General features: G+C 40.3%; 1 protein-coding gene and 1 long non-coding RNA gene across 2 annotated transcripts; one reads left to right on the top strand and one right to left on the bottom strand.

Moving 5' to 3' along the window:
• Window positions 1–38389: 38389 nt before the first annotated feature.
• Window positions 38390–62860, bottom strand: LOC128732505 (protein single-minded). Its single transcript, XM_053825773.1, has 6 exons — window positions 62674–62860; window positions 60243–61027; window positions 52108–52313; window positions 48602–48708; window positions 48304–48451; window positions 38390–39398 (listed from the first exon to the last, which is right to left on the bottom strand). Exons 1-6 carry the CDS (start codon window positions 62846–62848, stop codon window positions 38390–38392), a joined length of 2430 nt encoding a protein of 809 aa, XP_053681748.1. The 5' UTR covers window positions 62849–62860.
• LOC128732602 (uncharacterized) lies at window positions 57492–58131 on the top strand. Its single transcript, XR_008411820.1, has 3 exons — window positions 57492–57567; window positions 57631–57898; window positions 58019–58131. It is a non-coding gene; the product is annotated as an uncharacterized LOC128732602 (long non-coding RNA).
• Window positions 62861–72089: the final 9229 nt, after the last annotated feature.

Genomic DNA, 72089 nt, shown 5'->3' with positions numbered 1-72089 from the left:
TGAAATAAAACGTTACCATACGTTTTATTCGTTTATAACGCATATGCAGTTAATATCGATAAACGATTTTTCATAAGTTGTGCTTTTGTTATTGCATTTAATTTGTAAAAAGTTGCATAATTTTTTTTTTTTTGTCATTTTATTTGTCTGTGTTAAAATTATTTACATGGTGCCATTAGTTTCAATTGTAATATGAAAATCTAGTTCATTTATATTTATTGTTCCCTGATTTAAATTTATGAAACTTATGTAACTGATAATCATCATTAGTAGTATATTGCGGCTGTTTGTCCTTATGTGCTGGAAGGTTGGCTGCATAATCTCTGCAAATTCGATTCTTCGCCATCCGTTGAAGATTGGAGCACTCCTTTGCCGGAAGTATGCCCAGGCTGCTGCAACGCGCGGACATTCAGCATATTTATGTTCAATAGTCTCGACTATCGACCCACAGTGCAGACAGTTGTTGTTATCTGCTCTACCGATGATGTGCATTAGTTGTCTGTGTTCAGTTTTTCTGTTGATTAGCAGAAACAGGCCGCTACGGGCGACAGAATTGATTTTTTTCGACGAGATATTTCTCCATATTTTTGGCCAGTTTGCTGTGGGATCATTTCGCTCTACTTTGGGGATCTCTGTTTGATTCACAAAGAAGCGGTGGATTTGATCAGCTGTTGGGTTTTGCTGGATTTCAACAGGCAAGCGACTGTAGTTCTGGATAACTACTTTCAGGCATGGGCAGTCACCAGGTGGATTTAATCTGCTGTCCTCGTGGAAAGATTGGTAAAACGGAGTACTATCAATTTCTTGGAGGTGTCTATTAATCAGCAGGGATTTGCATTTGAGTGCTGGAAGCTGGAGCTTTAATCCACCCTTCTCCCAGTTGCGCGCCAATTGCTGCATCGGTACACGAGCTGGTAAACCCCGCCAGAGGAAGGTGCCCATTGTTGCTGTCAGTTTACCTACATGTACAGTGTAAGGAGATAATATTGCAGACACATACCAGATTTTTGAAGTGATGAACGTGTTTAGCAGGATCACTTTCTGATGCAGCGTCATTGTGCGCATAGAGTGGAGAAAAACTTGTTGTGCAAACTTGCTCACTAACGAATCCCAATTTAGCGTTGTCATAAGCCGAATGGAATTGGTATATAAAACGCCAAGAATTTTTATTTGGTTTCCTGTCCTCAACCAAGGTATAAGCAATGGCATGCCTTCGATGTATCCAACATCAATGGCAACTGTTTTCCGCATGTTTAATTTCGCTCCGGACACCCCTTCGAAATTCATAAAAAGTTGTCGCATTGCATCAGCTGTTCGAATAGAAGTGCACACAACACTGATGTCATCTGCGTAAGCGACGAGTAGATCATCCCCACAAACACGCTCTAGCCTGTTTAGTAGTGGGTGAAGATAGAGCACGAAAAGATGCATCGATATAGGGTCTCCCTGTCTAACCGAACGTTGGATCGGAAAGAAGGGTGAGAGATGTCCATTCACAAGAAGGCAAGATGAAGAGCGACTAGCAATGTAGCCGAGCAATTCTACGAAGCGATCGTTGAAGCTGAGCGAGCACATGGTACGGTGCAAGAAATCTACTCGCACTCTATCGAAGGCATGATCCAAATCAAAGGAGATCAACTTCCCCTTTCGTTTTCGGGCAATCAGCTGTGCAATTCTGTCCTTGAGAGAGAGCGTGGCCTGGAAGATGTTTCGTTCGGCGTTAGAGCATTTCTGATTACTGCTCAGTATCTGATGAGTAATCATGACTTTCTCTAATCTTACTTTTAGAATTCGGGAGAAGATTTTGTAGTCGACGTTCAATAATGAGATCGGACGGTAGTCTTGTGTAGAGTTGCCAGTTTGTTTTTTCTTGACGAGTACGATTACACCTTTTACAAACTCCGCCGGAATGTTGCCTTGAAGTGCTTCATTTATTACCAGGTTTAGCTCTCTGTGAATGACGTCGAAAAGGCGATAGTAGAATTCTCTGGGAATGCCATCCGATCCAGGGGATTTTCTCGCAGCACTATCTTTGACTGCAGTAAATATTTCTGCCGTAGTTATGTTCTCTATGCAAGCATTGTTGGTCGGGTCATTTTGAGGTATTATCCGATTGCACTGGAATTCTTCGGTTTCCACACTGCGAGATTCTCCTTCTGCATAGAGATTTGAGAAGTATTGGAGCATGTGCTCTTCGATCTCTTCAGAGCTAGCGATTGTTTCACCTGCATCGTTCTGTAACTGCGATATTGTAGTTCGTTTTCTCCTTCTCTCTCCTAGCTGAAACATAGAAAGAGGTTCTCCGGCAATGTACGATTCATTTATTTGAACGAAGAATTGCGAGAAGCGTCTCTGAAGCGCTAGCATTTCTCCTTTAATACGGTTAATAGTAGGAAGTATTGCGGGGTTACGGTAGTATTCGTCATACGCTGCACGCAGCTGACTGTAGAGCTGCTGTTGCTGATTGTGGAATCGCTTGTGCGTTTCGTTCGATTTCCACCGGAAGAATTTTTTTATTTGTGGTTTCGCATATTCTAACCACCAAGTCATCCATGATGCGTAGTTTCGACGTTGGCGCGTCCAGAATTGCCAGCGATATTGAAAGTCAGCAATGTTCTCTGGAGTGAAGAGCTGTGGGCGTATTGACCAAAATCCTCGACCGGTGGCACGTCCCAGGTGGGGAAGACAGATTCTCGCAGTTACTGCTTTATGATCAGAGAACGAGCAAACGTGTGTATTAGTGGTTCTGAGCTGAGTTAGCAAGTCAGAAGAGATATAAAAACGATCTAGCCGTGACTGGGAGTTGTGCGTAATGTATGTGTAGCCATCTACTCTTGGATTCAGTTGTTCCCACACATCGTGCAGCTGTAGTTGTCGAACAGCTGTTTGAAGTGCTGGACTCATATTGTGGCCAGTAGCATCACGTTGTCGTATCACGCAGTTGAAATCGCCTGCTAGTACAGTGTGTGCGGTACGATGTCGGAGGTAATATGCCAGTTGACTGTTAAAGAATCTCTCCCGCATTGCACGAAGAGCAGTTCCAGAAGGAGCGTATATATTGCAGAGAGTGGTATCGTTTATTCGCAGTGCTGTTAGACGACTATCAAGACTTTTCTCCACATGAGAGAAGCGGATGTACTCTTTAAGAGCAATAGCGGTACCTCTTCTGGTGTGATCGACATTACACACTACGTTATATCCTGGCAAAGAAAGTTGCTCGTTTTCAACTTCTTGTAGGAACACGATGTCGAGATCTGCTGTACGGATGAACGTGCGGAGGGCATCTAGCTTTGTTGTATTGGTTATAGTATTAATATTTATTGTGGCGATGTTGTAGCTACTATTTGCAGACATTTTAATGTTTCATCTCCTCATCCCGTTGCTCGATCTCGTTATCATCAGTACGGAGTTTTTTCCGAAGCTGTGGAGCACTTTTACCCCGCTTGCTGGAGTTCGAGGTTGTGGAAGAGTCCGTGTCGTCGCCGGTTGTCTGTTTGTCGCCGCCACTCGTGTGGAGAGCGGTTCGCGTTTGTAGTCGTGTGTATTTAAGAAACGATAGACCAGGAGGGGCCATGTACTCCGAAGGTTTTCGCTGTTTATCATCTTTGGTTTGGAGGTCTACAGGTTTTTGCGTTGGTGGAAGTTCTGGAAAGTTGATCGTGTCAGTTGTCCGAGGTACGGTTTGCGTGGAGGTCGATTGATTGGACGATTTTTGAGTCGGTCTGGTCTGTTGTTTGGCTTGTTGTTTATGCGGTTGTTTTGCTGCATCAGCGTATGTTTTCTGCAGCATGAGTTTTTTATTTTGCACACACGAGATCCCATTATGTGCAAACTCGGAACAGTGACGGCATGTTTGTTGCTGACCATAGTAAGCGACATTTGTAGTTTCCCCACTAATTTTTACATAGGAAGCAATATTTTTGATCACCGTCATTCTCACTACACGAACTCCGGTAGCTATTCCTCCGAAGAAGTATTTGTCGTCCCACACAAGCTCACGAATCGACATTACCTCTCCGTATTGACTTAGAAATTGTGTAATCTCTTCATTCGTAACGGCTTCCGATAAGTCTGAGAGCTTCACATCTACAGCCCCATCTTCCATGGTAATTCGAATTTGGTATGTATTTTCATCACACACGATTGTGTGTTTATTATCGTGTTGGTCAACTACTCGTTGTGCCACTGCGAGGTCACTAACCTTCACGAAAGCACATCCTAGAGTACGGCTACACTGAATTCGTTCAACTTCTTCACGTTTGAGCCCGAGCGACTGGGCTACAAATTTGTGTACATCTTCGAAAGTTGGTTTTTTTGGCACGTTCGCGTAGTCGACGCGTTCAGTTTCACAATACAATTATTGCGTATTACTGGCACATGAAGTATAATGTTTAAGTACGTTATTTTTAGTGATCAAAATTAACGATATTTTCGATACAAGGGTGATATTTTTCGAAACCTTTCGAACCAACACGATCCCGCGAATACAACGCATATTCGCAGTGAGTCAGGTAACACAGTAGTTAGTAACACGCGCAGAGATGCTGCCCGGCTACGACAACTACGACAATGGCGCCGTCGGTGGTAACGCTGAACCTACACTACCAATTTCGAACTTCTGAACCGGGACCGACGCAGAGCCAAATCGGACCGGAACAAAATCGGACCTAAAAAGTTCGTTCCGATTTTTAGCTGGACAGGACCGGAACCCGGACTTCAATTTTCGTGCTGATGTCGAACACTAATTGTAATATAATTTTAGAGAATGTGTATTTAGAAGTAACAGTGTAATAGTTAGCTGGTACATTATTTAATATATGTCCAGCCGAAGCTAGGACACAGCATGCACTTTATGGTTTCTATAAAACTAGCTGGTTGTCTGATCTTACTTGGGACCCTTTGTCTCTCAGCCACTTGCGCATCTGTTATTGTAACGTATATTCTCGTAATTTAAGAAACAAAACCCTTTTTCTCCATTTTCCATCCATAACCCAAATAACAGAAACGAGATCAAACGTTAACTTTTGACCCCAAATTGGCAAAATAGTTGTCAATATTTATATCTCACTTAAATTTATAATCATTGATAGCACTCATTATGTTCAGATTATGATTAGACAGTTCTTCTTCCATCGGACTTCGTTTGCTTCGCTTTAATTTAAGTGTAGCTCCATTCAAAGTGGTTAATGTACTATACGTGTAGTGTTTAGATTTGATCGTGTTTATCACTTGCTGTGGAAAAAACTCGTTTAGAATCAAATAACTCACTCCACAAGCCCAATAAGCACACTTACCAGAACTAACTTTATTAGGAAAACGGCAAAAGTCAGAAAAGATAAAGTCAGCAAAGTGGCTTCCGTCGAAGGAAAATCTATGCCACCGTGATCATTGCTCGAGTGTGTGTCCATCCATCCTCGCTTCACTCGTCGTTGGTGTCCTTTACCGTTGACTATAATCTCTGAATTATCATTTCCTTCGGAAATTGGCGGTCGTCCCCAGAGAGTAGACATACGGTTTTCTGGAACAAATCTGTTACTCACTTTAAACTACTGTTTGTGCTCAACCTTACCTATACTCCAAAGAAGTTGATCTTTGAGATTTTTCAACAACTTTATTTTGTCCCCAAGGCTTTTAGCAGTTTTCAGCATAAATCCTTCTTGCATACGCTTAAGAAATTTCAGAAACCCCCCAAAGGTGCCATCAGCATTCGTATCTTTTGGCCGATGGCGACGTTTCGGCGGTACAACGCGTACAATTGTTACACGCTCTCGAGTTAATGGCCTGCGTCGTTTTTTTACGATAGTGGAATTATGAACCGGTTGCTGCTGAAATTGTTCTGAATGAACTTCGGAGAAATTATCGAAGTCGGTAAATTGTTCTCCATTCGTCTGAGGTTTCTCCTTCAAGCTACCCGACGCAGTTTCCCCTGTAAAACTGCTGTATTCTGGCTCATCGTTTGCATGAACATCCACAGGAAAATCTAGCCGATGATTTACATGCAGATCTTGGGTCGCGACGATGTGTGGTTTAGTATAAGGTATAATAACGGCTTGATTCAGGTACTCTATGGATTCTTCTTCGTACTTATTGCTTAGAGGTAAATGATCTTCAAGGTCTATTGGAGGTTCTGTACGATTAGCTATCAAGAATAATTGATAATATTAATGCTCTAGCACGTCAGACTACGGTAATTTAAACTATTGCAAACCTGTCGTTACAAAAAGATGCTTGTCTTTCGGTAGCAAAGACCATGGTGGAACAGTGGATATATTGGCCCGCGAGAGATCGTAAAATCTCTTTTGAAAATTTGCGTATTTTCCAGTAGTTACCGCTTTTTTGGTAGTGTAACTACGAGTAAACTCGTCGAAATCTACCAGATTGCTTATTTTGACAGGTGTGACTGGATTTTGGAGTGGTCGGAGATACAATTGGTGCTGTTTGTCAGAACTTGCAACATCCACACTGGATTCAACTTCCACTTCAGTTAATATCGGCCGCACACTAGCTACAGGAAGTACGTGACTAATTATATTGGAGTTTGCAATGTACGACGGTTGGTTGATGTTCTTTCGAATAATTGTCGTCCCTTCGGTAGTGGTGGACGGTTGCAAAAATGGTATCTCCACCCAATCGGCGCTCACAAACTCAGGTAACACTATCAGAATAGGAAATATAAAATAAACTATTCCCGTCCAAAGCAGCATTTCGCCAACAACTGGCACAGGCGACTGAAAGCAGTCTGTTGCATTATGATCCGCTGATCAACATTCGAAGAGATGCAGTTTCGGGCGGTCACCGAAGCGCAACTAACAGCGTCGTTTATTATTGCAACTTCGTAATTGTTGTCAGTTTTCCCTGCGCATCAGCAGGTCCATATTCTTTCAGTATGCAACATGAATTTCACGGTCGCGGAGTGCCGGCCAACTAAGAGATGAGCTTCAACACTTTGTCAACATCCGATTGCATGTGCTTACAACTTACAGTGTGCAGTATGCGGAAAACTATACTTTCGATGGCTCTTATCTGGAGTTTTGGAAAATGGAAAAGAGAGAACGGCGAATTTTCCGCTTCGACTAACTCAAGTCTGAGCATATGACTGCTTTTAGCATTTCAAATTTGCATATAAAATCATGTCAAATGCTTAGAAAAATCATAAAACCTGGGTTGTTATGGGGAATGTCTGGTTTAGCAAATCAATTGAATGTATACAGCAATTTCATGAAAAAGAGTATATGTATGTATGTATGTATGTATGTATGTATATAGGGGGTCAGTCCCGGCGTGGTGGTTAGCATTCACGCCTCTCACGCCGAGGACCCGGGTTCAAATCCCAACCCCGCAGAAGTCACGAATGACATAAGCTGTTAAAGTGACAATAATCTAACAAAAAGAAAGTATATGTATATCCTAATTTAAACGTGCTAAGATGTGGTTAAAATTTTATAACATATTGTTTTATTTGAACCTTAGGGACCGTGCAATAATTACGTAAGGCCTTTTTCCTCATTTTTGAACCCCCCTCCCCCCTATATAAGATTTTGTAAGATTTTGGCCAATCCCCCCTCCCCCCGTACAAATTCTTAGTAAGATTTTTTGAAACATCAAAATTCAAGTTTTATTTAAAAAGATAGACATTGAAAGAATATTGAAATAGTCAACAAAGTTCAAACAAATTTATAAAAAAAACAAATAATATCAATTATCTATTGTAAATCCCTTAATCCCCTCACGAACAGAACGTATTTCAGCATTGAGGTTGTCAATAAATGTTGGTGTATGCTCAGAAACTCACTAGCGTTCACTTAATTCGCATTGATCCAATCTAAATCGTCTGAAAACGTGTCCTCGTCAAGTAGTATACAAAGAACTTCTTTGCCTCTTCTAGATGACACGCGACATGGTCTTATGTTGGAATTGGCACTGCGTTGCGTCTAATGTACAGATCTGTAACGACCGCGGTTTCCTTTGAAGCAAAATACTGACCCCACTTTGGCCACATACGGCAGGCAAGATATTTGGGAACAGAAGAACAATATATCCCAAGAAACATTTTTGTTGTATAGTAGCTTATCCTGCACTTGTTCCATTGGTACAGCTATACATTAATTGTGTAAGGTACTTTTAAACAAAAATATTTCTCGTGATATCATAAGGGATTGCGGCTGTCTTGCGGGATTGAGATAGGAAATTGCAACGAAATATGTTGGAATGATCCCGGGCAATCTGTAGAAACGAATTTGGTGAATTTCACATCGTTCTGCATAAATAGTATGAGCGCCAAAGCGCAAGTGGATACAGTTTATACTGATTTGAAGGCCGCTTTTGATACCGTTAATCATACTATTCTTTTAAGCAAGTTGGAGAAACTTGGGTGCACCACAAGATTGTGCAGATGGTTGGAAACTTACCTTACGGTTAGGCAACTCTTCGTTCAACTTGGCAACTGCCGGCCCGCCGCGTTTACAAATGGTTCTGGTGTGCCACAGGGTAGCAATTTGGGCCCATTGCTATTCTGTATCTACATAAATGATGCAGCGTTACTACTCAATGAAGATGGAAGGCTTTTCTTCGCTGATGATCTGAAAATCTATCTTGAAGTCAGAAGACTCGAGGACTGCAGAATGTTGCAGAAGCTTCTGGACTTGTTAAGTGACTGGTGCGTAAGGAATCAATTGTTACTGAGTGTGGAGAAATGTTGCGTCATCAGTTTCCATCGCACTAGAAGCGCAATAGAGTTCGATTACGAAATTTCCGGATCAAAATTGAATAGGGTAGAACAGGAGAAGGACCTTGGAGTATTACTTGACGAGAAACTCACCATGAAGTCCCACATTTCTGCCATCGTTGACAAGTCCAATCGTAGTCTTGGGTTCATATTTAAGATTGCTGGTGAATTCAATGACCCGATCTGCTTCAAAGCTCTCTATTGCTCTATTCTACGGTCAACGCTGAAATTTGCGAGCATCGTTTGGAACCCGCGCGAGTTTATCTGGTCCGCCAGACTGGAAAACGTACAGCGAAAATTTGTTCGACATGCACTTCGTCACTTTCCGTGGAGGGATCAGCAAAACTTAACACCGTACGAAGACCGCTGTCGTCTGTTGGGTTTTAGCACGCTAAGTCGACGTAGAGAGGTTTCGCAATCGTTGTTTGGCTGCAAGCTTTTAACTGGCGAATATGATGCACCGGACATCCTATCGCAAATCGGACTCTACGCACCTTCAAGAGTCTTACGACCCAGAATGATTCTACAGGCAGACTCCTATACAACGCAATATGCTGCCAACTTTCCCATCGCTTCCATGATCAGACAATTCAACTGCTTTGCTGACCTTTTTATTTTTGACGAACCACCACGCATTTACCGCTAACGAATTCGTGCACTTGACAATGTAAATACTAACAATTAAGTAACTTTTAAGTATTCATTTAGACTCAAATTGTCCTATGAATTATACGAATAAATTATAAATTATAAATAATAGCATAAACCGATGACATCAGAGACTCTGGAACAAGTAGGCCAACTGCTGTTTCCTTGAGTGGACAAGGCTAAAATACTCAGCAGGTTGCTATGCATTTCCTTGCAGCATGAAAGATTTCGACACTTCACAACTTACCTCATCAATTTAAAAAATTTTGTAACAAATAATATAAGTTGCTATTAAAAATGTGACTTTTTCATAATTTTTTCGTGTGTGAAAATCTTACTTAAGAAATGATTAAGCCCCCCTCCCCCCCAAATAAGATTTTGTAAGATTTCGCGGAACCCCCCCTCCCCCCATAATGCCTTACGTAATTAGTGCACGGCCCCTTAGGGCGCCTTTATGTTCGCTATAGGGTGTTTTCAAAAATCATTATTTTTGTCAACCTGTTTGATTTTCTATTATATAAATAGGGTGCGGGAGAGTATTACCGGCATGTTACTAAATTCAGCCGATATTCCTTTTCCGTCGCTCATAAAAATACGTTGCCGAACATACAATTTTAATATGTTATAACTATTTTCAGCGTGCCGACTCTCGATCTCGAAGAGATCCGGCGAGAAATTCGTCAGCTGAAGAATAATAAAGCCGCCGGAAAGGATCGACTTCCGGCAGAGCTCTACAAAAATGGCCAAAAACCGCTAGCAACGGCACTTCATTGGATAATTTCTAGGATTTGGGAGGAGGAGAAACCACCGGAGGAGTGGATGGAAGGTGTAGTCTGTCCCATCTACAAAAAGGACGACCGGCTAAATTACTGTAATTATCGCGGTCAACGCCGCATACAAGGTGCTCTCCCAGATTTTGTTGCGTCGTCTATCCCCAATAGCAAGAGAATTCGTAGGGCAGCATCAAGCGGGCTTTATGGGGGATCGTGCCACTGCGGATCATATTTTTACTCTTCGACAAATCCTCCAGAAATATCGAGAGTATAACGTGCCCACGCATCATATTTTCGTGGATTTTAGGGCAGCATACGATACAGTTGCATGAGAACAGCTATGGCAGATAACGCACGATTACGGTTTTTCGGACAAGCAAAGCAAAAAACCGGTATTTCCGGTATTTTCTAATATCTTAGTCAAACTCCCTATTCGAAGAGGAACTAAGTTTGACGGAAGATTGTAAAACTCATAGAGAAACAACTTGGTGTTAATGCTGACGAGATTCTGCGACTACTAACAATGAAGAAGGTGAAATTGTGGGTTAAATAATTATAGCTCTTGAACCCGTTTAAGGCACAGTAGAGCATCTATGGTGTAAAAAAGTTTAAGAACTAGACGTCGCGTTACAATTTATTTTTGAACAACTTGATATTACCCATCAAATTATTCTCTAATCTCAAATAACGAATTTAGGAGACAAGATCAGGGCCCAGCAACCAGGCATGTCTAAAAACTGAACCAAACTGCGTGCCGCATTTGAAAACTACCACGAAGTTTATTTGAGACGGTACGCTGTTGCCGTGCCTGATAAAACAACCCGTACGCTGTGAAAAAGCAACCGCGAGCCTTTTCAGTGTTGTTTTTTGCACACCGGGTCCTAACACTTCGGAAACACTCGGAATGGCGTGTATTTCTACTTCGTAAAAGTTTCTCGGATATATCACAGATAACAGACATTTATGTTCATATAAAATATTATTCAAATGGTGTGTAAGCTTTTGAACAAAACACTAGCGACATCTCTCTCAGGGTACACCAGTTACTCTACGTCCGTGTTGCCAAATCAAATTTATAAGCTTATTACGCTCAACATATTCGAATTAATGGCAACTCTAATATCAGCTACTGTAGCAACGGTCTAGGCAACGCCTTGTTGTTTTTTGAATATAAATATTTATTGAACCTGATGAATAATGGTAAGAAAAACATTTGAAGATTTATTTATTCCTAGGAACTTACGGTACGAACATGCAGTAAGAAAGGCTCCAAAATATAAATTTAAGGAGTATGTAAACCAGAAAACGCAAACTTTATACCTACAGGCAGTTGTGATTGAAAAATTAGTGGAGGTAAATAAATGCATCTGCAATTTCGGTAGCTGACCCCACCGCGACTGCAGCGGTACCGGTAGCTTCAAAAGCTTTCCGGGAAACCTCTTGTTGGGATGACAAAGTCTTGAATCAGGTCGTTCCTCGCCCGATTTTACTCTTCGATATAAAACCCGTGTTTCAGATTCTTCAGCGATTACAGTTTGCGATAAATTTTGTTTTCCATCGTTTTAGATTGTTTGATTAGGTAAACAATCTGTTAGTTACCCTAGCAACTTTATACTGCTTTAGTTGAAATATGTAATATGTGCTTTGGTAACCAAAGCTCGCCTTCTTTATGATGCGAGCGCCATGTAACGGGAGCATTACCATATACATTCAAAATGGCGGTAGAGCTTTTACACATCCCGCAAGATTAAGATGAATGTCTGTTCTCTGTGGATATATGCTGGACGATCAGCGTGAACTCGTGTCTTTTTGCTTTTCTATTTCTTTTACTCACACGGCCAATTGGAATAAGTATGAAGCGCCTCCATGCGTGTTTTTGCAAGCTTGAAAATACTCGCCTACGGTGGATTCCGATACAGCACTCATGCGCTAATTGCACGTCCTCTAATCGCACCGTCTTTTAATTGCACGTCCGCTAACTGCACGATCGTGTAATTAAAAAGCAGTTATCTGTCAAACTACACGTGGTTTTCCAGGTGGTTGCTATAAACAAAAATGCAGCGTTGCCGAGTGCAAACTCTCTATCTCTGCATTACATAGATACATTACAAACAAATTCTAGCAAATTTGGCTAAACTTTGACTAATTGAACACATTTTCATTAAGCTTTTAGTTCGTTTGTAAAAATTTAATTGTTTTTCCCAAAATTTAGCGTACGTGTGAATGCATGTGAAGAGTTCTTTACAATATTCTTTACAATTACAAGCTACAATACCGGGATATTTAAAAATAGGTTTAAGCGGGTTTCCCTACTATAAATCTGAAGAAATGAAAAAAAATTCCTGATGGGCTTAGAGCCGTTTGTCAGACTTCGATGAAAGCAGAAGTTTTTTTAATCGTTGGAAGCGCTGGCAGTAAAATCTAGCAAGGGAAGTAAATCACTAAGCGTATTATATCTGCCTTAATACTACTTTGCTAAGGAACAATACTGAAACTAAATAGAGACATTTACTGAAAAACATCGACATTTCTATTGATTCCGAATAATCTGCCAATACCGGTATTTTACCGGTACTGCCGGTATTTTCTACTCCAATACCGAAATACCGGTTTTCACCAAAAGCGCCCAATACCGACAGCCCTAGTGGAGAAGGATGCAACCCGAAGCGCTAGTGTGGGTGGCAAGGGTAGCGGTACGCCTGCCACGCCAGACACAGCGATGAACGGCCCATCGCTAATCATCGCGATCGCGATGGAAAAGAATAGGGATGCACTACCCAAAGTGGTAGCCGCGTCACAGCAGCTCGATATAATCATCGAGTTCACGTCAGGTCGCGGCAATTTCTCCAAGGACTTAAAGCAGAGCTTGCTTCCCAGATAACCAATAAGCATTTCTAATGCAATTTAAATGCAAGCCAATAAGCATTTAAGTTGCACTAAATGCTACCTAAATGCTATTTTGGCAAAATAAGTGGCTACTTTACTGCTAGACCTCTTATAGTGCTGACAATGCTTATTTGAAGCTTGTTATCGACAAAAAGAATTTAAATAGAATTGTGGATGCCAATTTACAACAGTTATGCAGTCAGAAGGCTGATAAACAGCAACCTGCAGTATAAAACGCCACGGATGCTAATAAACGATTGACTTACTGCTTATACTTATGCTTATTGGTTACCTGGGTCGAGCATCGGAGAACCTTGTGTGCAGCGACGAAAGTGCACAACGACCTCGTGGCGCGTGCAGAAGAGGTGAAGACCGTGAAGGCGTCGAAGTCAGTACAGATGGATGCCTGCTCGTTGACGGCTTGTCGCAACTCGGCCCTGGAAGCCACGGAGAGCGCTACCAACAGCGGTAAGGCATCTGCCAAGCGTCTGAGACAGTCCCCGGGGGATGGCACCCCTGATGGACCAAAAAAACGCCTGATCGGTAAAAACCTTCAGGCTAGCGGGTTGGTGGAGTCAACCGATCGAGCAACGGGAAGTACCAAGACGGGTGGCCCGTGGATCGAGGTCAAGGCCAAGAGAAAAAAAAGAGGTCCACCAAAAAGCTTCATCTAAACCCACAGGGAAGCGAGCGAAGAAGGGCGACGCTCTCTCTGAAAACCGCTATCCTGAAAACCGACGGGTCCTACTCAAGGATCTGGGCGCGGACGTGCGGAGCATCCGCCGCTCACGCACGGGCGAAATAATTCTTGAGTTGAAGAAGGACGCCACCAAGAAGAGTTCCGCATACAAGTCGATAGCGGAAGGAGTGCTCGGGGAGGGAATGCAGGTACGTGCTCTCATATCAGAAATGACTCTCCAGCTTAAAAACCTGGATGAGTTCACCGATGTGTGTGACGTCGTACAGGCTCTCAAAGAGCAAAGTGGAGTGGTGGTGGCAACCGCGGCGGTTCGCCTGCGTAAGGGTCCTGCCGGGTAGCCACCATATGACTTTCGCTGGCGGACGGAAACGAAGCCCTGAAAGCTTCTAGGCTAAATATGGGATGATCGGTATGTCCACTAAGCGTGCTGAAGCAGTCGGAGGCTTGCTTCCGGTGCTGCGAACACGGACATAAGGCCTGTGGCAGGCGGATGTGGCAGTGCTGGCCATAAATCAAGGAGGGACTGCGCGGAGCCTCCCAAGTGCTTGATCTGTACCGGTAAACGGGACGCAAAGCATGTAACGGTGCCCAAGGTGCCCGGCTGGTGTGCCGGCGGCCAAGCCAGATTATTCTGTGTTTAACAGATATTTGAAACAAATCGCTTGTACAGAATCTGTATGCATAGAATACAGATTTTCGCCAAATTACACAGATTTTTGAGCTTTTACATGAGAGTGAAAGGGACGGAAATAGTCAGCAAAATGACTCTCTATCACTTTCACTCTCATTGTTTTGTATTGGACAGATTTTTGCACAGATATTTTTCCTCGCCGTGCAGATTGTCAGAATTTTCCAACAAAAACACAGAATTATATGTGGCATCCCTGCCGGCTATTGGAAACCGGACGAACTGCCTTTGTGTCAGAAACCTTTCCGAAGCTGCCTGCTGTTGCTCTCTATATGCTGACCCGAATGCAGTTGTTGTAGGCTGCACTTGCAGGAATTGCCCTGCTCCGAATGCACTAACCGCAGCTGCTGTTGTGTCGTCGACGGCTGTGCCTGAATCTGCCAACGACCATGCGGTTGGGTGGTGTCTGGGACTGCCGGAGCATTGTTGGGGAATTGTTCATGTTGGCGAGATGTGAACGCTGAGAGCGTGCTTCGGTTTTGCACCGAGGTGCTGCGACGATTCTGCTGGAAGCGCTTATGGCGGTGGACTAGCGATGGAACTGCTGCTTCGATGGTGCTGCTTTGCATGGGAAAGGCTGAAGCCTGAAAGGCTGGACACAATCGTAGGATTTGAGTGAGGCGCATTGAGAGATTGTACCATATTTCCAATAAATTGTGTTACAATTTTGATAAAACAAAAACTTCTTTACGTCTGTCTGCTATATCGACATTTTCCCGGCCTATTGTCAAAAATAGTACAACGTACAAAAATAGTAGCGTGGTTCGGTGGCTTTTCTCGCTGTTACTGACGATGTCCTCCGGTAGCAACTCATGCATCACTCGGCTTTTCTTATCCAAATACTCCTTTTGAATAACCTCCATTTTTCTACGGTCCTCTTTCTTTTGTTACCTTTTCTTTTGGAGTGCATCCAACCGGAGTTTTTCTTCCTTCTCCCACAGAAGATTTTCGTCCTCCACCTGCTTTTGATGAGTTTTCTCGGCTAATACTTTTTGCTCCTCCAGCTGCACGCGTGCTGCTTTTGCACTGGATGACGTCGATCGCTTAGACCTGATACTTGTCGATGGGCCTCCCTTGGCTAACATACACGTTTTACAAAGAAAATCGCGTTGCGAAACGGCCTCGTTCACACCAGCACAAGGAAAGTGCTTCACTGCAAGCATTGCAGTTTCGAGGAGACGGACTATTGAGGTTAGAATCATCACGCCGCATGGAGCGCGTCTCGATATTGGGTCTGCCAGTCATCTTCTCTGGATAAATCTTATCACTTTTCGCGTATCCAACGTTGGAGAATTACGAAGTATCCGATTAAAATCTTGAAGATTGTTGGGGCGGTTGCCACACAATTATCGATTCCCGAAAGCAAACGCGTTTTTATGATTTACGGAAGCTTCGAGATTTTAACTAGGATAACAAATTTAAGTTTAAGTTTTATTAACAAAATTCTAGTCACGTCTTTACTTGTTACTAGTGATCTATCTAATTGTACTTAGTGGTAATGTAGTGTTAGTGTATAGAAGTTGTCGCTGTCCACTGCGTTAGGGTACCGTCAGGGTGTAAGCGACATGCGACGCGACGCGACATTTCTTGCTGTAGTTATTCGCGCAGCCCTTTTTCGCCCGAAGCAGGACTGTACATTTAGCAACATGAGAGCGAAGTCGTGTCTTGTGGCGAAAAAGGGCTGCGCGTATAACTACAGCAAGAAATGTCGCGTCGCATGTTGCTTGCACTCTGGCGGTACCCTTACTGTTTGATGTTACTTCCGTCCCTTACATTGGATTACAAGGGTTGCCGGTTTTGCGGTGATCGTCTCAACAATCCGGCTACATTAGTAGGGGAGTGTCGTCGTGGTTGGGCCACGTTTTGGAATCCACCCGTAACTTTCGTTTCAAAAGGAGTCTTGGAAATCTAAATACATCGTTGCAAAGGTCTAAGAATAAGGTATATTCCCGGAAAGTTTTGAACTGATTGCTTGAAAAATAAAAAAGTTATAGGCATTTACGTGAAGACAAAAAATGTTGTCATAGTCGGGTCATGTTGTGCAGGTTGGGCCACCGCAGGAAATCTAAGACATATGTATTGAAATTCTATATAGAGACATGAAAAGAATTAATTCCGTGAACAGCGAATCATATAGGTACAAATACCCTATTTTTAATTGCATTTTTGCGAAATTTTGGCGATCTTGTAAAATCAATATTGCTACAATTGCCTTTTCCGAAGTGTACAACTACAATGAAAAAACAACAAAAATCTAGGTTTTTATCGTATTAATTTTGCTTTATTTCATCACATTTTACGTGACTGACATTTTCTAGCGATTATTGCGCTTCTGCGCTTAAAATTATGGTGGCCCAACCATGACTACTCAACTGGCCCGACCTATACAAATAGCGCTTTTCTAGTATTTCACCTTAGCCTTCCCACCTTACACCTTACTGGAGGGGATTTTCCTATAGTCTTCGTGTGCAGCACAACACGCTTAATAGATTTTCAAAATTTATTTCGTTAATTGCATTTCATGAATCATTTCTTGAAGAAAAGTTCATTGCGCCTGGAAAACTTTTTTTGTAAGATTTAGTCACTGAATTCACTACGGGTGTTTTGAATACATGATTGAAACTCGCAATATTGTGAAAAGTTAGCTATCATAGTAAGAAGTTTTACAATGGTTGTATCATAGATATCATGAGTTACTAAAACTGTAAAATCGTGATGGCCCGACCATAACAGTGGCCCGACGATAACGACAATACCCTACTTGGAGATTTACAAATGTCATAAAACGTAACGATTAAAGAGATGATACGGTGAACATGGTAGCTTGTGTATCATTTGTGTCTAGTTTAAAAGTAGCTTTATTGTGTGAAAACAAGTGCTATTAGTGATCTGTTGCAGTGATCTGACGGCAATTTTAGTGATATTAACAGATAAGTAAAAGTTTCTTTGCATACTTTTGATTTATTCTGTTTATCAACGGTTTAATTCTAAACCAGCGCCGTACATAGTGCCTATGAAAGTAGACGCTACGGCCGGCGGCTGCTTGAAATTTCATTGTTGTGTTTTTTTCATTGTTCACTGCCTTGAGTGTCTGCCGTTGCTGCTGGACGAGTCCAGCCGGCGTGCGTGTGTATGCAAGTCGGGATGGATTGTGCAGCATGTGGTAATGTAATTCGGGCCAGCGACGATCCAGTTGTTTGCGTAGGTAAATGCAAATCTGTATTTTGCAGAGTTTGTACGCCCCTAACAAAAATTGCTGCGAAAATCGTAAATGATAATGAAAATGTTGTCTTTAAGTGTGCATCATGTTTATCAGCCCAAGATAACGGTGGCAAAAATGACGCTGTCTGTAGTGAGCTGACTGAGATGATAGGTAAATTATCATCTGTCTCTCAGTCGCTTGCACACAGCCAAAGCGAAATTGAAAGCCAGATAAATAGTGCAATTTCTAATGGTATCGATAGTATTTTGAAATCTATCAGTGAATCTCTTCGTGAGAGTATGGTAAACATTGAAGCCAGTGTTGCCAAAAAGCTGGATGATTTCAAAAAAACTATTATTGATAACATGAGTCGGGATATTAGTGTAGCCGCAATGAGTAGGAAAAGAACGCGAAATGAGCGAACGGTTCACTCTGAATCGGACTCAAATCCCAGTAAGAAAATTTTAATTATTCGTGATAAGCCGATTATTGACAATTATAGATCTGATGACGAGGTTTTTTCTAGTAATAATAAAACTTACGCGAGTGTGTTAGCGAGTTCATCCGGGAATACGGTAAATAAAGTCCAGCAAAAAGAGAAGCGTAAGGCTCGACCAGTCATTGTAATTAAACCGGTTGAGTCTTCTCAATCTAATGAAGATACTAGATCTTTTTTAAAAAGAACATTAGATCCAAAAAAACACAAAAATAAGTAACTTTAGAAACGGGAAAAATGGTTCGATTATTGCTGAGTGTGCAATAGGGGATGACATTGAAGTCGTGAAAAATGACATTCAAAGCAATCTGGGTGAACAATTTAACGCTGTTATTCCTACAATTGCTAAACCGAAGGTTAAAATTGTAGGAATGAGTGATCAGTATTCCCCCGATGTTTTCGTTGACTTGCTTAAGAGTCAAAACGAGAACATCGGCATTAATGAAGTAAAAATAATTGCGCAATATGAAAATCCACGCTTCAAATATAACAAATATAATGTAGTAATTGAAGTTGACAAAGACACTTATAAAAGTTTGATGAATGCTGGTAAAGTAGGCATCGGGTGGGATAAGTGTCCTGTTAAAGAGGCCGTTAATGTTTTGCGTTGCTTTAAATGTGGAGAATTTGGCCACAAAAGCACGGAGTGTGTTAATACTGAAACATGTTCTAAGTGTAGTGGAAATCATAAAACATCCGATTGCTCTTCAACTGAATTTAATTGCGTCAATTGTATAAAATCAAATAAAGAACTTAATATGAATTTGGACGTAAAACATCCAGCATCTAGCTCACAGTGTCCGGTTTATCGGAGACTGTATGAAAAAAGAAAGAGCAACATATTGTCAAGTAAATAGCAACAAAAGGAATTGCAATGCGAGGGGAAATTAGAAATAGTCTATCTGAATATTGCTGGTTTATCTACAAATTATGTTGCTTTGCGACATCTTGTAGAAATAAAACGTCCAATGTTGGTAGCACTAGCTGAAACTCATATAGTGGACGCTAATGCCTTTAACCAATATAGTATACCGGGTTATAAAGTTGCTTTTTGCCTTTCGCATTCCAGGCATACTGGTGGTGTTGCTATTTACGCCAGGGAATCAATTAAATTCAACATTCGTACAAACGAATCTGTTGAGAATAATTGGTTTCTAGGGATTTCAGTTGAAAGAGGCATGACGATTGGAAATTATGGAATAATATATCATTCCCCTAGCTCAAGTGACCAGCGCTTTTTAGAAATTTTAGACAACTGGTGGGATAATTTTATAGACTTAAATAAACTAAATATTATTGCTGGTGATTTTAATATTGATTGGCTTAGTGGACAAAATTCGAATCAATTAAAGCAGTTAGCAGATTTTTACAACTTTAGACAAACAGTTTGCCAATTTACAAGAATTTCCAGACACAGTCGAACGTTAATTGATCACGTGTTTTCGAACTTTGACATGGTACATTCTGTTACAGAGGCCGATTACAAAATTTCAGATCATGAGACAATTTTTATTTTGATCAAGAATGACCAAACCCGTGATGATAAAGTAAAGATAAAGTGCTGGAATAGATATTCGAAGCAGGCAGTGTCTCAGCTTGTTTCGAGAAGCTTGGATTTTCTTCCAATAACTGGTGATGTGGACCACAAGGCAGCTGTTCTTACCAACACGCTGAAAGAGTGTACCAATAAGCTTGTTATTGAAAAATATGTGGAACTACATAATACGAACAACTGGTACTCTTTAGATCTGACACGTTTGAAACGGGAAAGAGATAAAAAGTACAAGAAGTTTCGTAGAAGTAATAGTAGTGATGATTGGAGTAGATACACAGTCGCGCGTAACGTATATTCACGAGCCTTGAAAAAGGCTCGATGTGATTATATACAACGGAAGATTAATCACCATCAAAACAACAGCAAAGAGTTATGGAAAAATTTAAAACAGTTAATAAAATGTAAAGATAACTCCCCGCGCTCCATAACTTTCAATGGCACTGAAGAACAATCGAGTCGAGTAATAGCGAATAAATTTAACAGTTATTTCGTTGATAGTGTTCAGCTGATCAATCAAAGTATTGATTTGGTCAGTGAACCTCACGAAATAATACAGCCGATTTCTAATATCAGATTTGATGGATTTCGCCCTATTACTTTTGCAGAGTTGAAGGATATTTGTTTTTCTTTAGAGAAATCGGCTGGTATCGACAATGTCAACGCAAAAGTAATACAAGATTGCTTTCATGTCATCGGACGCGACTTGCTGGATCTTGTTAATGAATCGTTGCAAACAGGGCACGTGCCTAAAGTTTGGAAAGAATCGCTTGTGATTCCTATTCCCAAAGTTAATGGAACGGATAAAGCCGAAGAGTACCGTCCTATTAACATATTGCACACATTAGAGAAAATCCTAGAACTTGTTGTCAAAGGCCAGCTAATGAATTATTTAAACAGTCATCATTTGTTAATTCCAGAGCAATCAGGGTATCGAGAGGGACACTCTTGCGAAACTGCATTAAATCTGGTACTAGCAAAATGGAAAGAAAAAATCGAAGCTAAAGAAACTATTCTTGCTGTATTTTTGGATCTAAAACGCGCGTTTGAGACAATCTCCAGGCCGTTATTGTTACAAACCTTGAAGCGATTTGGTATTGGAGGGCTAGCATATAAATGGTTTGAAAGCTATTTATGTGATAGAACTCAGAAGACTCGATTTGATAATTTTAATTCTGAGTCCATAGCTAATACACTTGGTGTACCGCAAGGGAGTGTATTAGGGCCGCTTTTGTTCATAATTTATATAAATGACATGAAACGAGTTTTACGGTTCTGCGACATGAATTTATTTGCTGACGACACTGTTTTATTCATTGCGGCTAAGGATCCCAATGAAATTGTAACACTTCTGAACCAAGATTTACATTATCTTTCGGATTGGTTAAAGTTTAAACAGCTTAAACTCAACATTACCAAGACAAAATATATGATTATTTCAGCCAACTCCAGACCAGACGTAAACGTTGTAATTGATGGTGAGGCAATTGATCGCGTAAATGAACTAAAGTATCTTGGAGTAATCATTGATGACAAGTTAAATTTTAAGTCTCACATCGATAATGTCATCAAGAAAATGGCGAAAAAGTACGGTGTTTTGTGCCGCTTAAAAAATGAATTGACAATTAGTAGTAAAATTCTTTTATATAAGTCAATCATTTCACCGCATATAGATTTTTGTTCATCCATCTTGTTCCTTGCAAACGAAACACAAATATTGAAGTTGCAGCGCTTACAAAATAAAGTTATGCGATTAATTTTAAGATGTAATAGATACACTTCCTCACATATTATGCTGGACGCATTGCAATGGCTTTCTGTGAAGCAAAGAGTTTATTTTTTGACAATGGTGTTTCTTTATAAAATTCTTAATGGAATGCTGCCTCGATATTTGTGTGATCGAATTGAAAGGGGAAGTGATTTGCATACGTACAACACTAGAAACGCGGAAGATGCGAGAACACCAAATTTTTTGTTTGGAAGATCACAGAACTCTCTGTTGTACAAAGGAATTAACTTTTTTAATTCGATGCCGCGACAAATAAAACGTGCAGCAACAATGGCAGAATTCAAAAGGCTATGTATTTTACACATTAAAGCTACTTTATAGACGTAATTTGATTTATTTTTTGTATTGATTCAAGAAGATTGTATATTTTTTTAATTTTTGTATATTTTTTGGATATATTAAGTTATCATGTTCACTGATGATGATGGATTTAAAATTGTTATTATTATTAATTTAAAAAGTATAGAGAAGACTACACATGTTTGAGCCACGCGCGCGAGAACAGACATAGATAATCTTGAAATTGAATGATCAGGTTAAAGTCCTGAACAAAGGGTTCGGAGCAGCAGCTGGACAGTCTTGGGTTCGCTTGTGGACTTTGGAACTCGTATACCATCGCTCACGGCGGTACCGAGTACCAAAAGACTGCAGGATCTCCCTCGTAGTTCTAGATCGTTATCTAGAACCAATTCTGACCAGCTGTAGCTCAAAATATTAGGTTCGATTCCTAATCAAGTCCAGATAATTTTCGGGTTGGAAACGTTTTGGACTAGCCTTGGACATTTTTTGAAATTTTGATATTCACTTGAAAGTTTGATATGTCTGTATTAGAAGCCAGTTCGCTATTTGTTTTTATCACCTGGCTACATTGTTATATCATAAATATCTTAATTAGATAAATCGTCCCGCTCAAACCGTTGTAGGGGTATGAGGTGGGACCATCATCATCATCATCATCATAACGCCTGTTGCATAACGATAAATCGATAAACATAAAAGATGGGAAGAATATAATTTCTTATCTTCCCTCTCTGTTATCCTTATATGGCATACTCTGTTGACGTTTCATGATTACTTTTTTGTAATTTTTCGTCTTCGGCGAGAATTGAACCGCCAGCCAATTTGTTGATTATGCTTGGATTGGGCCTGGAGGAGTAGTGCAACGCCTTTACCTGTTGATCTGTAAACGGTTGTTGCGAGTCAGCTGCCAACAGCCGAAATTCTTAACTCGGATTGTTGATTTGCTCAGCAAGGTGGAATGGAGGGAATGATTTTATTTTTCACATTTCTTCCAAAGGTTGCACTTTGGGACAATTAGGGTACGGGAGGGTATTTTCAGCCCATTAACCCTAGAGCGGTCGCGCTAGTGTACTGAGTACACGCGTTTTCGAAAAACGCGAAAAAATCATCGAAATTTTAATCAAATCACACCAGGTTTTGGTTGTATTCGAAGATCTACTCTTCCTCTTTCTAATGATGCCAAAATATAGAAAAAAGAAATAAAAAAAGTGGTCGAAAGATGCTTGTAAAAATGGTGTGTCCGCGCGCGTGTACTCAGTACACCAGCGCGACCACTAACGTAACTTTTTTGAAATGAAAAAAGTTACGCAAGCGGTCGCGTCGTGTACTGAGTACACGGCGGGCAATAACTCAAGTTTGTGAATAGATAGAAGGTTGCGACTTTCGACAAAGTTGCTTATCTAGTTAAGACACATCCCGTGATATACAACAAAATTCGGAACTGATTCGCTAGATGGCGCTAATAATGAAGCAATTAAATTCATTTAAGAATATTTTAAAACCGTAATGAGCTAAAAGGTTACTATTTACTACAAAGTTGTTTGTAAAGCCAAGACGCATTTGGTAACGAACTCTGAAGTTTGGAACTAGTCCGCTAGATGGAGTATACGGTGAAATTTAATTCATTTGGCGATATTTCCGAACCATGACGAGATAGAAGGTTGATGTTTTCGACAAAGTTGTTTATCATGTCAATATGCTTCCGATGAAGGTAAATTAAATTCGGAATGAAGTAGTAGTAGGTGGAGATGATGAGAAAATCAAATTATTTTCGGAATATTGCGGAACCATGATGGCATAGAACACTGCTGTTCGCTACAAAGTGGTTTCTGTAGTCAAAACACGTTAGATAACGTATCGTTGTCCTTTTCATCATCGATTGCGTTGTCAATTCCAGTCAATCAACAGCTATTTTTATGGTTTCCTGAAAGAAGCAATTGATACGCATTGCTTCAACTTTTATCAAAAGACAAGATGAAGAGCACAGACTGATCAAAATGCTTTTGACGAAGCAATTTCGTCGTCTACATCGTCTATATAGAAATATCACCAGAACAAGATTCCTGGAAACCCGTGCTGCGTTTCCATCACATTCTTCAAAAAATATTTTAGAGTGTTTGAGTCCCTATTCTTCCCAGGGTCGCTAATAGGTTTATTCGAAAACCTGGCAAACACGAATAAATGTCAAAATCTGGCGATCAATTTGACCGATGGGGAGGACTTTTTCGGGAAACGTCTTGCCAGTTTTGATCAACGCCGGTACAAAATGTTGTCTGAAATTAGGAGCGATGACTCCTTTGCAGAACGGAGAAACAAAAATCTGGCAAAAATCTGGGACATTACCAAATATCTGGAAGATTTAGAACTTTGTCTGGCATGCAATAAAAAATCTGGTAAAATCTAGATTTATCAGCAAAGCAAAACCATGCATGGATATAAACGTTCTTCAGAACTTGACCCTTCTTTATCGATAGATATCGCTGCCGGTTATTAGAGTACAGGAAAATCACTGGGCTAGTGCAAAGATCCTATTAACTCTGAAGCGGCACCGCCCAGTCGAGACTCGAACATACGACGAGTGGCTTGTTGGGCCAGCAGTGTATCCCGGAGTTAACTTGGCAGACAGGCATAATGCAACGTTGATGCTTGCAATTATTAACGTGTGCGTGATGATAAAACCAAACACGACTGAAGTGCACTCTCTTGATACTCATTTGCAAAACAGCTTGCTTTTTTCATTGGGCTCGAATTCTTTACTCTTTCCTTGTATTACGTGTGTGTTATTTCCTGTATGATATAAGTGACCGTAATAAGAATATTATAGAATTGTTAGGAATCTAATGTACATTTTTCATTCTCATTATCATAGCAGGAAATAAAACAAACAAATGCTCGTTTTGTATTGTTTTATGGTAAGTGTCAACATAATTCTAACATTCTAATGTTTAAAGCATTACCTCAACATACCATAGCAAGCTTCCCTAATAACATACTCATTATAAAACTGTACAACTAATTGTTATACAACTAATGTGAGTCATTAATAAATTGATTTAAATAAAAGTATCGTAAGTGTGCTACTTGGGTAAGTTGAATAAGTATCATGTATCCCTAGGTGATATGTGCATTATTCAGTTTGTCAACATTGTCGATGATTCACAAACTCTGTTTTGGGAAAATCGTCAAAAGAATACTATTTACAAACATTTTGGTGTTCTTTTCCAGACCAGATAAGCCATTTTACCGTTTATTCGATATAAGCTGAGATATCGCAAAAAGAAATATGATTTTACCAACTGCGACATCTAGCGGGACAGTTCTGAATTTGACCGATCATTTTCAAATTCGTCTTGTCTAGACACACAACTTTGTCAAAAACCGCCACTTTCTATCGTATCATGGTCATGAGATATCATCATAAGATTATAATTTGACCACGCGCGCCACCTACTGAGACAGTTTCAAACTTTGTTATAAATTTCCAAATGTGTCTTGTTCGAACAAATAACTTTGTAGAACACAATAACAGTCTATCTCGTCACGACTCTGAGATATTTCAAAAAAACTCAATATGCTCGTTATAAGCGCCATCTACCGTATCAGTTCCGAATTTTGTTATCCGCAGTCAGATTGATCTCGTCCAGATAAACAACTTTGCCAAAGACAGCAATCGTCTATCTCTTCTCAGCCCCGAGATATTAGAGATTCTAGTATCGAGATTCTAGAATCATTTGTTTTGGTCGCCATTTGCGCCATCTAGCGGATCAGTTTTCAAACTTTATTGTTCGTTTCCAGATGCGTCTTAAATTGATAAACAACTTTGTCGAAAACCGCAACCTTCTATTTCATGTCAGTCCTGAGATATAGGCAGTATTATTCGCTGTGTACTCAGTACACGACGCGACCGCTTATGTAACTTTTTTTAACGCGACCGCTCTAAGGTTAAGCGGTAGCCTAAACAATATTCAGGAATTACGTTGAAACTATATTCATTCGAGACAAGATTTTTATACCAGTTGATAGAATAATATTTACTGAATATCGACGTGTATTTTGATGTTAACGCTTAAATGCGCACGCTGAAAAAAATTATTTTAAAAAAAACTTACTTATCTAAAGGCGGTAGCAATAATTTACTTTGCGGATGTTTTTTTACTATATTGTTTTAAAGCAACATTGCGCATTTAAGGGTTAATGAAACGCTACTGAATTTGAGTTATGGGGGGCTCCGTAGCCGCAAGGTTACCGAGTCTGCTTTGACAAGCGAGAGGTCGTGGGTTCGAATCTTAGTAGAATCAAGCCATTCGATGTCAAGTGACTTTAGCATGGGTTTATTCTCAGGCCCCTTCATTTACCCTTCCTTCGTGCTGAATTCTATATTTACCCTCTGAAGCCTCTTGACAGTGCAAATGTCCCTCCTATAGTTAAGTGTACTGGTCAGAGGTACGAATGAGTCCTCGCCAGGGACGGCTATAATATGGGATAGTGCTGGCAGCGAGGAATAAGTGGGTAAAGTAGATCAAGCTTAGAAGGAAGGGTAAACCCCAATACACACAAGCACGCATAAATTTAATAAGCATATCGCTCACTCAATAGCGATTATAGCAAAAAGAAATGCAGTGCATGTCATACAGCAAACACCCGGGCAATATTACAATAGATCAACTATACTGGTCGCAGTAATGGGTCCACACACGAAAAAAAAAAAAAATTTGAGTTATAGTCGCGAGAAATGATGATGTCGCTGCGGCTAAATTAAGCCCATTTTCTATAGTGATGTCTGTGTTTTTTAAATTCGACCGGCCGAAATAGCTTGCACAGGGATTAGATACTTTTCAAAAATAGATCAAAAGAGAGACATTCATCGGTCTCCAACGTGTCGCTATTGCCTAAATACCGGCTCATTGAAGATAACTAGTCTTGCAGTGACAACAGCTTGCTGCTGGCGCTAGTGTATGATTGAATCGTACATATACATTAGCACTAGAAGCAAGTGGTTGTCACTCAAAAACTAACTATGTCAATACGATAGAAGAGTTTCAGGCGCAACTGTATCACATCTTGGTAATAGTGTAAATAAAGCACAATATACTGAAATTAAAAGCAAAATGCTGCAGATTGCTAGTGTATGAAAATTGATTTATATTTTCATATCAAAGGGGAATTTTTGTGTTCTTCCGTGATGAAAAGAAGTAGAATTGTTCTGTGACATCATATTCACAGCTGTTTAGTTACTAGAATAAGTAAAAGTGATTATAACCTTTACGTCCCCGACATCAAAAATGAAGGTACTTTCAGTTACACTTTTGGCTCTATCTCCACTAATTTTCAATCGATTTTTATGAAACTAGTCTTAAAAGAACCACATTAGATTGGCCTTTAATGAAAATATATGCAGGTAAATTATGGTTCCATTTTTCCGGAGATATTCCAGATCGCGGTGGGATTTTTTTTGACGTCATAAGTAACAGATGAAATAAAATTAGAAATCTGTTTAATTGACAGCGCAAAAGTTATCCATTTTATTTGTAGTCACTAATAATGACTTGTACACTATCCTGTAGAGCGTTGGCTTACGCCTCACTCTCCGGAACATCCGTTGTCGGTTCAGATGAAATAAAACGAAATTTGCTGCTGCCATCTCATTTTGAGTCAGTAATAATGAATACATTATACTGTAGAGCATTCGTTCATGCTCCACACTACGGAACCTCCGTTTAGAGTACTACCAGAACCTAAAACTGGTCATTTATAAATTGTAAAATAATAAAGAAGTGTGACAAATGATGTATTCAACTACGCTATTTTCTAAGACAAATTCTTGGATCAACATTTGAATGTTTTAAGCCAATCTGGACGTTCCGGTATATCTGTTGTGTTAAGATTAGTAAAAACTAAACTTACAAAAAGTTGCGCGTATTTCCATAGCTACGTAGCGACCGTTCCGCTGCTTCAGAAGCTGAAGTTTATGAGCCTCGAAGCGATGATCTCGCTCTAAACTAAACGGGGTCGACCCTATTCAATTCTGCGGACTTCTTTACACAAAATAATTAGGTTTTTCCTGTTTTGTTTTTTCAAAACCTGGCTTGGTATAGTCCAAAAAGGGTAAAAAATGTTAAAAATAGGGGAAAATGAGCAAAATGGGGCACTTCCCGATGACAAACAGGAAAGCGGTGGGCACCATGCGATTCTCCGGAAAATTTTACATAAGATCACCTACATTTTATCAGCCTGCAGGCCATATCTTAATTGCATCCGTTTTTCGGCTTGTTTTTGCCCATAGTGCAATGGTATAAGATAAGGCCGAACCCACACAATTGTGTAGGTTGCTAAATTTAGCAAACATTTATTGCAATGTTACCGCCGCCCGCCACGGTATAATCTAGCGCGACTGAAGCAACCAGAGGTCGCCGAAAACTACGCGTTATCTCTCGAAACCGCGCTGCCGGAAGAGAGAGAGCTGGATGAAGCCCCTCTTGAAGACTGTTGGAATGCCGTGAAAACAGCCATTAACAGCGTAGCGGAGAACGTCCTAGGCAGTGTGGCACCGAATCGACGTAACGAATGGTTTGACGAGGAATGCCAGCAGATATTGGATGAGAAGAACGCAGCGCGGGTACAAATGCTGCGTAGAGCCACCCGTCAGAATGTGGAGCGATACAAACAGAAGCGGAGGCAGCAAACCCGACTCTTCAAGGAAAAGAAGCGCCACCAAGAGGAGAAGGAGTGCGAAGAACTCGAACAGCTGTACCGCTTTCACGACACACGGAAGTTCTATCAGAAACTCAACGGATCTCGCAAAGGCTTCGTGCCGCGGGCCGAAATGTGCAGAGATAAAGATGGAGGTATCCTGACTGATGACCGTGCGGTGATCGAAAGGTGGAAGCAGCACTACGATGAACACCTGAATGGCGTGCAGGCGGAAGACCATGATAGCGAAGGAAGTGACCACATTGGTGCAGCAAGCAACGAAGATGTGCCACCCCCATCGATAAGGGAAGTTAAAGAAGCCATCCAGCGGCTGAAGAACAACAAAGCAGCGGGAAAGGATGGCATTGGAGCGGAACTTATTAAAATGGGCCCGGACAAGTTGGCCGGCTGTCTGCATCAATTGATTGTCAAGATTTGGGATACGGAACGACTACCGGAGGAGTGGAAAGACGGGGTTATCTGCCCTATCTACAAGAAAGGTGATAAGCTGGATTGTGAGAACTACCGAGCCATCACTATCCTGAATGCCGCCTACAAAGTGCTGTCCCAAGTCCTCTTTCATCGACTATCGCCAATAGCCAATAGATTTGTGGGAAGTTACCAGGCCGGCTTCATGGAGGGTCGGTCTACAACAGACCAAATCTTCACCCTGCGGCAGATCCTCCAGAAGTGCCGCGAATTCCGAGTCCCCACGCACCACCTGTTCATCGATTTCAAAGCCGCATATGATAGCGTAAACCGACAAGAGCTATGGAAAATTTTGGACGAAAACGGCTTTCCGGGTAAGCTTACTAGACTTATCATGGCTACGATGGATGGGATCCAGTGCTGTGTGAGAATCTCGGGTGGATTGTCGGACCCATTCGAATCTCGCAGGGGACTTCGACAAGGAGATGGTCTTTCCTGCCTGCTATTCAACATTGCGCTTGAAGGTGTTATAAGGCGAGCGGCGATCGAAATGCGGGGCACGATTTTCAATAAATCCAGTCAATTTATCTGCTTTGCTGACGACGTGGATGCTGTCGGCAGAACATTTGAGGCGGTGGAAGATCAGTACACCAGACTGAAACGCGAAGCAGAGAAGATTGGATTGCAGATAAATACGTCTAAAACGAAGTATATGCTGGCGGGCGGGACCGAGCGCGACAGGGCTCGCTTGGGCAGCACCGTGGTAATCGACGGGGATGAGTTCGAGGTAGTCGACGAGTTCGTATACCTTGGCTCGCTGGCAACAGAGGACAACAATACCAGCCGTGAGATTAAAAGACGTATTATCAGCGGAAGTCGGGCCTACTACGGACTCCACAAACACTTGCGGTCGAACAATCTGAGCCCCCGTACAAAGTGCACATTGTACAAAACGCTAATTAGACCGGTTGTCCTCTACGGGCACGAAACGTGGACATTGCTAGAAGAGGACCTACGAGCACTCGGAGTTTTCGAACGGCGGGTGCTAAGAACCATCTTTGGCGGAGTGCAAGAGAACGGTGTATGGAGGCGAAGAATGAACCACGAGCTCGCGCGTCTCTACGGCGAACCAAGTATTCAGAAAGTGGTTAAAGCTGGACGGATACGTTGGGCAGGACATGTTGCTAGAATGCCGGACAACTATCCTGCAAAAATGGTTTTCGCATCAAATCCGGTAGGAACAAGACGAAGAGGGGCACAGCGAGCGAGGTGGCAAGACCAGGTGGAGCGAGATCTGGCGAGCACTGGGTGCCCGCGGAACTGGAGATCAGTTGCCATGGACCGAAACAGATGGAGAAATTATACTGCGCAGGCCTTGTCATAAGACGTTAGGCCAATTAAGTAAGTAAGTAAGTTATTGCAATGTGTAGAATACACTGGTTTTGGTATCTCGAGCGATAAAAAAAAATTATATTGATCCAAAAACCAAAAATATCGTAACTAAAACCCTCCGTGCTTAAAGGGATATAGTATAACAAAAGTAAAAATGTTTTTGCAATCATAAAAAACTTTGAACGTCAGTTTATTGTTTTTTTTCTGAAAAGCTCATTACAATTTCGTTTTATTTGGTAATAAAATTATTAAAATCGGGTCAATGGTTGTAACCTCGAGCTAGCCAGCGGAAATCCCTGGTAGGGAGATAGGTCAAAGATATTTACAGGGGTGTCTGATGTAATCCCTCTGCATCAAACACCTATACTTACTTCAGTAGGGAGGTCCCCGTGTCACTCGCTGACAACTATCAAGGTGAAGCAACACGAAGTGGAATCTCACGACAATGAATCTCACAGACGCTTCTGAATATTCCCGATTTGTGAACCTAGACAGATAGAGGATTGTTGACTCCTTTTATGAGTCCGACTAGCGAAAAGCAAACGAGGAGTAAAATCTATCAATTTCAAGGCTGCACTCAGTGCACAGTGACTAACTATCTTGTAACTTTAACATTGTACAATTTATTCTACAAGGTACCATTTTGAGCTCATTTTGGTTTGTGACTTAACTAATTTACTTGCGGTTTTGGGCATTGATGGTGGTATACTTCCGGAACGCTGCTCCAATAAGACAATGGCTGTCGTAGCCACCGCCGATGACTACTCTGGTCGCTGAATGATGGATGCACTGGACAAAGCGTGCTTACAAGATGGCTGATACACGGCATGACGAGGCATGCATAAGATGGCAGATGCACTAGACGGGACCACGTGTGCACTGGTTTACGGAGGCACTGGTCACAACATGCACTAGATGACGGATGCACAGGTCCAAGTAGGCACTAGAGGACTGGCGCACTGGATGACGGAGGCACTAGTCGACGGATGCACCGGTTGAAAGAGGCACCGGCCTATTGTACACGTGTTCCTGGATCTGGTCGGTGCTACAACGAATAATTGACACGTTGAACGCAGCCGACAGTTGGGCCGGCCTTCACTGATTATCGAAGACAGTTGAAGCGGTTTTCACGGAAAACCCGCCAAAACGGAACGCAACCTGGGGTAGTTGCAATTGCTAGCAGTGGTAAGCCAGGATAACCACCGCCGAAACTCGCTGCGTCCGATTGAAGCCACTCACGTCACCAGTTAGTGATGAATTTAGCGTATCACCAAAGACCATTCACCAACTCGTTACTGGCCGTCCACAAGATGATTAGATACCGGTGTGCGTCCGGGTTGTCCACTGTGCCCATGGAAATCTCGAAAAAGATCAATAATACAAAAGAAAAAGGTCCGCTGGACCTGTCCAGCGCTATTAGTTTCATTTAGTGTTACTCGTTTTACCACCTTTAGCCCATTCCGCATATCAACGTTACTTATAAGTATTACAATGGATTTACCTTTTTCTAACACAATAGTTATTTTAACACGAAACAATAACAGGATTGTCCATATTCAAAGATGATAATTCTCCTTTCAGCCCTTTTGATCTGGCTAAACCATAAACAAAGCATTAACTATTCACCGCCATCACTCAATAGTAATTATTACTGACCGTACTAATCACTTTCTTAAGCACATTATAAATAGCTTGTTTCCGGCTTAATTCTTACTTAGTCACGCTTTAATCACACTTTTAAGCTTACTGTTTTACCTGACTCACTGCGAATATGCGTATTATTGAAATAAAACGTAACCATACGTTTTATTCGTTTATAACGCATGTGCAGTTAATATCGATAATAAACGATTTTTTATAAGTTGTGCTTTTGTTATAGCATTTAATTTGTAAAAAGTTGCATAAATAACAATTCAGTTTCACAATACAATTATTGCGTACTACTCGCACTTGAAATATAACGTTTAAGTACGTTATTTTTAGTGATCAAAATTAACGATATTTTCGATACAAAGGCGATATTTTTCGAAACCTTTCGAACCAACACGATCCCGCGAACACAACGCCTATTCGCAGTGAGTCAGGTAACACAGTAGTGTTCAACCTATCTGTAAGCAAACTCTAATTAATCGAAATTACACCTTGTTAAATTAAACTTTTACCACTTTACGAGCACGGCGCGTACTTCTATCATCTGTCCTAGCTTCTGACAGATCAAAAAAGATTCATACTGTGCGTCGAGTATTTATGTATTTATGGGCTAACTTGTCGGAAGTCGTGAGACGAGACAACATCAACCCGAGTATCGTCGAGAGCGATACTTTGTCTATCTCCACTTCGTAAAACTTCTCTAGCGTAATTCTCAGACGAATATGATCTGCGATGTCTCCCTCACACCCACTATTTTAAGTTTGATGTCTGCATGAAAGTGAGATTACTCGGTGAGTGACTTCTCATTTTAGTACAACTTAGATGACCATCACTCACCGAGTCCATCTAACACCAGGGAAGGACTTAGGGAAATCGACGGAAAATTCCCGCTAAGCACTTTGTGGCAATTCACATTAATATTGTGGCGGACGCCACTGAACCTAAATTTGTAACCAACTGGTTACATGGTTCAAAAGATTACAATTTTTAAGGAAAGAAAGGTGATAACCATAGTTTCTAGCAGAGACGGGGTGTGCCTGTTAGCGTTACGGTATAGAAAAATATCACAAAGGATCATTATGAAATGTTAAAAATATGCGTTACAAAATAAATGACTTTGTTACTTTGCGTATTTGACTTCAGCATTATTATACCCATTCTGTGTATAATTAGGAGCACAGATGCCATATAGTAAACTATAAAATACAGAGAAATATTCCCTGTAATGCATAAATTCATGAAATCATCCTTATTTTCATGCCGAAATGACAATTTAAAAAAAGATAGATAAAACCGGGTCTAAATGGTAGACAAAATCGGGGGTACCTAAATTCGGGTGTAGATTAAACCAGGTGTAGATATAATCGGAATACCACTGTATTACTAATACTACGGGAAGCAATCAGTATTCCAGTTTCCAGACCGATTACCACTCCCACAGTTCAGCCCCATAAAAACACACCGATAGATAGCTCTGCCAGAGTGCCAGCTACAATCAGCTGGAGAATAGATCAACCTCAGTCAATCCTTGCAAAAATCTAAATTCGAACGAACCCAACTGAAGCATATCATGTGTGCAACATAGATGGCATTTAGGTTCTTTATTGATTCGGAACATTTAGGTATAACCGTTTTTTCATCTCGAATGGAGCTTTACGGGTTCTAAGATTGCATATTTATGGGCGCTTTAAAATTCGATTAACTTGCGAACTTGGGGCTGGTAGACGGCGCTTTCGAAGAAAGAGATCGATTAGACTTACAATCGCACGCAAATGGCGCTTCGGCAGGAAAAAGGCGCCTAGCGGTTAGAATAAGTATGCTTATGCTACGAATAACGAAGATCACTTCAACCAACCTCATTTTTCAGCGATTTTTAAATTCGAGTGATTTTTTCGACAACTTTGTTTTTTGTTTAGATTATAGTCACTTTAACCAAGAAATATTTATTAGAAAGGTGCTATCGACTCGACCCTGCATTAGTTTGGTGTCCATTGTGACGTATGAAAGTTCAAGTTTCCTGATACTTATATGGAGATTTGCACATTTTTTTAAGTTTTGCCTAAAATCAAAGAATTTTTATTTTCGATTTCCTATATTTTGAATCTTTATGTTACAGCGAGTGTATCGACATGAAAAACAAGTGGTTTTTATACAAAAAACACACATCCCTGTTGCTTAAATTGTTTGTACGCTTGTACGCTTATCAACTTGGCAGGGCTGGTTCTTGGCAGGGCGGTAGCAACAATTCTGACGTTTTATTCCCCAATATTGAATGATTCTGCATTAAAACATAAGATTTCACGAACGTGTACGATAGTTTTTCAGTTGGTATCGCTTGAACCGCTTATCACGGGTTTGCAGTTTTGATGGGAGGAATTGCTAAAAGAAAACAAAATGTAGTGTTCATAGAACGAATAGCAAGAATTATTATTTACCGTTGTAAACTAATTTACGCCGCAGAAATACCTTCTGAATGTGTGTTAAACTCGACGGCGCAAAATGTTTGAAGCAAATGAACATGTTTTTCATGTCCGTATTTGACGCTCTATTCATAAGACTTTCCGGATAAATTGTCGGACGAAAGCATTTCGTGGGAAGCTGTGGAATAATGTAGTGTTAGTTTTGTAGCTACTGCCTTTCCTTGTCATCAATTTGCACAATCTTCAATCGCGCAACGTACCATTCTGCAGATAAGACATGAAACCGAAGATCAAAATCGTTTTTATTTAAATATACAATAGTTACCAGTCACAAACTTCTTTATATTACATTAGCTTGAATATATATCTAAAACTAGCAGATTTGATTTTTGTCCCGCAGTCCCATACGTTCAACGCACTGTGGATGGCCGCTAAATTACGATTACAGAGCAAACAGTTACAATATGGATCGTGTTTCATCGATAAAAGACTTGGAAGTGATAATGAACTGCAAACTATGTTTTAACGAGCACATAAATGCGACAACTTCTAAGGCTTTTGCCATGCTTGGATTTATCCGCCGTAATTCCATGATGTGTATGCATTGAAGACACTGTACTGCTCACGAAGCGTGCTCGAATATGCAGTTCAAATCTGGGCACCTTATCATGCAACTCAGATTGCTCGTGTTGAAAGAGTAACAGGTGGCAATTAAAATTTTGGATTTTTTTCGCGGCCCTTATACTCAACAACAAACGAACTCACAAAGAAATGAGAGTATGTAGGGTACGGGAGGGTATTTCCAGCCCATTAAGCGGTAGCCTGAACAATATTCAGGAATTACGTTGAAACCATATTTATTCGAGACAAGATTTTTTTACCAGTTGATAGAATATTATTTACTGAATATCGGCGTATATTTTGGTCTTAATGAAACGCTACTGAATTTGAGTTACAGTCGCGAGAAATGATGAAGCAGCGGCTTAATTGGGCCCAATTTCTAAAGTGGTGTCCGTGTTTTTTAAGTCCGACCGGCCGAAATAGCCTGCACAGCAAAACAGATCAAAAGAGAGACCGATGGATAACGTGTCGCTATTGCCTACATTCCGGGCTCATTGAAGATAATTAGTGTTGCAGTGACAACAGCTTACTGCTGGTGCTAGTGTATCATTGAATCGTTCATATACATTAGCACCAGAAGCAAGTGGTTGTCACTCAAATACTAGCTATATCAACACGATAGAAGTGTTTCAGGCGTTTCAGGCCTCGCATATTGGCAGTAGTGTAAATAACGCACCATATGCTGGAATTAAAAACAAAATGTTGCTAATGGCTAGTGAATGAAAATTGATTTATATTTTCATATCAGAGGGAAATTTTTGTGTTCTTCCGTGATAAAAAGAAGTAGAATTGTTCTATGATAGCATATTCACAGCTGTTTAGTTTCTACAATAAGTAAACGTGATCAGAATTGTGTGGTTTCCAAACCATCATCAAGAGCGGATCCGCGTAAGCGATTGCTGCTGGTTTTTTCAGCCTGGTTACGTGCTAGTGGAAAAACAGTGGTTTTGATGTTTATTGAATAAAATTTAGCAAATTACTTACATTTTCTGAAAATAGTTATAACACATTAAACTAGCGCTACATTCGTTTCAGTATTGTTAGATAGCGGTAAAGTTCTTATTTGGGAAATTGCAGCCAAAAAAGGGAATGTATGGCGAAATTAGTAGCGTGCTGGGAATACCCTCCCGTACCCTATGTGATAGCATAGCTCTCTCTCTCTCTCTCTCTCTCTCTCTCTCTCTCTCTCTCTCTCTCTCTCTCTCTATCTCTCTCTATCTCTCTCTCTCTCTCACACACACACACTATCAGTAAATCAGATCTTCTCTATGTATCTTTGTCTTTTTCTCGGGTACAATTTCAGCGTTTATTAATTTGTATTCTTATTTCTGAGGATAAATAACAAAGAACTGGAAGAACTAAACATATCACACATTTTAGTTTATAACAATGAGTTGCATTCGTTCACTTAAATCGTAATTTTGACATTTTCAACAAGCGATGGTCCATCATAAGGTTACCAACGCAAAAAATCTCACCACTAGTGAACCCTCTCCATAAGAAACACACATGAATTCCTATAATGAACCCGCTCGTTATCCTATTGTAAACCCTAAAGGGTCCATTAAAGGAAAATGGACATTCTAATCTGTTTTCGGAAAATATGAAAAATATAGTGATTTGCAACATAAGTAGATATTTTTTAGCTTAATCGAATGTTACTGATATTGTAAGTGTTATTGGTTGGGTATTCTGTAATGCCAGTTTAAAATAATCCATAGAAGAAGTCAACTTGAGCACTAAAAATGTCTACTACTGGTAGTTATACCCTGTCTCCATTGAATGTTTGACATACTGAACAATCAAATTGACGGTTTGTTATGTGCGAGTTTTGATATGTGCGCTTGTGGTATTCCTTCTGTAAAAATATATTTATTCCCGACGGATACGTATTTCGCCTGCAAACTTTCTTTCGACATTTTCTTAACTTTTACGTTTAGAATTTTAGATGACAACTCTTGAACGCACGGTCAGAATATTGTTATGAACACATTTTTCCGTCGATTAAAAAACCCTCCTTTGTGGTTCTCATGCTTTAAAAGCGAAAACTGCCTTGGGACAATTATACTCGTTAGGGGAGAGCCATAGCTACTTTCAAACAGATGGTCGCATTTTTGCTAACAGCACAGCATATAGGGTGATTTATTAGGGGGGCTCCGTAGCCGCAAGGTTATCGAGTCTGCTTTGACAAGCGAGTGGTCGTGGGTTCGAATCTTAGTAGAATCAAGCCATTCGATGTCGTGACTTTAGCATGAGTTTATTCTCAGGCCCCTCCATTTACCCTTCCTTCATGCTGAATTCTATATTTACCCTCTGACGCCTATTGACAGTGCAAATGTCCCTCCTATAGTAAAGTGTACTGGTTAAGAGGTACGAATGAGTCCTCGCCAGGGACGGCTATAATATGGGATAGTACTGGCAGGGTAAACCCCAATACACATAAGCACGCATAAAACTTAATAAGCATATCGCTCATTCAATAGCAGGTTATATACAGCAAACACCCGGGCGATATTACAATAGATCAACTATACTGGTCGCAGTAATGAGTTCACACATGGAAAAAATAGGGTGATTTATGTACAGGCGATTACAGGCGTTACGCGTATGCTATTTTGGACATTACCATTTGATTTTGCCGTGAATGTCCAAAATGGAGTACGCGTAACGCCTGTCCAAAATTCATAAATCACCTTATGCGTAACTAGTTTGTTTTAGAAATTTTGATAGCTGACAAGAGAATGTATGATTTTGGTATATTCATGAACTTGAGTGCATGATATTCTATTTGTTAAACTTGTTCGCTATTAAGTTAATTAATTGTTATTTTAATTTGTTAATTTCTCGCTGAGAACTGAAAACTAGCACTAGCTGAATTCAATTACCCGGTCTATTTTTGTTAGTATTAACTTGATCAATACAAGCTAACGTATAATACATCTTAAAGGTACACAATAAATTGGGATAAATTTGTTTTAGCCTGGCTGTCTATTCTCTGAGGCCACTGTAGGTACCACCAAAACGGAATTCAGCTCCCATTTGACGCAAGTCGATTCAAAATTAGAATTGGATTTCTTTACCAACAATGAATGAATTAAAAAAATCATTTTCGCTAGATATATTTCGCTCGACGCTTCACTCTTACTATACAGCTTCAAATGTTCGTACCAAATATGTACAATGAATAATTCTAAATAAATACTATACATGTAAGCAACTTACCTAGAAATAACATCTCAAAACTTATCGCTACACTAATATCAATGTTGCCCTAACAAAATACACTTTGACAATACCAACTGCCTGCAGTCTTCATTTTTCAGTAATCAATTTTCGCTATCAACGTCGAAATGGTCATTATTTTATCGCCAATCAGATTAGGACCAAATTAAAACAAACCGTTAACTCTAGGAAAAAAAAAACCATTTCTAATGCACAAACTCATTTTGCGTGACAGGCAGATGATAGTTTTGTGGTTCCACAATCACACTGGTGTACTGTGGCCCGTTGTGGTGACTGTGGTGGTGATGCTGTGAGTGGTGATTATGATGACCATTGTTACCATGATGATGATTATTCTGCTGTTGGTGATGATGGCCAGCTTTGAAGTCATCCAAAAACCCATTGTCATGATTGTTGTTATTGTTATTATGAGTCGTACTGCTGGCGCCAGTTTCCGCTGTTGTGCCCCCAACACCATGCGGATGGTGTAGGTTGTGATTGTGGCCATTCAGATGGCCATTAGCAGGTGCGCCATTATTGATATTATTGTTGCTGTTGGTGCTGAAACAGTTCAGACCAAATTGCTGATTCAGCTCGTCGAACGGATTTTGATGCTGGTGTTGTATCAACCCCGTAGTTGGGATGTACGTGGCATTCAGATGAGCTTCACCGTCTGAGCTACTACAACTATTAGAGCTTGCGGAAAATGGCCGAAGAATGTTAGAACTCTCTGCTTGTGGATCGTACGTTTGACAGAACTGGTCATAATAGGACTCTAGAAATTCATTGGATGTTCCTTGAGACATGGACTGGTTTGAGTCCACTATAAAAGTACCCTGACTGTTGTATTGGTGTTCGAAATCCTGACTGCTGGCCTGAGAGGGGTAGTGCTGTTGGTGCATGGCGGCATTGTTTTGAACCATCTGTTGAAGACTGTTTTCGTCATCGAATTGGTGTAGTTGCAGATAGTTGGACATTTCTTTCACCAGCAATGGATTGTGCGGTGGCAGAATTGGAGCCTGTTGTTGTAGAGTCTGCTGTCCGACTGCAGAATGTTGCTGTTGTGCCAATTGCATTGGTATATGTTGAGGCGGTGAAATCGGTGTCACCGAAGCCGCTACAGTAGCTGGTGTAGCGATCGGTGTTTGACTTTCAGGCTTTGGAATCATAGATCCCTGCAGCTCGTTCAAAAGTAGATCGCGTGCCTCTCGATCACTGTAAGTACAAAAAATAAAAAAATAAATGTATAATTAGAATGGTTCTAGTTAACGTACAACAATTTACACAATTTGCGTAAAAGTCTTTGAAGCAGACACTGGATGGCGTCGTATCTCTCAATGATAATAAATATATATATTTTAACCAAAATGAAGAGTTTTATTTTTCTTAATACTAAGAACACCTAAGACCTAACTAAGGTATTTAATTCTGCAATGTTGAACTTCATGCATAAACTATAACATGACAAATAAAAACCAAACAAACATTTTTGTTTAAGAGTAGCTTATTCGACTATTGTACAGTTAATACCCGTTGAACAAGCACTTGATAAGCTACTATATAACAAAATTTTTAACAATTGATCTGACAGAAAATCATCTTTTCCTGAGTTTTATTTTTTAAATCGTTGCTGAAATTTTATTGTACGAAATACAGCAAAGGCAATTACCAAAGCTTTAGGGAACATACCAAACCCGAACCCGAGCTACTATGGAACAAATTTTCACACTTCGACAAATCCTTCAGAAATTACGAAAGTACAACGTACCCAGTGAAGGTCCATTTACAACCGTTATGAAAATTGGCACAAATTTAAGGACAGATTCAGGGACATCGTGAATAAATGTACGGGAGATTCGGCAACTATTATACTTCATTATCTTGATAAAGCGCTAATCGGAAAGACTCAAGAGACCATAGATCAGACTTTAAACAACAATAGTTATGAGGAAGCATGGAGGATTTCAACTGAAAATCGAACATTTACTCATGGTAGTCCAAAGTCACATTACACAGCTGTTGTCATTGAAGCATTGACGGTTAGGAGAAGTTACGCAGAATTAAAGGCTTTACTCGATGTTGTAGAAAAACCGTTAGAGTCTCTTGAATTTCATAATATTAACTGCCCATGGTTTCACAGTTTGCGTAAAAGCCAAAACGATCAACAGGAACTTTTTTGTTCCTGCGCATTCTTAACTACGTAGTATACATGCCCAAAGCTTATACAATAACCCGTATTCTGTATTTCGATCGAATCTTTATTTCGTTCGAGTTGTTTCGAACGACATGTTTTGCCCATTTGATTTTGTTAGCGGAAATGTCATTCGAAAGAACGAAATGCCAATTCGTTCGAAATACAGAATAGCGGTGAACATCTGTTTGTTCGAAAATATACGAGAAATTTGAGAAAATAGAACTACTCTGGTAATCCGCATGATCAGCCAGCATTGTAACCTATTTTTCAATAGCTTTACGCTAAGCTATGAGAATAAACGTTCAACAAACAGTCTGATTATTTGCAGCAAAATATTAAGTGCCGGTCACACCAGCTACCTCTTCAAGGCAGGAATTGTTGGCGACTCCAACTGGGAGATTCCAGGGCCCAAGTGCAAAAGTGTTTTAAAGTACTGGAAAACAGGTTGAACAAATCCCCGCAAACGAAGCAAAAGTATGTAGACTTCATTCGCGAATACATTTAGCTAGGACACGCCAGAATTTTAAATGAGGACGAGAAGAATACTGTTGGAGTCTATTATCTGCCTCACTACTGCGTATTTAAGCCTGGCAGTTCAACAACTAAATTGCGCATAGTGTTTGACGCCATTGTGAAGATAACGACAAATTTGTCGTTAAACGACGCGCTGATGCAAGCGCCCACCGTGCAAAGCCCATAATTCAATATCCTATTAAAGTTTCGTTTGCAGTATGTGTTCTCGACCGATACTCAGTGCATGTATGAACAAGTGATGGTAAATGCCGCGCTCACTAAATATCAGCGAAGTGTGTGGCGAGATAAACTGTGGCGAGAGGCTTGAACAATGTTCCAAATCGAGCGAGAAGCCAACGTTGTTTACTCTCACGCGAGTGAGTATGAGAAGCATAGCATTCAACGCTTACGCCGCACATGCAAGCGTTAAACAAACATCCACCATTGATGTGTGCAGACATTCTGCTCCTTACACACTTGCGCACGCACATCCTCAAATCGTCTTCTTGCATAGCTTATTCGCGAGTCCAATAACTTCTGAGCAATCAGCTGCCCGTGAGGCATAGTGGCGCACTGGGATACAGGTTTTGCATCACTTTTTTCTTTTCTTCTTTATTCTCGCCCTCGATTCTACTTACGGGTGGGAGTTCAAAGCCTCGCGAGTAATCGATTTCAGCAGCTCGGGCTGTAACGAAGGACCAGAGCGACGACCGTAGCTGTTAGCTAAATATACACTCGCAAAAACTCGTCGCAAAGCATGAATAAGTACGAACGAGAGTCCGAAAGATACGCTTATACCGGCGCGTTTGTTAGAATGAGTACGCGTGTGTGAGAAAATTTTCCGAGTCAGTAGTGTGTCGTCTTAAAAATTTCCAACGAAACGTCAAGTGTTGAGCGAAATATCAAAATTGTTAAATCAAATAATGCAGCGATTATGCCAGAAAGAGCTTGACTGGGATGACGCGATCCCCAATGAGGAACAAGCGATCTGGAGGAAGTTGAGAAGTGAATTATATAATTCACATATGTGAAATTAATAATATGAGGATTCCGGGATGAGTCGTAGTGAGTTATCCGGTCACATTTGATATGCACGGATTCTCAACAGTGTCTCCACGAGCTTACGGGTTGCGGTACTTACTTGCTGAGCATGAACGCTTGTGGAGCCGTTCATGTGAAGCTGGTTTGCAACAAGTCGAAGGTTGCGCCGTTGAATAAGTTGAATCAAGAAGAGAAGAGAAAAGAAGACGATTCCGACATTTAACGTGTAGTTCCAAGTTCCGACTCGAAAAAAGCGTTTTTTTACTGAAGAATCCGAACTCCAATTGGACGGCGTTTGTGCGTAACCGTATTGAGAAGTTTCAAAAATCGATCCCGAATGCTGGAAGAATGGATGCATCATCTTGGGATGAAAGACAATTCTGCAGACCTCTTGTCTAGGGGTGTTCAATCAGTATTACCGGCATTAATGAATAATGAACTGCGGTGGAAGGGTCCAGTGGTTTTGAAATCCCCGGAGACAAGGTTCGAGTCAACTGACTGAAGATGAAGAGAAAAGATTGTGTGATCGATGTTTTCACGAAGACTGTTGCAGTGGCGCGGGATTACTGATTATATGAGTTGGTTCAGAACTGTAGTAATTTTCAAACAAATGCAGAGTCTTTATATATGTGAATCGTTTTATTTACAATTGCAGTGGGTACTGTGAACCGACTTGGTGCTCAGCGTAAAAGAGGTAATCTAGCTAGTGATTACCGTGACACATTGATGGTGATGGTGAAGACCGTGCAATATGTGATGCATGCGGAGAAGATAGAGGACATTCGGCGAGGTAGAGTCGTGAGAGGTAAATTATGCTATGTTAATCTTATCTTCGACGAGAAGGAAGGAGTTTTTCGGGTCGGTGGTCGGATTAGGCATTTCTGATTTGAAGCGTCTCGTGATCCTGCCGTAGAAGAACCAATTCCCGAACTTAATACGATTCATCGGAAACAACTATAGGATCAAACAGTTCAACAGTTTACTTGCGAAGGTTTGACAACAATTTTGGCGAGTGGATGCAAGCAATGTTGCTATTCATCGATAAAAGTACTGATTCGGTTCGAAACACACTCAAATGTGATTCCATAACGTCAAATTCTCTGGCAATGCTTTTCTAGCTGAGAATTATTTAATGAGAGTGAGAGAAAAGCGAATTACCACTCACTCTTTTTCATGCGATGATTTGATCGCTAGTGATGCCAATCAAAAACGAATACCTCGCATTTTACTCATCGCGATGAGTAGCTATGATTTATCAGTTTTGGAAAACAGGCAAAAGCGCTATCGGATATTAAATTATACAGTCAAAAAAACATGTACCTAACATTTATGTTGGTTTTTCAGTTCGACTATTAGCACCTGAGATACTTGGAATATACATTTTTGCGACATAATACATAAATGCACTTCAAAACATCAACGTTCTTCTACACCCAGAAGACTTTTAATCTCATAAAATTATTTTAACATGCTATTCATAATTTTTCAACATGCACGTAGATTGCAGCATAAATCTTTTTTTTCGTGACAATGACAAGCTCAAAGGATCAAATTTTGAACAGTAGCCGACGATATTTTTATTGGCAGCCTTCATCGTTAGTCACACAAGAAGAAGATGTATTATTTTTCATAGCTTCGAACCTTCGAAGCACTAATAATAATAATATTGCACCAGGTTTGCATTTCATTGAAACTAAATCTTGAAACCATTTTGTTTGTCCGTGTGCTGCTTGAAGTTACTGGTTGTGTATGGCGTTGCAAGTATATGTTGACGTTTGACAATTTCATAATTATTATATGTGATAGGAATAACGGTTTATATTTGAACGAGCAATATTTCTTTTGTAATTTGCCAAAAAATATGTTTGTTTACGTTTCATCGCAAAATACATTCTCGGTTGGTTGGCAGCGATTAACGATGGTTAGCGATGAGTGTGAGACAGAGATGCCGAGCGATTATTTTCGAGCGTAATCAATTCATATTTTGCTCACCAGTTTTTGCTATAGTTACTATATATATAGTTCGGCGGATAGAAAATCGGGAGCCAAATAAATGTCAAAAGCGGAGTCAAAAGCTTTTCAAAATCCAAAATGCAGGAGTAATGTTAAAAAAACACACTTTATTTTCGTAGAACTAGTCATTTTCAACACCCGCCAGTGATTATTTTTCGTAAAAACCTGCACATTTCACCATAATTTCAAATTTAATTTCATAAATCAGGGATGCCAATTCGCCTGGTTTTCTATCCGCCGAACTATATATATAGTAACTATAGTTTTTGTGTCGGCGATTCATCGCGAGCAATCAGGATACGATAGAGCTGCCAGTTGATAAGATTTAAATCGCTGATGAGCAGATGATGAGCCTTCATCGTGATGAAAATTTGCAACATTGGATGCAAGGTGTACGATCAATCGTGTATTAAGACAGTGTGCGAAGTATTTTCGCGCAAAACCGAAGGATGTCACATAGTATATCGGAGATTTGCCGAGTGTGAACGTTACTGCTGCTAAACCATTTCTGCGAACTAGCGTTGATTACGTCTGGCCGTTCCTTCTGAAGGAAGACCGCGTAAACGCACCTAAAAAAGCGTTTAAATGTGTTTTTGTGTGCTTATGCACCAAAGTGGGTGCTTTGACAACGGATGGTGTTTTAGGAGCGATGAATCGTTTTTTCAGTCGGAGAGATAATGTAGCCGAGATACGATCAGACAACGGTACGAACATTGGTGGCGCTGAGCGTCAGGTAAAGGAATGGAGAAGCTTGTTAAAATTGCAGACGTTGGCAAATAAAAGGTGTCAGATTGCTGCCAGTCTCGTAGTATCACTTGGAAATTTATATCACCACGGGCTGCCCGTCAAGCAGGTTTCTGGATGGCCGCGGTTAGGTCCGTTGAGAATCACTTGGGCAAGGTTCTTATTGAATCGTGTCTGACGTATGAAAAAATGTGTAAGGTACTCCAAAATTGGGCAATTCTTAGTTTGCGCCTAATAGTTCAGCAGAGCGATCATCAAGCCTTGAGTCCAAAACATTTTCTAGTAGGACGTGAGTTAACAGCGATTGCGGAACCGTTCTCTGACGGTCTGAAGGAGTCGGCGTTGTCCCCATGCCAATTGATTCAGAGGAAAAGGCAAGCGTTTTGACGTCGTTGGTCTGCCGAGTACGTGACTGGTGCACAAAAACGAGGCAAATGGCTCAAGGATTCTACCTTGCTGTGTAATGGTTTGTTAGTTCTGCTGAAAGAGGATAAATCTACCTACCAAAGGGGAAAGTTGCTGAAAACATTGCGATAGGCACCATCTAAGGAATGATGTCTGACACAGTTCACCACGTAACCACGAGCAATTCCAGCTTAAAACGCTGAAAAAAAACAGAGGGGTTGTGTACAAGACACGACCGCATATATAGGTGACGCAGGACTACGTAAGTCTCTTTGTAGTGATAGTAGCATGTATTCATGCTTGTAATCATTCGATTCTTCATGTATACCTGCTATATACAACATATATACATGCTACATGCGTTGTATGTAACATTTATCAAAGTAGTAACATTGCATACGTTCAATTCTCCAAAGATTGTGCATTTGAAAACAATTTAACAAAATCAAGCACACAAACTATTGGTTTCCTGCTACCTTACTGAAATTAAAGATTGTTTTTATTATCCATGGTTTCCCATGTTGAAGGGATTTTACCAATTCAATCCTATTTTATCAACAGCACATCTTTTCAATACACTTCTAATGAAACGATAGGCATGCGTATTCACGGGAAACTAGCAGTCATTGACTTTTCGTCGGAAAGCCCAATTTCGGAAGCAGTTTTCGGCCCAAAAGCGGGATTGTGTTTATAAAAATGTATATATTGCATTCTTCTTGCCAATCTGAACACAGCGAATTATTTTCATAAACCGAATTTTTGTTTCAAACAAAAAAACTGCTTTTGAAATTGGCAGAATCGATGGTGACTAACTTCACCTTCATACAGAGTCGTATTATAACCGAACACTACAGCTTTTTTTTCAACACAGATATCAAATTCGCCGAGGTTTAATCGTCTCGCAGTAAAGAATTTGCGATCTGTTGGGACAATGAACTTGTGTCACTTTTTCTGGCACACTTCCCTAACACAGACATCAAATTGGACTAGGTTTAATCGCGTTCGTAAGAAATCTGTTGACACGAGGGGGCTTTGTCACTCTTTCTGGCGTACTTCCCAAGCAAGGACATCAAAATGGTCTAGGTTTAACCGCGGTGTTAAGAAATCTTGTTGAAATGAGGAAACTTGGTCACTTGTTTTGGCTTACTTCCCAAGCACAGATATCAAATTGGTATAGGTTTAGATCATCGCAAAGAATCTTCCAACCAATCACGAAGCGAGAATTCTGGTAAAACATAGGCTCATTATTTTCAATTTTTCTATAGTTCAACATCAAGAATCCATACTTTTCTTCATTTGGGTCAATTCTTATAAGGTTTTCCGATCGATTGGTGTAAGAATATTGAAAATCGATCGGAAAACCGCTGAGCTATTAGCGCTCAAAACCTTTCATTTTCCGTGACGCTCGCATTTTTCGATTTTTTGGAATGACACCCTATCTCAAAACTTGCCGTAAGACGTAGTCCTACGTCAAAAGGCCATTTTTGACTCGATTATTTTTGATTGGAATGAAATTTTCCTGATGTGTTGGGTACCACGCAAGAACTCATTTTTCACTAATTTTGATTTTTTTCGTCAAGAGTAACTTTTTAAAAGGGCGTATTTAGAAATGAGATTACTTTTTTTCAAAACATAATATCTTGAAAACTACTTATTTGATCAAAATGGCGTCAAAGGGAAAGTTGTAGGAAATTAAAGAAAAAACTTTTCAAAACCATGATAAAAATTATCAATTATCTCAAAAGCATCCCCTCCGATTTGCATAATTTTGTTTTAAAGATAGTTTTAATTATACCCCAAAATTTGGTGAAGAGCTATCGATGGACACGATTACGGATTTTTTTTTAAAACTAAAATTTCACAAATATTCCAAATTCTGCAGTTTTTGGTAAAACTCAAACAAAATCAAATTCTACGTATCATTTTGAACAAATTTAGGTCCTTAGGTCCAGCCGTTATTGTTATTGCAAATTTAAAATCTAAAAAGAAAAAAGCATGCATAAAACCATAAAATGTCAATTATCTCAAAAAAATCCTCTCCGATTTGCCTATTTTTTTTAAAGGTAGCTTAAATTATGCCATAAAATCTGGTGGACACTCTTTCGGATTTTTTTTTCTAATTTTGAAGTTAGGCAAATTTTTTAAAAATATCCAAATTTAATTTTTTTTGTAAAACTCAAACAAAATTAAATTCTACGCGTCATTTTGAACAAATCACACATAAAAACCTTTTTCTTAAACCTAGGCGTTCTCGAATTATTGCAAATTTACCCACAGGATGGAATAATTTCAATTGGAAAATTTCATTCCAATCAAAAATAGTCGAGTTAAATCGTTTTGCTAATTGAGCTGGAATCGCTCAATAGTGGCACGTTCATTACACAATTTGTTTGTTGCACACTGTGGCACCCAAGTGGAACCTTTTTAACATCCAAACTTTAAAATATTGGAAACTTGCAAAAAAATATTGCAAACTGAAAAAATGAGCACAAGTTTGACGCGATCGGCACCTTTCCAGCACAATAAGGCACACAGTGAACATAATTGGCACGCATAAGGTGCATAGACACGGCAAAGGCGGGCATCATATGAGTGGTAACTGTGCGAACAAGTGACGGACCTGTAAGCGAGCAACGACAAATATAGCTGTATTGCCGGTTGAAGATGAAACCGCGTTAGCGAGCAAATCGAGCCATCCGACTCTTGAGAGAGAATGTTGACAGAAAAATTTAACGATAGTTCAGCTCGGTGATTTATTTGTGTTACTTTAATTTGATTCACCGCCAAATCCCTGAGCAAACATGTAGCGAAATCTGGTTTTTTCAATAACCCTATCGGAACGAGGAGAATTTATACCTTCCTTATTATCAATTTTCATAATTTATCAAAATAGACTGCTTTTTCATGACTACTCGTATGAGAAAAATTTCAGATCCACACAATTTCAGATTCACATTTTAGCCTTTGATTTTACACCTTTACCTTCTCGTAAGAGTACTATGTCTAAGTCGAATTATGAATCATTTTTTGTTAACGATATTTACGTCACTTCTCACTTGTGAAGGTACATTATATGATTTTTGTAGCAAACGAAATTGTAAATTACATGTGCCTTTTTAATCGAAACTTTTTCAGGTAAAGAACCGCATCGATTGACGAATTACATCAATGTCATCAACGTAAACATGCATATGCTTTTGCAGTACCTACCTTAACACATAATTCACGCTGACGATGCAGAGCGGCCGGGAAGACCGGTTATTGTGCACGACGGTGGCATACGATTGCACCCACGCCCAACCGCCGCCCTTTGTCAGGAATCGATAGTATTTTGTCGTCACTTGTCCCTTGTACATCACTGTTTGTCACGATAACCGCACCGAAAAGTGGTAAAGGAAAAGAGAAAGAAGAAATAATGAAATTTGATCCGCCCCCTATTTTATCGCTCATTAGCTGGCGCAGTCTCCGCTGCAACGCGTTTGTTTATAGCAAACAATATTATACTTACGTATTTGGTGAGAATATCGCATGTGCAGGATGTCGGATGCATGAATATACTGGTATAGTGTTTTCTCAATCAATTCCTGCGGCTCGTAACCAATCAACTGCAGTACTCTGTAAAGGAAATTGAAAAAAGAATATACGGTTAGGTCATTCAACGAGAAGCCGGAAAGCAATAGACGCCTATAACATGAGGGCAAATAGACAGCCAAACGCAAAAGGTAGCTTCCGTATCAAACAAGATTTGGCACGTCTCGCGGATTTGATTGGGTAAACAACTAGAGACAACCGGAGCCGGTAAGGAGAACCTTTCGAGTGTAGTAGGTACGTTGGCATTTGATAGCTTCAGATTTACCACGACGATGCAGGAATACGGTCCGATATTTTTTCTTTGTTTGAACACTTGCTTACTTTCGTTTCGGTAGCAACTTGTGCACAGTAGTGGTTATCAAATTACTGTCTCATGTTTCAAACTTTAGTATGCATATGGACGTGAATCGTAGCGTCGATACTGGGGTAAGCGCGCTTATTGCCAGAACTGTTTTTTTAGCGACTAAAGTATGGCTTGTTTTAATATTTGCAGTAGATCTGCACAAAAGCCATCAATAACAGGTGATTTTACCTCTTCTAATATGACAATGTATCATGTAATAATGTTAGCTCCTGCATAAAATTGCATTTTTTATTATCATATGATTTAAGATCAATAACATCATGATTGCATTTTTGTAGCATAAATGTAACTGCACTTGAAGCTGGCTAGAGGGACACCCTTAGCTACGTGGCTGACAATACAGAGACTATAGGTTACAGAGGCGACGAGGCACTCAAAATCCGCTAAAATTTGAATCAAAACGGAGAGTTTCCTTTATTTGTGATGATACTCTCCGTTTTGATTCAAAATTTAACGGATTTTGAGTGCCCCGTCATCTCTGTAACCTATAATCTCTGTAGCTGACACGACGATCATTTTTGTTTGCTCAAGTCTACTTTCGCGTTCACCCTCGCACCGATATCACTCTTTTCAATCGAATTTTATCTTTAATTAAAGATAAAATGAACAATTATATCATAAAATAAAAAACTGATAAAACTGTAGACGCTTAATTTACATGCATCGTAAGTAGTGGTATCGTAAATGAGGCGTTGTAAGTGGTTAAATGAGACATCGTAAGTGGCCGATCAGAAAACTAGATAAGGATGAAGGTGTAAGCGTCGGAGCAGTTCAACCCGAGTTCAAAAAGTATGGAGAATAGTACACTTTCGAAGATTCCTTTGGAGGTGGTACAAAACCTGGTCTGGCTGACCCTACGATGAACAGGAAGACAAGGAATTACTACAAGCGGCGTCCTTCGGTATCAGTACGAGATGTGGTCAGGCTTCTGCCGTGCTCTGCAAAAAATCTCAATTCTCGGCGGTTAACTGGCAAGGCCCAGAAGACGAATCGATTTGCTCTCTATCAGTTTCAGTTTTACCTTCTCCGACGCGACGAGTTTTGTTTTGCTTTTGCTGTGCTTTGCTGCTTTGTAGAGCATCACTTTGGTTTCATCTCTCTTTTTCTACCGGAACGCTTCTGGATGCATGCTCAGGTCACGGAGCAAATCGTTCCAGTCCATATAATTGCCTATCGCATATTCTCTTTGGGACACGGAGCGAATAGTCTCGTGTCTCCAGTTTGCGAAGAAAATATTACCTCTGCTTGTTGTTGTGCTCCTTCTGCGCAAGATAAGCGGTCGTAAGCGAAAACAGTATTCAGCCATCGTTCGGAGGGAGAGGAACGGTTGAACAGAAAACGAAAGCACTTGATCGTTGTGAGAAGCAGAGTGCTCTGCCTTTGTATGCATAAGATGAGCAAAGTGAAGCCTGGATGTGGTGAAATAACTAGGTAGGTACCTCAGCGTGTAACGTTATGCGTGTCAATTAGATAACAGGCATGCAGACCCGTCGGAAGCAGAGGCAGCCAAAACGAAGCATCAAATAGGCTGAATCCGTGAAATGGAAGGTTCGGAAGCTGTACGACAAACGGATGACTCAGAAATCGGGGTTTACTATCATGGATGACGAGACCTGCATAAATCTCTGCCGGCACTGCGATTTTACACCTCTGCGGTTGTATAGGAGAAGGACGTTCCTGAATCACATCCACAAAACCTCCTGGAGATTACCTGACCAACGAACTTCGAATCAAATCGACCATATTTTCTTCGAGGGCCGGTTTTCTCGAACATCACCAACGTATACTCCCAACGATGTGCGGATATCAACTCGGATCATTACATAGTATCAGTATACTGTGTTCAAAACTATCGAAGGTTGATATTTTACGACAAATCCGCCTCCCTCGGTTAAAAATTCGGCAATTAAACAACCCGCGAGTTATCAAAAACTAAGCGCGTGTATTAGATGAAGATCCGCCTCCCTCGGTTAAAAATTCGGCAATTAAACAACCCGCGAGTTATCAAAAACTAAGCGCGTGTATTAGATGAAGATCTGCCTTCCTCTGTGGAGCAAGATACTTCTACCTTCGGAAACAGATGGAGTATGATACACTAGGCCGTCAACGAGGCCGCAACTGCGGTGCTAGGTGAGGAAACCTAGAGTGCACGACATGATTGGTTTGACAAGGAATGCGACAAGCGATAGAGAGGAAAAAAGAGCTTGGAAAAACTAATCAAGCATATCCACGAGAGAGAATTTGGCCAAGTATCGACGAGCGCGGAATAAGGTGACCATAATCCTGAGGAGAAAAAAGCACTAGAACGAGGACAGAGGTCGTGAGGAGCTGGAAAAACTATTCCGGGTTAATGACACGCGCAAGTTTTACGAGAAGGTGAACCAAACTCGCAAGAGCTGCACACCTAAACCTGACATGTGAGGGACGACGGAGGGGATCTAATCACTAAGAAGTGTATGTGGAGAAATGTCTCATTCATTCATTACAACAGACACAATGAATGGAAAAATCCACGCGAAAGAATGTCTGCAGAAAAGGTTGCTACTCGTAATCAAACGGCATAATAATCCTGGTATCTTTTGGCCTGACCTTGGTTTCTGCCATTAGGTACTCTAAGGATGCGCTAGAGTTATATGAAGCCAACAATGGTACATGTATACCGAAAGACATGAATTTACCAAACTGTTCACAGATTCGTGCTATCGAAACATTTTAGTTAAAAATGGTCGGAGAAAGCACTGTGCAGAAGCTTACGAGTAATGTTGAGAAAAAAGTTAGAGAACTCGCATACCTTACGAAAAAATTGGAACAATACACTATTATCAAATATGTTTGAGAATTAAACGAATTTAAAAAAAACTATGTAATCTTTTCATTTATTTAAGAAAGAAAGTGTATTTACAATTTTCGGAGCAGTCTATATTACTAAGCAATGCCAAACAAATGGGTCAAACCGACCGCTTTCTTATAAACTTTTTGAAAGACAATTGATAAGCAAATTCTTGAACATAAGTCATAAACAATTGGGAGGCTATATCAGTAAGACGACAGCAACTTACCCTTGGTCGAGAAAGATCAGCTTCAGATCCATGCTGGCACGGAACATGAACATACTCTGATGCAGTTTGATTTCGGTGATTGCCGACGGTGGCAGCGAATGGCCAACGGCAACTAGCCCCAGGTTTTGGATGCAACTATGCCCATCGCCGTACGTCGAATCTCCCGGGTATATTCGAGCCTTTAGATATCCGGAACAGTGAATGACCTGAAATTTGTAAGTAGTGAAGCGGTTTTATCAGTATGTAGCATAAGGGATCATAAGTCAGTGCTAGTTGCAACCTTTTCTTTACGTTTTACGTGCTTTTGCATACTAATTCATCACCCCAGTCAAATTTGGAGTACGACGGCGGTTGCAATTTAAAAGTTAATCAAAAAGTGGAATATGTGAACACTTCGTTTGATCTTCTTGGGTCGTAACGAGGTAAAATTGAAAATTGAATAATTGATTAATTGCACAAGAGCTGCTTATGCAAAGAGACTCTGTTTTAAAACTGATTGTATGCATGCATGATGTTTCACGAATTTACCCCTTTCTAGCTCTGTGGCTATATGCTGTGTTATTATTATTGTTGTTTTTGTCCATCAAGGAAAAAGAAGATGAAACATAAAACCGTCGTTTTGCTCAAGCCAGTACTTTGTATGCTCCATTTGAAGTGCACTCAATGTTTGGGTATGGATGTTTTGGCTCCAAAGTCACGTATAATTACTTGTTTCCACTATGAGTACACATATAGAGATATTATACCGATTCTCGTTATGCACACTTTTGTTTTCAGTTCAGGCTGAACAGATTTTCGAAGGCCTCCTTGAAAAGTTGAAGGTTTCAGTTCTAAGAAAATGGTACATAATTGTCGTGGTGATGCACGGTTGATTTGAGCGCTGTATGAACAACTTCAATTGAAGCAACTATATATAATGAAAAATTGAAAATTTTGACATTTGAAAAATTTGCCCTGAAATACTTTAGATCATGATCGTGGATAGATTTTCTGTTCCAAGATTATATTACTATATTTTAACTGACTATTGGCGTCTCTCATCTGTATCATCTATCACTGTATTTACATGTACCTAATTAATTAGACCCTGGAATATTTTCCATAGCTCGTAATAATCACATGGAGTGATCAATTAGAACGCTGAATATTTTATATGTTTATTTGTGATCAAATATTATATACTAAATACTTTTCAGATACTAACATTAAAATGCCAATTGCGATTTGCAGGCTACTCAAGTACAGAACGTTAACATTGGCATCAATGATTCATCAATGATAGTTTATCAACTGCGAAGTGAAGGGTTAATATTGGAAAATGATTCCACCGCCTTCAATAAACATCGTAGAGGCTGAATATCTTAAATTAACTTAAGCTTAAGGGTAAAAATGTAGTCTACAAAGTTTGACGAAATAAATAAATAAATTAAGTTTAGGTTGATTTTATTATACTGTAGGATTTCGAATTTGCCAACAAATGCGTGTCGCCTATGTTGCCAAAATCGAAACCGTGCCGAGACTCTTTTTCGATATGAAAAAATTTAATTTAATGTAAATGCTTTAGAAGTTGACTAAATATCATTAATCAACGATTGCAACCATTTTATGTTTAAAAAGTCCGACAAGAGCTATCCGTCCGGTGCAAATAACTTATTGACACCTTGCGGTAAGACGTAGTCCTACGGCAATAAAAATATTGTTCGAAACCACATAACTTTTTAGCATGCGGAAACTGATTGATATTTAAGCATATTTTGGGCAGAGAAATATCTTGTGTTGCCAAAAACGGATACTTTTGTTGCCAAAATCGAGGCATGCCAAAATCGAACCATGCCAAATTCGAAATCCAACTGTATTTGACAAAACGAGAAGCACAGCTTCTAACTTAGTGATCGACATCGGACGCGGTAAAGTCCGATCGGAACGAAATTTTAAAGTCCGATTTTTTACCGGACCGAGACCGGAACGATGCGTTTCGGAATCGCACCGGGTATTCCTTTGAAAGTCCGGAACACTTTTGACAGTAAAACTGGCAACGGTGGAAACGACGACTAGGACTTGCTATGAATGATTAAAGCTGATTTCTTTTAACTACCTCAATATTGTAAAAAGGCAATAATTTCGCTAAAATAATCCGGTTTTTGTTTAAGGGGAATTGAGCAGTCATTAACTTTTCGTCGAAAAACCCATTTTCGGAAGCAGCTTTTGGGCCGACAACAGGGTTTCTGTTTTTAAAAATATATTCACTGCATTGGTCTTGCCAATCTGAACACAGAAAATATATTTTCATGAGTAGGTATAATGTTTGTTTCGAACAAAAAAACTGCTTTTGAAATTTACAGAATCAATAATGACTCATTTCTCCTTAAGACTCCCAAACCCAAAGTCCAGCAAATCATTTTAGTTTTGGGAAATTAGCAAATATCTGTGTGTCGAACCGCCCCGTTAGCTTCAAGGTACGATACTGGTCTAACCAGCCAGTCGTCGTATGTTCAAATCTCGGCTAGGCGGTAATTAGAGTTAGAAGGATTGAAGAAGAAGAAGAAGAAGAAGAAGAAGAAGAAGAAGAAGAAGAAGAATGATCGGTTTCAAGGAGCCGGAGACCCGAAAGGGTGGGAGAAGCAGCTTTATAAGCTACAGATTACAAATTCCACACATTTAAAACTTTGACGTTTACCTACTTTTTTAAAACTGGTAAATTTGGCATCCGGATAATTTCGGACTTCCGGACCGGAATCGGACCAAAACCGGAACAGAGCCAAATCGGACCGGAACGAAATCGAACCTAAAAAGTTCGTTCCGATTTTTATCCGGAACGGATCCTGGACTTCGATTTTCGTTCCGATGTCGAATCTAACTGCAGAACTTCCTAATCGATGTTGGATGATATGACGCGAAATATCTTCAGATCATCCACAAAAGATAACAAAGAGATTTTTTTAATCACGCAAAAAAAGTGAGATTTTTAGGAATTTTTACTTGAAGTCTAATCATGAAACCCGAATCTATTCTTGCTTTTCATGTATACGTTATTATTTTCCTTGCAAAAATCTTCTAAAATAGGGTCAAATTCGAAAGAATTTTTTTTACCGATTTTCGGAAATTACCTTATTTGTAATGTCACTTTTGTTTCGTGCTAGAAGCGTTAACACTCCGTACACTCTTTTTTCGAGTTCTTTAGGCTGTAAAACCCTTAGATAATTGATTTTATACAAAAAAAAAATTTACTCAAGCTTAACCATTTTTTTGCCCCTCGAAAGCCAATCTTGAAGGGCGGGGAACAAAAACTTGAAAAATAATATGCAATGGCCTTAAATAAAAAGAAAACTTTTCCAATTAAATTCTACTACTACCGTATTCTTCAACATTGATGAAGCCTACAAGTCGTAGGCGAAATACGTATCTGTCGCGAATAAATATAGATAGTAGAATTTAATTGGAAAAGTTTTCTTTTTATTTAATTTCAGGTCTCCGTTGGTTGGTGACGCACTTCTGATAGCCAGATTTCTGGATCTTGACAATGTAAGCCGACTTCGAGACAGACGGTAATAATCTCTCCCGCAGTAAGCGATCGAAAATTGATTAAATCGGTAGCGCAAGACTAAAAGCACAGCTTTCTAAAAGCATCGAAGGGATGTTGTCTGTGCCTGCTTTACTCACGTCGACATTCTCGAAAGTTTTTCGAACCTCTTGCGTGGAGAACTGTATAATGGAGAGATTGAAATCGTAAGATGGCATATGAGTGAAGCAGTTGCTATTTTGGCCCAGTGCGATTCTACTATATACACTTTCAAGACATCCGCAAAGAGCTGCTAGCTGCTTCGTTGCTTCGCTATTAGCAAAAACGTTCCATTCAGAAGACAATTTGAATACTAGATGAAGAAATTCCGAGTGCACGAAATGACTGGTTTGGCGGGGAATGTCACCAAGCGATGGAGAGTAAAAAGATCTTAGGAAACTATCCAAGTATTGTACAGAGGGAGAACTCGGCCAAGTTTCGACGAGCACTGAACGAGTTTGCGACGATTCTGAGAAGCAAAAAAACGTCAGAAAGATGACAGAGCTCGTGAAGAGCTAGAACAACTATTCCAGGCTAATGCCACGCACAAGAAGAAGGTGAATCAAACTCGTAGAGGATACACATTGAAGCCCGGGCTTGTGGTTAACGGGCAGATATACAATACGAAATACCTGCCGGAAGTTGCCACCTTCATAATGAAGTATCACGAAGGAGGATGTGGTCTTCTGGTCGAATCTGGCCTCGGCCCATTATACCAAGAGACCACTGGAGGAGATAAACCGACTGAAGATAAACGTTGTACCGAAGACTGCCAGCCTTCCCAACGTCCCAAGGCTGCAGAATATGCCGATATTCATCTTTTCATCGGCCATGGCAGGGTGCTGAAGAGTTTTGTAAAAGACCTAATAAACGTAGGATATAAAGAAAATTTGTTTCATTAAATTGTCTTTTGTAGTGTTCTCATCGCCATCCGAAATCGCATCCAGTTACTTCCAGTACGTTACGAATAAGTTATCCAGGACTAGATGCGGAGCATGTTGATCAAAGTTCCTAAAAAGGAAATCCAACTGAATGCTGGTAACTGGCGTGGTATCTCGTTGCTTTGTATTGCTCATAAAGTTTTCTCTGTAAGGTATTCTTTCATCGGATCCAAGAGAAGTTTAGCAGCAGGTCTCACAGTAAATGTAGCAAAGACTAAAAGTCTATCCAGCTTTTCACGCGCTATAATGGCAGACGGTATAAATTGTGTTCGTAATATGCGAACAATCTTTTTGACAACTCTGCATCCATCAAATATGGCACTCTTCTTGTGTACGGCAGTGTTGCTCTTTCTTTCGTTCACGCAAAAGAAGGAGAGCAAATATGTGCGAAATAAGGTTTTGCACGGGCGAGCATAACCTCGACAACCTCACTTCTTTGACGTCTATCAGTGGTTTGTTTACATGGACTTGGAACATGGGTTAACATGTTGAAACTGAATATTGCTTAAGGCCTTAACGCCAAGGCACAAAAACTGCCATTCCGAGTAGTTTGGAGGGTGACACTGATGGATAATACGCTTTTAAAACGTTTAACTCCAATTTATGCATATCGCGTTCGCCTAACAAATAGTAAACAAACCACGAATGAATGTCAAATGGGTGAATTGAGTTCATTCCCCAATAGAAAATTTTGACAGATGCTGTTTTACGCATCTATCGACGAAATAGGATGCCGAAGAAATCAACCTATTAATCAACCGACTTCGTCGGATCGCGTTGGGTGGTTGTCTCCGTCACCCGACGCATTGGTATATTTAATCTGTTACCGTCGGGTAACGATTAAATCAGATGATGATTGGTTTACTCTGTACAGAATGATGTTTTGACAGCTAAGTCTGATTGATTTTTGAACAAGGCCAGTTTACTTCTAATTTACTTGTTCTTTATTTGAATAGCTAGGTAAGTATCCTTTACATAAAAAGACAGCTGCATTGAATTTGTAACTTATTATCGCTATTTTAGTTGGAATTTCGCACTGAAAATTATCGTGCGACTATTTTTTCCTATCGGATTGTGGAGCCACACAACGGAGATAGAGGTTAGGTCCAGTAACAAGCTGCTCTTGACTCGGTTTATATCTTCCTTAAAGGAACTCCGTCCGGATCTGCGTCGCCGTCAATGAGGCATGGAATCGAAAAGGTCCTGCGACAAGTTCATCTCCTTTGTCACGATGGGAACGGATTGGTTCTGCGGAGGAAATTGATCGATTGGCTTCATGAAGGATGAGCAGGTTAGTGAAATTAAACTATAGGAGTCAATATAAGTGTTCGTGTATGTTCCGCAGAAGAGAGAAATTTCTTCAATGAACAGCTTTTTTCGATTCCAATTAATTACCTTCTGATCGTTACAGGTTGTCATCGCGCCGACGTCGCTCGTGCTATTTCAAGCAGTCTTCTTCGTTCAACTCGGTCTTGGGCCGCTGGTCGCCAATTCTCAGAAGTCGAAAGTCGCTTTTAAACTGGTCGAGCGATACCGCACGGTGGGCATCTCTGTTCCTGAGGCAGGAGAAGTTGTTGAAGAGGGCCACTTTCAGGGCATTATTAGGAGCATTTTTATTAGAATTAGGTTTGGTTCTATAGACTTCAATATAATGCTCAAATTGATCCACCTATTTTGTCTGTATTGATAAATTTTATGTCCCGAATAATCGACCTATTTCGTATGGTTCCGTAGGTTACAAAATTTCCTCCATCGATTAATCCACCTATTTCGTATGATTTACGTATTTCGTCATCTGATTCCTCCACCGATTTGATCGGCTTTGGTAGGCAAGTTAACTACATACACCAATTAATCCACCTATTTCGTCGGTATATTGACAAATTTTATCTCCCGATTAATCAACCTATTTCGTTTGGTTCCATCAGACACCTTTATTTTATCACCCGACTAAACAGCCAATTTAGTCGGTTTTTGTCGATCGATTAAACATACCGACGAATCGGTAGATCGCCCTGTTAAACTCCCATAAGCGTCGTTGCAACAATCGACCGATTCGTCGGGTCCAAAATCGGGCGATTCAGCCGACGCGAACCTACTAAATCGGGGGAAAAGTAGGGGGGATTTTTTATCGGGTCCGGTTCATTCGTGACGTCACCTTGCAAAACCTTATGTCAACAAAACTATTGCTCTTCTTCTTTTGCGTAAACGAAAGAAAGAGCAACACTATACCGTACATGAGAAGAGTGCCAGATTTGATGGATACAGAGTTGTCAAAAAGATTGTTCGCATATTACGAAAACAATTCATAGCGTCCGCCATTATAGCGCGTAAAAAGCTGGATAGTGATGAACACTGGCAATCCAACCAACTTCACAGTTGCGTAACAACAGGTTGAGCAGGTGGAAACTTTTCAATATCTTGGGAGCCATACAGCGCCCACAGGTGGCACTGGCGGTGCGAAACAGCTGGCGCATTAGCTAGATCACTCTCCAAAACCTCAAATTTTTGACTGAAACGATAAATCGGTATTACTGTACTCCAGCGAAACGTGCTGCGTCCCGGCAGACACTACACAAAGACTGCAGGTATTCAATAAGCGCTTCCTGACAACTGGATATCCAACGTTGAGCTCTATCATCGATGCCATTCATCAATGGCCGACAGAATGGCAGCAGAAATTCAAGAACGGGAACGAGATATGCAGAATAGCACTTGATTGGATTCCGCAAAGATAGCGAAGAACTAGAAGGCTCAGAGGCTCATAGTAAAGCAGCTTAGTTAACGACACCTGTGCTGTTGACGAAAACCTGTCCTGATGACACTTCACAAGTAACATTTTTTTTGTATAACAGCTTATCAAGCACTTGTTCCACCGGAATTAGATGTACAATAACCAACAAAAATGTTACTTGGGTTTGGCAGGTAACCGTCGGCAGTGGAGATCTCTGATTTAATTTTTTCGTTCTCCTGAGCAGGCGGACATGGATCAATAAGTAAGTAAGTCAGTGAGTATTTTACTAATCTTATTGATGTAAAAGTGAGTGTCTCAGGATTCCGTTGAGATATATAAGTTTTTTTTCATAAGAATAAGATTTATCTCTGTATAGGTATTAACGGTTTACTATTTGTTTACAGTAACACCAACCATTCGATTCTTGGGATTTTGGTCAAAAAAAAAAATTTTACTCTAGTGTTCGAGACACTAAGCAAGAAAACTAGTGCAAAATTACTATTATTGCCGCAATCATGCAAATTGCGAGCGGATTTCACAAATAGTTTTTTTTTATGGCAGAAAAAAGATTTGAACAAACCGCGAACAAGCATCAAACCTTTGGTTTCCTTATAAAATATTTTTCTCCCCCCTAAGCATTGTTTTATGAGTAATTTGTTTGATTTTTATAGTAAAAATATATAGATAAGTTAAATATTTAGAAGTAATAGCAATTAAGTAAACAAAACTCAGTCGTGCATGCGTCGGTCGGCATCGTTTTCAAAATGGCGCCCGTCGTACGGCAAAGAAGTGTATAATCGAATCAAAACACTAGCTGATGAGACGCTCGCCCGTGTATATGTCTTTCACTTTGCAAAAAAGGGATGAATAGATAATTACAATAACAATGCAGAGTGCGTACCTTGTAACCGGCATTGGTGAGACCGGCGTTTCGCTTCGCTAGCACGCATTTCATCCGCAGGAAGAACGTCCGCTCGATTTCGATTGTTTGCGACTGCTGATGCTGGTTGAAGTGGTGGTGATGGTGATGGTGATGATGGTGGTGATGCTGCGACGGGTGATGGTGATGATGAGAAGGTGTTACACCGGCGGTAGTTTGAAGGTGGTGTCCGGATGGAGGAGGTACGTTCGCTGTTAGATGGGGAGGAGGTATTTGTCCGGTCGAAGGTGAAAGACCTGGAGGAACATGAGGAGGTGGACCAAGGTGCGGTTGCACTGGTGGCGGATGGATTGATACCGTAGGGGATAAGGAGGGTGCACCGTTGGTGTTTTGAGGAGGTGACTCCGATGGTTGTCCTTGACTAACGACTGCTATGGTGGGCGGTGGGCTGCCCATAGAATGGTGCTGAGCAAGGAACTGAACCGTAACGGTTGCTGCCGGTGGCTGTGCTGGTTGAGGTGGTGGTGTCGAGGATGCAAACATGTTGGGCTGCAACGATAACACCGACGTCATCTCGTCCTGGTCGTAGTTGTGGATGTACTCGTAGATGGAGTTTCCCGTCAACTCTACCTGGCTGAGGCCTAAGTGCACTGACGCCGTCTCCGAGATGTACATTATCTTGCCGTCGGGTGCCACTACGAAAATGAACCCATCCAGCGTTTGCAGCAGATGAGAGCCGAGCTCTTTGATGGCCAAATCACGGGGATTGCTCGGCACATGCTGCGAGCCCCAAGCATCCCCCAGGCCTGTAGAAGAATAATTAGAAAAGAAAACAATCTCGGCATTAAGTGGTATTCATCATTGTTGTTGTTGTCGTCGTCGTCGTCGTCGTCATCAGTTTGCTTCGTCATTGAATGTATAGGAGTCTGATCCACTTGAAAATGTGTTTTTATTTGTCAGCATAATTTTTATCACTTTGTTCGCTTATTATTTTCCCCCTATTGTTGTTACAAGCGCCTTCCGTAACAGGGGTTGCTGCTGCACGGGACGTACACCAGCAACTACCAGCTCACAGTAGGCTGAATCTACAGGACCCTATTAGCAAGCCCAGTAGGAAGTGGTGAGCCGAACGATTTTACCATTTCCGTATGTGTGAGAAAAACAGACTGAGCGGGGGTGAGTGTTTCACGTCAAAGGACCAGAAAAGACTAGAATAACAAGAAGCATACGTTTGGCAGCAGGTCTACCGAAGAGGGTTGGTTTACCCTTGCGGCATTTTCCGCCTGACGGTTGCTGAATTGAAGTAATTGTCATTACAAGAGGCATGAATGAATGACATTAAAGTAGTACAGTATAAGAGAGCATATATTTTCAGAGCCGGTTGTTCTACCAATTCGGAAAAGAAAGTCGAAAATTTTAAAATTTATGGTACCTACACAGATTATACTCTTACTTAATCCTTAATTTGATGGCATTTTTGAGCTATTTGGGGATTAACAGAAACGCAGATCAAATAGAAACTTAATGTAAATGGAAATATTTACATAAAACTCATTCTGTCAGTTTAATTATTCCTCGTGTCGTGTCGAGAGTATTTTATTGTAATTGGTAAAGGGTAAATGTCATTATGTAACAAGTTGCATAAATTTCCCATATTGTCTTCATATTTGTGTCCAAACTTTGGCAAGGCAATAAAAAACTCTAAGTCATTTTTGAATCATAACGCACAGTATTCGCCATGTACATCATCCGTCAGATTTTATCATTCCTTCCACGCTTTTGTGATGAGCGATTGCAAGAACATCCACTAAATAAAACGAATCTTGATTGTCAACTAAATAATTTTTCTCTGGTGATCTTCCTTTCGTGTGTAAAAGTCAAGAATTGAAAGCAAATTATCATAAAATTTCATCCGATAGTATCATACTCCAATTTACGCTATTTCGGATACATTCTTTATTTTCAGGTCGCATCCCTGCATCATGATGCTTTGTTTGGTGTCCCACATAATAGGTGAAGCTGAGCAATCACGATCACAGATAGTCGGGAAAGGTGAACCGTGGGGGGAAACAAATGATTATTATTTTTCCGTACACCCGCTAACCTCCAAGAGCAAACTCAATTATGCTGCTGTCGTGATGTTCCAGGTTATTTGCATACAGCTTTCGATCTCGCAGGGAACGTCATAAAAATTTGAATACCGAAGTGGTGCTTTAGCCCTCAGAAAAGCACAAGGTACATCATGCTAGCTACCCGTTCGGAAACGATTCAAGTGTCAGGACGCGCACCACGGGGCGAAACAAAGTGTGCAATCATTATTATTTGGTGCTTGTTTTATAATAAATTGTCGAGCAGTCGTAAAAAATGCAAATGCTGCTCATTTGCCTCGGAGCTCGGACATTCCGGGTATTGCTAACGTCTGTCTGGCAAGTCTACACACTTGAAGCCATACCTTCGGGAAACACCTGGCGCATTTTCAGGTACGAGGTAGTTAATCTAATGATGGAAGCCTTATCTAGCTGTGATGTGATGGCGCTCGGCAGGGGCAGCAGTTTGGCCAGCTCCAGGAACTCGGCGTTCTCTTTTTCCCGCCGAGACCGAGCAGCGTTTTTGCTTTTCTCCTTCATGGCACAGCGAGTGGCAAGGCCTGCAAAGAAACAGATGGAAATATCGATTCCATTAATTTATTGATGGGCGAAAAACGATGTTAATTAGTTACGATGTTTGTTCGGCAGAACAAGTGCAAATTGATAGCGATACTAAACAGTAGCAGCGATTTTCCTGAGCCGCTGAGCCAAATTTATGGGAATGCAATTTATTTGTTCGGCCAAATTGGTTCTGGTGTGGCAAAATAATCAGCTTAGCCTAGGAGTAGGGTGAAGAACTAACAAAAACTATCAAGCCACAGAGCGAAGTTTGTTTGGTTTGGGATAATGAAAGGAATAATAATGGCGTCGAAGCGGGAGTGAGCAAGGATTTGGTAACTCGTTGAATATATGAGGGATGAATTAAAATAGATTTAATTTCGTTAAAATGTGACGGCATGTGAAACAAGGTCATTCGATTCTAATGTGTCTCATTAATAGCATTGAACAGCAAGAAGATAATATGAAGTAATATCAGATAAAAATAATTTGGTGTTAAGTAAAAACTTTGTAATTTGTCGCATAATATAAATTTTAAATCAAAAATCAAAATTATTATAGCATGTAGTCTTTCTGGAAGCTATAGGAATTTATGCATTTCATTTCAAATTAGATGCGAAAACGCTTCTTTGCGTGACGTTGAACGAACGCAGAATTTGTCACTTTTTGAACTCAATCCGAAATATTACTCAATCCGATAACTGATTGGAAAGACTACAAGTAATGTCAAATGGATAAATACTAGGGCTATTCATTGGTAGGTGGAGTTTTGGTCAACAAATTTATAATAACTTAACAATAGAAATAAGCGCAACTTTATTACAATTGAATAAGCAACTATTCCGAACAAATGTTTGTCGGGTTCGTTTGAGCTTTTCACAATCGAACAGCAAAATACATGCACGTTTTCGCTTCATTTTGTAGGCTATTGGCGGCGCAGCTTAGCCAACGACATCCGGGCTGTTGTCGAGAAACTGTCCTGGTGACAGGTGATATCCATGGCGGGTGACCGTCGGTAGTGGAGATCGCTGATTTTATCCCTTTGTTCTACTGGACCGACGGATATGGACCAATAAAAGGAAAGATCGGGTAATAAATCTCGGTGGGAAGTTAGTCGTATGCTAATAGGGAAGATCTGTTCTCAAAGTTACGAGAGGTTCAGAACGACGTTTGATCTCCATGTTAGGGACGGCTGATTACCGTCCTTGTACCAATGCGGAAATCTAATCTAATCTAAAAAAGTGGAATCGTACGGTGCACGATAGTGCTTCAGCAAGTCAGGGGTTAGGACCACAGGCCTCGCAAGATAAAAATTAATTTCGTAATGAACGAAGAACTCGAAATTATGGCCAAGATAAACGGAATAGACCAACGCGATGAACGTAAATACGCAAATAAGTAAATAAATAAAATACCCAGCCTAACATCGATGATTGGAGGAAGCATGGCATAACAAGTGACCTACGAAATTGGCTTGTTGGCTTTGCAACCTATCACGAACATGGCCGTATATAGTACCTACTTCCTAGGCAAGTACACCAAATCAGACAGGAATACAGATCAAACACGTTTTGATTGATTACCGGCATTTCTCAACATCATTGACGTCAGATCCTATTGAAGTGCTAACGCAGAGTTGGACTTTAACCTGGTGACGCCCCCAAAACTCTACGTTGTGAAAAACATTCGGTGGCGACATCAGCCTAGGTTAAATCTCACACCGTTGGAGCAGCCTGACATCGACGAAACTTACGCACATTCGCTCGTAGCTGTGGTGCCGGAAGAGTCCGAGCTGATCGAGGCCCTCGAGGGAGGGCGGTGTTCCGTCAAAATAGCCAACAATAACGTAGCCGAGTATATCCTCGGGAAAACGGAGTGGAACAAGCGGAGCGACTGGTACGACGTAGGAGGATGATTGATGGGGAGATGCGCAGTGCCACTTTTCAAAACGTAAAAAGACAGTTTCTCGGTCATGGGCTGTCGCTCCCAAATCACCAGTAACACCCGCTGCTCTAGTATCCTCGTCAACAGTGCTAGTCCAACGAGCGCGGGGTCTGCCTCCAAGTCGACGCTCTCTGTCGGGTTCTCTGCTGAATATCGTTTATGCTGAGCTCTCATCCGGCATCCTTGCTACATGGCCAGCCCACTGTAGTATGCCAAGTTTTATTCGCTTCAGAATATCCGCATCTTTCAGTGTTGGGCACCGCTAATTCGCTAATTCGCTAACTGCCCAATCGAGAAACGCTAATTAAAGTTTATAATTTATACTCAACTAGCCAAATTGTTGCTGGTCCATAATTCCAAATGAAGTGCCGCTGTTTATTTTAAAATTATTAAACTGTAAAGCATTTTATCCATTATAATAGGTTTTGATCTTTTATTAAGAAAAGCCGTGTAATATATACAAATTAGTTTGTACAGTGTTACATTACAATGCAAGTTGTTGGGATATGTTCAAAAATAAACAGTGACTATTAATATGCAGTTTGCGATTAGTGATTAGCGAAATTTCCACGATTATCGAGCAAATTGTATCGCTTAGCGAATTAGTGAATTAGCGGTGCCCAACACTGGCATCTTTGTATCCTTGGTATATTCATCTTTGTATCCTTGGTATGTTTATGTGTCTACGCCACACTTCTTCTTCTAATATGCTACCTAGAATGAATCGCAGGATCTTACACTCAAAAACACCAAGAGCTCGTTGGTCGTTCTCTTTCAACGTCCACGCTTCGTTACCGTAGAGTAAAGGCCTAGACACAATGCATACGGATTTTACTACGTTGCGGCAATTTGACAGTTTTTCCATTGGTTTTCTGTCAAATTTCCGCAACGTAGTAAAATCCGTATGCATTGTGCCTGGGGCTTAGCACCGGGTATATTATCGTATTATAGAGCGCGAAGTCTGTGCGGAGTTGCAGGCTACGGGAGCTCAGGTGGCTACGTAATCTGTAGAAAGCCATGTTGGAACTTGGAAGTCGCTATCCGCGTTTACTTCACATCTCACAACGTTGCCACATGTTACTAACGTACCAAGGTAAACAAATTCACCGATTACTTTAAAAGTATCTTCATCTATCACCACCGCAGTTCCAACACCTGAACGGCTACCACTTTCTCTACTAACCTCCATATACCTTATTTTATGATTTTATGATAAGCCCTATCCTCGCAGCTTCTTCTTTAAGATGCGTATTGGTCTTTTTCTTAGTTCCACGGTTAACACCGATGATATCGATGTAGTCCGCAAACCCTAGGAACATGTGAGATTTCGTGATGATGGTACCGGTTCTCTACACGCTTGCCCTTCGAATAGCACCTTTCAATGCAACGTTGAATAGCAAATTCGATAGTGTTTGAAAACCATGTTCAACCATAATGCGTCACAGCTCATTTCGTTAAATTGGATCGTACGCCACCTTGAAGTCTATAAACAAATGGTGAGTTGGCAAGTTGAATTCCCGGAATTCATCCACGATTTGTCGCAAGGAAAACCGCCAACAAATGTTTCCTGCAATGGCTTCAGTCTGAGAAACAGGATGAGGGAGAGAATTCTGTATTTGGAATTGAGGAGCGTAATGCCTCGGTAATTGCTGCATTTGAGTCGATATGGTCCTTTTTGTAAATAGGACATATGAGCCCTTCCAACCAGTCCGTGGATAGTTCCTCCTCAATCCATACATTTAGTATAACCGCATGCACAATATAGCTGTTTGCTCCCGACTTTCAACAGACGACGATGCAGCAAACCAAAATCTTCCGTAGGAAAAGAGCTACCTCAAGGAGATGAATTATTCAGAGTTGGAACAGTTGTATTTTCCTGAAGAATCGCGAGTGTTTAACACCTCTCGCTGAGGCTTTGTGCCAAGTACGAGTCGAGATGTTTTTCCTACGATAAGAATGGCAATGGCAGTTTTTCGACGGACTACCAGCAGGCCACCGAAAAGTGGAAACACTTCGGAGAATACATGAACGGTGCTCAGCACTGGAGTAAATTTGACAAGTCATATAAATGTCGTAAAAACTCTTCTATCTGGAACTTTTCTCTAATGATCAGTTATTCAAAATGAGAAACTATGAGAATCATGTTTTTTCGCAAAATATGTGATTGTTTTCATACCTAAGTACATAGACCACTCCGGGCTTAGGCAGCACATTCTCCTCATTAATAAGGAGCTTTGTACCTCATAGAGTACACAGACCACTCTAACTACACGGAGAGTTTCGCCGCAACTCAAAAAACTAAAATAACTAAAAATTACGTAAAACACCCAATACAATATATATACGCAATACAATACAATAGATATCAGGTGGAAAAGCTTGACAATAGGACACCGCCTTCAGTTTCTGATAATAAAGAACAGAAATTGTCGCTAGTGTCTCACCATGCGCCATGCGTGAAGGTATGCTTGAGACTATCAATGTTTCCCTGTAGAATACAATAGATGGCGTTACTTTGTAACGCATTTTGTACATATTGGAAACAGCCCAATTTTGCGCAACAATAAATTTACTCAGCGCAGCAACAGTACTCTCTCATACATCTTAGTTTCTTTTGAGTTTATCGCTAATAGCATTATAACGTTTGACACATGAACCAATAAATAGTTGGTATACATTGCTTATATTTATCGTGTTCATGTTGCAACATTTAATTTCTTCGAATAGAAATGTCGCAAACATACTCAGCTCCCGGCTCTCGTACGGTATCAACCTGGGTTCACGGAAGAATGATAGTAAGATGCTATGGAGAGGTATAGGAAAAGTTCGTTTTTTATCATAATCAGGCAGAAGTTAAGAAAATTAAGCATAACAGAGTAACAGTACCACAAATAAAATGTGATTAGTGAATGGTTTTTAGGTAGGCAAACATAGATAATTGAGAAATTTCGAAATTACTACCGCTAGAAAAGCGCCATCTCTTGAACAGCAACGATTCGTATGGTGTCCTATTGGAAGTTAAATCTCGGGTTCCGATGTCATTTTGCAATTCATGAAGGAGAAAATTAATAAAAAATTAATAAATTCCATTTCCGTTGTTCAACTCTTTTCACCCAATGCCCATATTATGGATGTTTTTGTTTTATATCATTTTCGGTTATTGATAAATTCCACGTACACACACCATTCCGCCGCTATCAGAACGATAGTTCTAATCCAGATCCAGACCAAAAGTTCAATATCACAGCGGTTTGTTTTTTTTCAGTTTTTATAGTTTGTAAATCAAATATTGTTTATGTAAAGATCTCATTTTTTTCCGAAACCATAGATCACTTTGTTGCGCATACGCGCAACGTTAGCGCATTTTTTGTTGTTGCTCAAAGCGCTGTTCAACAGTAGTGGTAAAATATGAATATATTTTTCAGGTTTACTGCAACATTTCAAATATTTTTTCGGCCTCTCTGAATAAAACTATTTTATTTTAAGAAAATAAAAAGCGATATGAAACTTATTTTTTACACCGTTCAAGCTAGATACAACCAATATGTACAAGTTCGCACACAGCGTACATTGACCCGTACTGAACATCAAATATGTTCATCAAATAAGTTCATCAAATATGTTCATGTAGGTACAAACATATTTCACAAAACTTTGTCAAGCAAAATTTGATGCCTCAGTGGTAACAACGAGCAGGACTCAAATGCACAAACATATAATAGATCGGAAACATTACCTAGAATATTTTGATTGCAATCTATCAGTGCTTTTCTAATGAACTTCATCTTTCACTGAACACTGTTTTTCACTGGTAACTTAAAAACTAAAAATTAAAGCTCTGTTATCACTGCCTTCAACACTGTTAAAACTACACAATTCTAAGCCTATAATTATTACTAAATTACTAAATATCTCTGTAAGCACTTGTCACTAGGACTTGTCGATCGGTACTGATCCGGTACCTGCTTGCTGTGCGTTAGCCGAAGGGATCCTTAGATAGGATCGCCAGCACCAGGTTGATGTGTGTTGGTAACGGTATCACTGATTGGCTCGTTGCATCCTTATGTTCAGGTGCTTCGCTTTGCTGCTGTAGTTTTTGATGGCGCACCCATCGTTGGAAGGTGCATGATGCAAGGTATGAGCAGCAAAAGTAGGAAAAGGGAAATAAAACATTTGGGCGGTGCAATGCGAAAGAAAAACAAACTTGCAAACTCGGAAAAGAAACAAACTGAACTGGTCTCCCGACAGCCCGTTCTCACGACTATTTACATAATTTATTATGCTCAAGGTACTTGCCACCGAGCCGATAATAGTGCACTAAAGTAAGAGTTGCTGGCTTTTGTTCAGAACACCCGCTGCACTTCTTCGCGTACGTGTTTTAGACAAAAGTCAGTATTGGTTCATTCAATAAAAAGATATACATTTCGGAACTCGGAAGTAACTTCTCGCTACGCTGAATGCCAATTCTACGAAACGGAATTTTATCAATGAAATTCCAAAAAAAACGTCTCGTCAATGATATGTATGGACGAACAGCCCATACCGGGACGAGACGGGGGACGGTTCAGTGTATGTGCCAAACGCACGGCCAACGGATTTGCCGATGGTCGTGACTTTTGGAGAATTTGGTATTCAACGTCACGTACGGTGATTTGTTTGTGAAACCGTACGATACTAAACGGAGCAGCGGGAAACTCTGCAGAAGGGGAAAGGTATGTCCAGACCAGATTTATGCGTGCTGTTCTTAGAATATAATTTATAGGTCAGTGTTAGCAGCATATTTGAAATGTGATTTTAGCTAACAATCCCAGGTATGGATGATCGGCTTAGGATAAAAATATAATAATAGAAACAATTATAGATCAGTGTGATTATTAGGAAAAACTAAGCATATATGTCGTAACATAGCCTCGTATTTTGAGATATGACCGAAACATGCCTATTTCTTTCATGAAATCGACTCTTCGCCTCGATTCCTTTTATGTTGGTGAAAAATTAGCTATTTGTCCATACAGTTCCACCTGAAACATACTAAAACCTAAATCATATTTGAATAGGGCTTAGCTACTTCGTTGCGTGTCATAATAAAATACTCATTTCGGAACATTTCGTAAATTTTACTCACTTTTGGATTTTTACCAAGGTTACCCTTCATTATGGTCTGAAATTATTTTATTTATTTATTTATACTTTTTTATTGGAGCTTTCAACCAGTGGTTGGTTCGCCCCAATGCACAGTGGTCCAATCAGCGAAATACGTGATCGTTTGATATAGCGCCGAAACGTGAAGTTTTTCGCATATAGTACCTTTAAGAACATTTCTTGGTATTACAAGCCCCTTCTTGTGAGAGAAATCTTTGGTTGATTAATTCCCTTAAAAGTGAGATACGAAATTTATTTTCTCGTATATTCGAGATACAGGTTTGGTAATTTCGGCAAAGTTGTAGTAAATATCAATGTAAAAAACTTTGTCAAAGTCACCATACTTGTATCTCTTCATGGAAACTGTCTATGAAGCGTTATTCGTGGACGAACCCTTCAAAACAGTTTTTAAACCCTGACTTATTCTGATCATCCTTTACGTGTTCATAGTGTTCTAGAAAGTTGTTTATCTTGCTAAAATCAACGTTTTTGTAGAACATTGTTATACGCGATTTTCTGCAATTTCGGAGATTTTGAGCATTTTTGATGAAAAATAGTACTATTTTGAGCTTAAATATTTCCCAAGGTGGCAAATGGTGGCAGATCAAACAACTCCTATTTAAAAGTACAACAAAAAACCTTTAAAAGCAAGTATCACTTGGCTGTATCTGTTTGTATCCCCAATAGTTATAGTTGTTTTAAAAATCCATCTCAGTCATGTTTATAGAACAATTAAAATGTACTTCGGATGCAATAAATGCCATTTTGTTTACGTTGACAATCTCTTTCTAACAAGTTGAGTTATCAGCAAATTTTGCGCCTAGTTTCGAGTCGAAAATGAATGTAGACTCAAAATTATTTGACGAAATTAATAAGAGGGAAGCTTTCAAATGACTAACTTAAGTCTATTTTGTTCTATACCTTGGATTGGTGTCTTTTCAAAAGATTACACTCTTAATGCGCTGGTACTGAATGGCCGAAACACAAATGGTCAAATCACGAATGGCCGAAATCCAAAAGGCCGAATTTCAGCAACAGTCTCAGAAGGCCGAATTTTCTCGGAATGACTAAATAACTATTTAATTAGAAAACACGAATTGACAAGCAGTTAACAATTAACTTTAGACTAATCTCAAGATTTTAGTCTTGACCTTGGAATGAGGTCATACATATATTAATATTTTTTTGAAACGATGGTTCTACAATTGATGAAGGGACGGTAGGGGAAAGAAATGAAAATTTTTGGTGAAGGAGGGGGAAGAGTGGAAAGGAAGGGGGGGGGGGGTATTGGTAGCTATGCTTGACAAGTAGTCATTTTGACTCCTACCTTTTGTCCAATGCTGGAAGGTGCATGAGTCGAACCAAGCTGTAATCTGAGATTATAACCGGATTCGAACCCACAACACCCTCCAGGGCATGTGGTTCGCTGGTACTTGTACCTTTGAACCATAGAGGCGCTGGACAAAAGGAGACCGCAAAATCCACTTCTCAAGGATAGCTACGCGTGTTGGTTGTGTTATCGACACATATTGTGCCGCTTCCTGCATCAATTGCAGATTACCACCGAGCGAGAAGTTTTAATCTAACTACTATTTACTTTCAGGACGACGACACTGTGCCGGTCCTTACGACTTGCAAGGTACTGCACGTGACGCTGTTCGTCCGTCAGCGTATGTTAGCCGCGTTTCTCGGCGCGGGTTTTCGAGGGAAGGCCCCGTTCCTATGTAATAGACTAATCTCAAGATTTTAGTCTTGACCTTGGAATGAGGTCATACATATATTAATATTTTTTTGAAACGATGGTTCTACAATTGATGAAGGGACGGTAGGGGAAAGAAATGAAAATTTTTGGTGAAGGAGGGGGAAGAGTCCCCCCCCCCCCCTTCCTTTCCACTTCCTTTCCAGAAAACTTCTCGCTCGGTGGTAATCTGCAATTGATGCAGGAAGCGGCACAATATGTGTCGATAACACAACCAACACGCGTAGCTATCCTTGAGAAGTGGATTTTGCGGTCTCCTTTTGTCCAGCGCCTCTATGGTTCAAAGGTACAAGTACCAGCGAACCACATGCCCTGGAGGGTGTTGTGGGTTCGAATCCGGTTATAATCTCAGATTACAGCTTGGTTCGACTCATGCAC

This window comes from Sabethes cyaneus, chromosome 1, assembly GCF_943734655.1.
Source record: "Sabethes cyaneus chromosome 1, idSabCyanKW18_F2, whole genome shotgun sequence".
NCBI classification, from domain to species: Eukaryota; Metazoa; Arthropoda; class Insecta; order Diptera; family Culicidae; genus Sabethes; species Sabethes cyaneus.
Note: the sequence above shows the minus strand (reverse complement) of the source record. Positions and strands in the feature narration are given on the sequence as shown.

Bases quoted from the DNA above. Each gene is read 5' to 3' on its own strand.
- LOC128732505 (XM_053825773.1), bottom strand. From the start codon at position 62,848: ATGAAGGAGAAAAGCAAAAACGCTGCTCGGTCTCGGCGGGAAAAAGAG. The intron at 61,028-62,673 runs GTATGGCTTCAA...ATTCTTCTACAG, and splicing joins GCGCCAGGTGTTTCCCGAAG to GCCTGGGGGATGCTTGGGGC. The intron at 48,709-52,107 runs GTAAGTTGCTGT...TTTCCTTTACAG, and splicing joins CTGATCTTTCTCGACCAAGG to AGTACTGCAGTTGATTGGTT.